Genomic DNA, 60,948 nt, shown 5'->3' with positions numbered 1-60,948 from the left:
TCTGAGCCATCAGCCCAGAGCCCGACGCGGGGTTCGAACTCACGGACCGCGAGATCGTGACCTGGCTGAAGTTGGACGCTTAACCGACTGCGTCACCCAGGCGCCCCAAAACATAATAAAAATTTAAAGAGTCAAGATGTTTAACCAACTGAGTCAGCCAGGCGCCCCAACTTTTTTTAAGTAGGCTCCACGTTCAGTGTGGGGTTCAAACTCATCGCCTTGAGATCAAGAGTCACATGTTCTACAACCCAGCCAGACAGATGCTCCCAGCATCACACTACCTGATGTATTAAAGTTACAAATAGAAAACCCAATCTATTCTTTAGGCTGTGAAATTCAAGTTACTAATCTTATCTATAAATCTATAACTATCATTTTGATTAGCTGTGTATGGTTGGTTCCACTCCTGTAACATTTTAAATTACATTTTAACGTGCAGAATCTAAACTTCTTTTTTTAGCATTTCCGTTGTCTGCCTTATCAAGTATTTAAAAATTCTGAGGGCGCCTAGGTGGCGCAGTCGGTTAAGCGTCCGACTTCAGCCAGGTCACGATCTCGCGGTCCATGAGTTCGAGCCCCGCGTCGGGCTCTGGGCTGACGGCTCAGCCTGGAGCCTGTTTCCGATTCTGTGTCTCCCTCTCTCTCTGCCCCTCCCCCGTTCATGCTCTGTCTCTCTCTGTCCCAAAAATAAATAAACGTTGGGAAAAAAAAATTTTTTTTTTTTTAAATAAAAATTCTGGGGCACCTGGGTGGCTCAGTTGGTTAAGCGTCCAACTTCAGCTCAGGTCATGATCTCACGGTTCGTTGTTGGAGCACCACATCAGCCTCCATGCAGACAGTACAGGGACTGCGTTGGATCCTCTGCCCCCCTCTCTCACTGCCCCTCCCCCAGTCGTGTGGGTGCTCTCAAAAATAAATAGTAAAAACATTAAAGAAGTATAAAAATTCCTAAAGATACATTAAGGTCTCATTTATCTTAAATTTGTAAATTTCCTTTAGTATTCCAATTATGATCACAAACTAAAGTCTTGTACCTTCCAACTTAGAGTCACTATCAAAATCAGTATGTTTCAAACTCAACATGTTTCACACAGAATCAGACTTATTGGATACCCTACCACACCAAATTCCTTTACAATTACATGAGTATCAAACAACAGAGATTGTTTGTAAACTCAACACAAAACCATTAATGCTCTGGCTTTGATCTGCCTAATTTCCATACATGACTCAATCTTCCGGGGAGAAGACCCCCTCCTACTAAACTGTCCATCCCAGGCATTTGGAGTGACATCCTCATTGCCTGAGGGTGTCCAGGGACCACCCGTGATGGCCATGACCTGATCTGGGCACTCTCAGAACAGGAGGGACAAGCTAGGCTTTCTATTGCCAAATCCATGTCCAAGTGCAGTTCTGGAAGCTGAAGTCGAGGAATCCACCACCGGCTTTTCACTCCGGGTTCTGATCTGCAGCCCCTCTCAGGGCCTGGCATGCACCTGTGCTGGTCTGTGTGGAGCCCTTCAACCGTCCACCTTCTTCCTGTGAGGCAGATACTGTACAGTGACTATTCCCGTATAACAGGTGAGGGGTCTGAAACGTGCTTGAAACAACGGAGCACTCAAACTCAGACTCGGGCAGTAAGGGTCTAGAGCCCGTATTCTTAACCCCCCCGAGTTGCACCAGACGCCCCGGGGGGGAGCTCCAGGCCTCTGCCTGGGCCCTGGCCCCTTTGGGGGCCAGAGTGCTCCTCTGGGGGTGCAGTCCTTCCTTTCCTCGCACCCATTGCCCTCGGGATAATCCAGACTCAACCTGGCATCTGGGTCCTCCACAGTCTGACTCTTGCCTCCCCCCCCCCACCCCCGACTCCCCACCTCTGCTCCTCGCACAAAGGGTAGCCTGCAGTCTCCTGGACATGTCAGCCTCTCTCTCCCCACCCAGGCTACCTCTTCTGAGAACTCTCTCCTTCCTTCTAGTCCTTTCAGTTCCCAGCTCCGAGGTCGCTTCCTCCAGGGGGCCCTCCCAGACGTCCTGGTTCAGCGCCTCCTCCCGGTTCCCGCAAAGGGGCCAGGCTGTGCTTCCTTCCAGTTTTCACTGCCAGCCTAGTAAACAGTCCGGGAACACTGGGACCAGACGCTGGCCCACGACCTGGCACGTCGGGTCGCGAGGGCCCTGGAGTTCCTGCAGATTCAGGCCCGGGTTTGGGCCAATAGTAGAGAGCTCGGGAGCGTTCACAGGAGAGAGAACTGAGGCCCGAAGCGGGGTGGGAGTGGGCCCGGTACGCGGGCCGCGGGCCGGCTGGCCTGGAATAACGCCCAGCTCCGCTCCGTCCGCCGGCCGCATCCGCCCCGTATCAGAGGGCCCGGAACCGGCCGCCGCTCTGCAAACCACAACTCCCGAGAGGCCTTGCGCACCGAGGGGGCGCAGATCGCCTCTCTCGCGGGAAGGCGGGAGCTTGAGCTCGCGAGCGCGGGCGGAGCCGGAAAGAAGCGCTTTTCAAAGCGGTAATAGATGGTTTTCTTATCCAATAGAATTGAAAACGTACCTCCTGCACCGGTAGACCACGGGAGTACGAGGAGCGGCGGCCAATGGGGACGCCCCGGGGGTGGAGCCGAGGCCTCCGGAGCGGAAGTGGATCGCTGCTGAGGCGGCGGCGTCTTGCTGGAGGGTTTCTCCTCCGTGGTTTCCGGAGGTGCTTCTTCGCTGGACTGCGTCGGCGTTGGCTGCTGCCGGGCCAGACCCGCTCCAGGTAAGCCTGGCTTCACGGAGAGGGGGCGGCCAGCCAGAGCCGGGCGGGTGTGGGGTTCGGACGGCTTCGCGGCCTGCAGAGGCCTCGGCGCGGCGGCCCTCCGGAGCGCAGCCAACCCCCCTCGGGCCGGACGCCCGGCCGGGCCTCCCCCGAGCCCGCGAGCCCGCCCAGCTGTCCGCGTGGCTGCGTGAGCCCGGCGCGGCGCAGGCGACGGACGTACGAACGCCTCGCTGAGGGCCTCCGCCGCCCCGGCGGGCTGCGGTCCCAGCGTTTAGTTGTAGCGCAGCTGGAGAAACCGAGGCTGGGGTGGGGGGCGGACGCGCCCAAGGTCACTCGGGGAGGCGGACCGGGCGGCAAGGGCCGTTCAGGGGAGGCCCCGGCCAGCTTTTTGTTCCCCGCTGACGCCGCCTCCTTTGTGTGCTCGCGCCGCCGCCCCGCCATCGTGGGCCTGCCAGTCCTCCCGGGCCGCGTGGCGGAGCCTGCTCGGCCTCGTGGGGCTGGGGGCGGCGGGGGCTGGGCTCGGGAGCGCCCACCTGGGGCTGAGCTCCGTGGGTCCTCAGCTTCCGGTCGCTGGGGACCGCTCGTGCGCTGAAGCCCGCGGCCGGCCCCGCCCCTCGGGCGCCTGCACCCCCACGCGCATCCCCGGCGCGCTGGTGGCCGGGGGGCCTGGAGAGTAATCCGGGTCGCGGTGAGGCTTGAGACCCGAAACGCGGTACTCCCTGTACTCCGCTTTCCACCCTTTGACCCGTCCGGGGAGAAGCCTGGACTTTACCGCAGTAGTCGTTTGGGGGAGGTTTTGGCTTTTGTCTTACTCTAGTCCGTCCCCATCCACATTCACAGGCGTGCCTTCGTTCTGCTTCAAGTTCTCGCAGCCCGATGTAGGTAGGGTCTCGGCTCTGCAGCCCTGCACTCTGCTTCGGCTGCCGACGTGTTGGGGAGGCTGAGGCGGTCTGCCCAAGGTCGTACAGTCGGCGAACTAGTTGACGGCAGAGCTGGTCTGGCTGGAACCTCGTTTTCCTGGCTGCAGGACTGGCCTTTGAGTTCAGTGACTAGGAGTTTGGGGACCACGGTAATGACGGACAGAGACGCCGAAGGGAATCGTTTTGGTTTTTGGGGGGTGTGTTTTTTTAATGGGTAGGGAGGCATAGTGGGTTCAGTGTTATCTACGAGCTTGAGGTGAAATGGGAACATTCAAGTAGAAAGATGTGTTGCTGGTTTTTGCATTGCCTGAACTTGAGTTTCCGAATCAGATTTAAAAATCTTACTTGAATGCGGTGTTTATCAATCTTTTTTTACAGTGAACTCCCCCCTTTTATATATTGTCTTCCGAATTGATCTCCACGAAATGTTAATGCTTTTTAAATAGCGTACGTCTTTTTATGTACTGTATGTGTATCTTATGCTTTACATAAAAAGAGTGAGTTTTTTCACCCCGTTTGAGAATGTGTACTTTAAAATTCTAAGCACACCTTTGAGGTCTCCCGTGTGCCAGGCTTTCTGCTCGGGGGTACAGCCCCTTGAGGGAATGAGAGGAATTCTCTGAGGTGGAAATACAGATTGTACGAGAGACGGGACTGGAGGTAGAAGCAGGAACCGGCTGGCAAAAGGTTTTTGGTGTGCCCCAAGTTAAGGAATTCAGAATTTATGTTAAGACCAAGTGGGAAGAATTACCAGATTAAGTCCTAAGCAGGGAAGTAATATGGCTGTATTTGCATTTTAGAAAAATCACTGTGCTGTGAGAGGATGGCTTAGAAAGGGCGGTGAGACTGCTGGCCTCTGGACCAGCCAGGACGAGAGAAGGGTAGCTTGCTTGGACCAGGGTAGGGACTGGGAACCAAGCTTGGTGCCCAGGATTGCCAGTTGTGGCAATTCTTCGCTGGCTCTTTACCTAAAAAGCTGTTGCAAAGCTCATGTCCAGTAGTTTATACTCCCACCAACTTCTGGAAAAGATTTGAGGTGCTACTCAGCGCAAATACATACACAAGGTGATTGGTTTTTGTGCTGTATAAAAATGACTTTGTGAGTTCTTTGTGCATATGTTGTCAGTGTGTAATTTTGAAATGATTTACCCCCATCTTTTACTGTCCTCAGATTAGGACTCTTTGAAGGGTAAGGTTGCTTCCGTAGATATAATGGGGCTGACTCCTGTTTATTATTAAGATATAATTCACATGTACGTTCTTCTAACTCATCTTTCCTAAACAGCTTGTTTCTCAGCAGGGCTTTGGGAATTGTAGAGCAAAGCATTTTAAGGTTTCCTCTCTGAGAAGGAAGGCCCGGAGCACAGATACTGCTGCATCCCAAGGTCAGAGTTCAAGTGTGATGAGAAAACACGTGAGGTTAGGTGGGAGAAAGCTACTACAGAATTTCCTTTGGAAAGGTTTTGGGCATAAATAAGAACTGTTAAGTTTATTATTCATACTGTACCACGCAGGATAGGTAAAGCCTAAAAGTGTTTCAAAATAAGTATTATCAGTAGCTTGCTTGCATAAAAGAGAAATTGTGAGCCTGAGGTTTCCCTGGAGTATTTTTTTAAATTATGTTTATTTTATTTTTTTAGTGATTTGTACACCCAACATGAGGCTCGAACCCATGAACCTGAGATCCTTTTCTAGCCATTATGTTTGTAGAGATGTTCTTTCCTTTTTTCCCATGATGGTGGTGTGTTTTTGAGTCTTTGTTTCCCGATGGTGACTATATTTAAAAAAAAATTTTTTTTAGTGTTTATTTATGGTTGAGAGAGAGTGTGAGCAGGGGCAGGGGGAGGCAGAGAGAGGGAGACACAGAATCTAAAGCAGGCTCCAGGCTCTGAGCTGTCAGCACAGAGCTAACCTGGGGCTGGAACCCATAAACCGTGAAACCATAACCTGAGCCGAAGTCAGACACTTAGTCTACTGAGCCACTTAGACACCCCTGCTGATATATTTTTACTTGCAGTGTAAGACTCCATTTCCGCCATCTCAGAAATGCAGCCTCTTTTCACCTCAAAGGCATTCTCTCTCAGGCATGTAGTGAGCTTGATAGTTTATTTCAGTGGAAGAAAGTCACAGTTTATTTCATCAGCATGTTTATGGTAAGAGAAGGGGACAGTAAGTATTGGACTTGGAATCAGATTGAGCATGTCGAGTGCAGGAGAAGAAGCGGTTAGATTAGGACCACGAGCATGGATCATATTATGGTCCTGCTGAACGGAAGAGCCTGCAGCAGGTGACTGACAGCCTGGGTACCAGAGCCAAGTACAGCCACTTGTGCTTTGAACACTTGTTTGGAAGCGTGATTAGTTCCATCCAACAGGATTTAAATCTCAGGGACCAGTCTGAACGTTACGGGATTCGAGTTGATGTGCGTAATTTCACCTGTGAGAGATACTAGATGAACACAGAAAATTGAACTGAGCTGAACCAAGTCACGCAGCCTGAAGATAGTACACTCTCCTCAAACATCTACTCAAACATCTTTCTCAGTGACTGTGTTATGAGCCACACCCTTGCACATCTCACGTTTAAAAAATTTCGCCCTACTTCCCAGTAACTCACTGCAAACCTTGTAAAGTACCATAGCTGTATATGTGCATTTCCCATTTAACGCGTACAGCTGTGCTACCGTTTTTGTTAGGTTCTTAACTTTTGTGTGCATGTGACACTGACAAAGTTTTTTTAGTTGTACCCTTAATTTCATTTTCCCCCCATAAGCTGTGCAGTTTTTTGTATTGTGTGGTATATTTTAGAAATACACACGTCTGTAACTTCAGATGAGGCCACAAAGGTTAGTGGTGAGTTGGGGAAGGGAGGTTGGCTCTGTGAAGGTGATGGATGTGATTGGGAATATTTGCAGTCTTCTTGGATCTTTTGGAGCCTGGTAGTTTTTTGGGTGTTTTGTTTTGTTTTTTAAGCTACCATGTGAAGCCTTTTAACTTTCCCTGACCCCTTTTCCATCTATATTAGAGCATTGGATCTATTAGTTGGGTGCTTTGCTGTTCTAATGAAGCATCCCAGGTGCCACATTTGTCCTGGAGGCCAAGGACTGTTGACTTCCTATTTTACTTCCTAGGGAGAGTGTTGAAGGAGAGTTGAGGAGGGTCTGGATTAGGGCTTCCTCTGCTCATAAACCCAGGTTTATGGGATCCCACTACCAAGATTAGTGTCTCTCGAGGATTGAGTTTGGCTAGCTCTTTGGTGACAGCATGCATCCATTCATTAGCCAACCCACAGCTGCATCTGCCTTGAGTGGAAGGGAAGGACTTGTGCTGAGGAGCTCGCGGAGGAGAGGGGCAGTGCTATTTGAGACCGGCCCGGGTATGCAGTAAAGGAGTTCCCTCAGTGGGCACTGCTCCTCTGCTCCCTGCTATAGGTATAAGCCAAAGAATCAAATTTGTAAGCTTCTGACGATACCCCCGCCCCCCTTCAGGACCTGTACCTTAGCCCTTTTTTTAGTACTAGATTCGTTCCTCACACACCCTCTTCTCGACTGGATATTAGTTCAGGATTCAGTAGAAGCATCTAAGCCTTCTAGCTGGCTTTTTCTGTTAGGCTCTGTGTTCAGGCACCATCCACACAGGCCTAGCACGCCTGCCTCTGTGAGTTTCATGGCCACAGTGACCCTGATCCTGGGGAAAAATGGGAAGTTGTTGATGGCCTCAGCACCTGAGGTTGATACGCTCTATGGGCCTCTGGTATCTTTTCGACCTCGGGAAGGATAGATCCATAGATCCTTAGGTTTCTTTTTGTTGTTGTTTTTTTAAAGCTTATTTATTTATTTAGAGAGAGCATGTGTGTGAGCAGGGGAGGGGCAGAGAGAGAGAGAGAGAGAGAGAGAGAGAGAGAGAATCCCAACCAGGCTCCATCCACTGTACTATCCATGCAGGGCCCGACATAGGGCTTGATCTCATGAACCGTGAGCTCATGACCTGAGCTGAAATGAAGAAATGAGCCACCCAGGGGCCCCTTGGGTTTCCTTTGTTATGAACCCTTGCTCGTGGCCTCCGGGAATTGCCTTTATCTGCATCACCAGGCCACCATGGCCTGAAAGAAAATTGGGTTAGGGGTCATCAGTGGAGAAGCCACTTAGCTTCTCTTCTTTGCCGTCCCAGAGTAGTAACCCTTCTACAAAGGAGTTGGTTGGATGTGGTATTTTTTAATATCTTCCCAGCTGTGAATATCTTCCTGACCAATCACTGGTAACAACCTCATCAGCCATGGCTATCGGGGAATGAAGGTGTCCCCATGCCCAGGGGTTTCATCAACAGAAAGGTCAACCTAGTGTTTGTGGGGGAATTGTTCAAAATCCTGCAGGTAAAGCTATAGAAAAATTTGTAGGAACAGCTTGTTGGAGAAGAGGAGGAGCCACGGTCTACACTGGCTGTGTTTGGGTCCTAGGTGTGTCCTGGAGGTCCCAGGCCTGGATGGGAGAGGCGCAGGGTCCTGCTAGAGGCAAATTCCTTACAGATGTTTCTGGGGCTGTGTCCACCGCAGAGTGCCTCTGAGTGACTGACTAAACCCTGTCAAAGGGTCTAGAAAAAGAGTATTATGTAAAGTTTATCTTTAATTTTTTTTGTTGTTGTGGTAAAATATATCTTTTATAATGTGAATTATTTGAACCACTTTCAGGTGTTCATTGGCATTAAGTACATCACACTGTTGTGCAACCATCAACTGCCATCTGTCTGCAGAAGTTTCTCCTCTTTCCAGAGAGAAACTCATGTATTCATTAAATAGTAACTTCCTGTTCCCCCTCCCTCCCTTCCCTGGCAATCACCTTTCTACTTATTCTCTGTTGCTGAATTTGATGGCTCTCAGGGCCTCATAGAAGGGGAATTATACATTATTTGCCCTTTTGTGTCTTCTTTTACTGAGCATGCCTTCATTGTTCATTGGAGCCTGTGTCTGGATTTTATTTTGAAAGCTCAATAATCTCTTTATTGATGTTTCTTCATAGATTTTCAAAAAACTGAAGTTCACTCTTAATTTTGGATTTTTGCATCTGGAGGCTTGAATCACAAAAGTAGACCATCTCTATATCCAGACAGCTGTTCTTTTTTTCTTTCTGTCTAGTAGAAGCAAAAGGCTGTCCTTGAGGGGTCCTGTTAGGAGAAAAGGAAAGAAGTTCCCTTGGTGACATCACCAGGCAGGTGTGATGGTCCTTGGTGCTAATGCTCCTTTCAGGCCTCTGAGACTTTGATGATTGCTGGTGATGACTTCATCAGGGTAATAAAATACATTTGGAAAGAGCAGCTACTGTCTCTCCAAGCCTAGTGTGATGCTTTCTCTTTCTGTCACATCCTTTCATCTAACTCCTGCAAAACCCCCAGGGGAGACCAGTGGTCAAGGCCCCTAAGCCTCCTTTAGGAATAAATAACTGGGAGAGGTCTGCCCCATTACCTCTGTGCTGGCTTTTCAGCCTGCTCTAAGCCTAAGGAGGAGTGACTAGCTACATCCTGCCAGGCAAGTCTTTTCTGGAAATGAAATGACCCTCGAGATCATGACCTGACCAAAATTAAGAGGCAGACACTTAACCAGCCGAGGCGAATATTTTTCTTAAGTACTGAGGCCCAATTGCTGATGTGACAGTGTCATCAAGGTTCCATTTAAAAAAATTGGGGGGGGGTGGTGCTCCTGGCTGACTCAGTGGGTAAAGCATGTGACTCTTGATCTCAGGGCCATGAGATCAAGCCCCACATTGGGGGTAGAGCTCGCTTACAAGCTTTGAGGGGCGCATGGGTGGCTTAGTCGGTTGAGTGTCCAACTTCAGCTCAGGTCATCTAACGGTTCATGGGTTTGAGCCCTGCATCGGCCTCTGTGCTGACAGCTCAGAGCCTGGAGCCTGCTTCAGATTCTGTGTCTCCCTCTCTTTGCCCCTTCCCTGCTCATGCTTTGTCTGTCTGTCTGTCTCTCTCTCAAAAATAAACATTAAACAAAATTAAAAAAAAAAAAAAGCTTTGAAATGAAAGTTATTGGCAGGGTTTTTTTTTTTTTTTTTTTACTTTTTTTGAGAGAGAGGGAGTCGGGGAAGGGCAGAGAGACAGGGAGACAATCCCAAGCAGGCTCCGGGCTGTCAGTGCTGGAACTCACAAACCATGAGATCATGACCTGAGCTGAAACCAAGAATCGGAGGCTTGACCTACTGAGCCACCCAGGCGCCCCAGTTATTGGCAACTTTTAGTGCTCAGGCTCAGTCCCCCAAGAGGGCAGGCTGTGCTGGGCACTGGTACGTTGCCAATGGCCTTGGGTATTTTTTACATTCTTTACAAAATTACAAAAGCTGTTGGTTAGTACACAATGCTCTTTAAAACATTCTTGATTTTTAACACATGTTCCATACGTAGTTCTGCTTTTGGAATTCCATTTATGGAAATACTTAAAATAACACGGCAATGATATGTTTATGGTTTTAAAAGGGGAGATATGAAGTAGACAGTTGGTACTAGCCAGTACCCGATTAGTCACTGATAAATGGGTGTTTCCCTGATGAAATCCTGTAGGATTTGTGCTGCTTTCTCTCTGCTTGTACCACGCCAGCATAAAGAGGTTGCCCTGGCTGGCTCATTCATACCCACAGGAGACTGCGTGTGTGTCTCATAGCCATTTAGGAGTTTACAGTGAGAGCGGCTTGTAGTTGGCGCACAGAATGAGTGGCCCGATGCGCCTGCACATCGTCTCCCCGTAGAAAAATGCACAAGGAGCCACCGAAGAACCAAGATGGCCTGGCACTTGTGGCACCCGCCCGGAGAGTTAGGTCTCCGATGTCTGTGGGTAATTGTGCCAGCCTCTGCTGCCTGGTGGTATGAAGGAGGGCTCCCACACCCTGGGCTGCACAGAGCTGCTCATCCCTAGATCTCCCTTGGGCACCCTGTGGGCCTACACTTGGGTCTCTGGTGCACCCCTGGCCCGCCCCTCCTCTGTGGACTCTCCCTTTCTTGGCATGGGAGGACCAGGTCTGGTCTCACACTGACTGCTTCCTGCCTGCCTGGCTGTTTGTAGCCATTTTGTCTGTAGACGTATATCGGGTACGCGGTCACGTGTGTCACTCCCACTAGAATGGGGGGGGGGGTGTCATTCTCTGAAGTGTCAGTGATGACTTCATGGGAAAAAAATGCATCTCTAATAAGGACAGAATGAGTAGAGCCTTCAGTCTGTACTGGCCTCGATAGCTCCCTCCCGTCAGGCTGTCCTGTCTCCCACCCACCACCTCCAAGCCACACAGCTTTCTTCTTGCCTGGGGATCTTAAGTCTCCTTACCTCCTCTCTGTCTGCTTCTGACTGGTTCAGCCTCCCGCTGGCCCTCAGAGCACATGGGTGACAGGATCTTTAAATGCAGCTCTCTATGGAAAAGCCTCGGTTGTCCTGCCCTTGAGCTGTGGGTTAAGAGGCGAGTCATGATGGGTCCGTTCACCCTTGCTGTCTTCTGCCCTCTACAGCCACCCACACAGTCCCTGCCTGAGGCATTCTTCTCCCCTTCTGCACATCCGCCCCCGCCTGGTTGGTTTCTAGAGTAACTCCTGTCACTTTGGGCCTCCACTTGCTTGGTCACCGGTGAGCACCTTCCTGTCGCCTGGCCTGTTGACTGCTGCTTCCTCCCTGGAACACAGGCTTTGTCTGATGCCTCCGGCTTCTCTCCAAGCTTTGTTTCTGACTTTTTATTCTGCTTATAGGCTCTTGCTCTACCTGACTCCCTGTGTTTACAGGTTTAAACACAGTCTGAAACCTCTACCTCCACTCCAGTTATCTCTCCTGAGTTTTTTCAGCTGCCTTGGACCTTTCTACCTGGATATCCCACATCCAGCATTTCTGAAACTAAAACTGTGTACCGTCAACTCCTGTTTCTTTTCTCCCTTCCCTGGTTCAGTTTTATGGCCTCACTCCTGCCAAGTAACCAGCTAGATCCCTTTGTATGTGTGGTCCTTACCCTCCTATCAGAGCTTTAGGAACTCCTGGCATCTGGCCTTCCTGGCCATGCCCAGTGTCATGCGCTACCCCCGTCTTGTCTTAGTGGCAGGGACACCATTAACCACTCCACTTTGCACAAGGGATCAGGCTGGGTACAGAGTAGACAGACAGTGTCCTGCCCTCACAGCACTTAGTCGAGTGAGGGCATGTGAATGACTTCACGGTCTGCCTTGGGAACCGAAGGACCGTGGGCCGTCTGCTGACTTGGGGTGCTGGTATTGTTGGAAGGACTTTGTTTCTGGATATAATGAATTCGAAAACCTGGAAAACATCATCCATTTTCCAGATTATTTCTAGAATCAAAGACACCTGGTTCTGGCATGGTATTTATTTAACAGTGTAGGTTCTGGTGTCACACTGTCCTGGTTTAAATCCAGGCTGCTGTTTGGTGGTTGTGGATTTGGGGCAGGTTGCTTAATCCCTGACCATCCTTAGCTCTCTCATGTGTAAAACAATAACCTCAGGAGCACCTTCCCCCTTGTTGGGTGATGGGACCGTTACAGAAACTGTGTTTGGAAAGCACAGTGGTTTGCACACGTTAGAAGTAACGTCTGGGCTTCAGCTGTTGTTAGTCTCACTTTTATTCTGATGGCGTCTATCACCTGCAGGATCCAGAACACTTTGTAGGCTGTGGAGGCTACCTTCCTGTGAGCCCTGCCTTCCCCGTCCAGACAGTACACTTCCACACCCGCACTCTGGTCTGTTGGGTGCCCTCCGTTCTCTGGTGGATTTCCCGAAGGCCAGCCTTCCAACTCCCTATGCTCTCTGAACACTGTTCTTCCAAAAGAAGCGGAGAGATTGGAAATGAACTGCTGGGCTGGGGCTGTGGGAGGTGGTTTCAGAGAGTAGAGGGGGCGTGCAGGCCAAGGGGGTGGGGGTGCCTCTGGGGCAGCCCGTAGGACAGGTCTTGACCATCCTTGCAAGTCTAAAAAGTAACCAAGTGGGAGGCAAGAGGCTTAGGGAATAGCCCAGGCGCGGGCTTTACTTTATTTGCCGTCGCTCAGCAGGCAGATCTCCCTCCTTGCCTGTCAGTGACGTTTTTATCAAAGATTCTTCTCAATTCTGAGACCCACCATGACGTAGGTGACTTCCCCCCCAAACAGCTGCATCATGGTGTACCCCCGGACGTAAGCTCCTCCTCAGGATCTGAAACATACGCAGATGTGTTCGAATCCAGAAAGTGCGGCGGTCTTGTGAGTCCCTGGAGGCCATTGGGGCGCCTCCCCCTCTGCTCAGACCAGGAGGGCACTCTTCCTCCCAGCCAGAGCCTCTGCCCTGAACGCAATGTCAGCCGAGGTTTACCTTTACTGGGCCAGGTGTTGCTTTGGGAAGCGTGGGGGCCATCTGAGGGGGGGTGCCGTCAGGAGCGGTCATGCTGCGTGCCAGCTGCACGTCTCCCCGCAGAGTGACGGTGAGGACGCTACCCCTCTAGGCCAGCCGGGATCAGAGTGGATAATGAGGTGCCAGGGAGTTGGACGTGGGCAGATGCAGATCACCAGGTAGTAGAGAAAGGCTCAGCCGGCTGGGCAGTTCCTCCAACGGGGCTTCTGTTGAAAACACCCGGGGTGGGGTGGCTGCTGAGAAACCTCTGATCTGTCCTTGTCCTGTGTTTCTTTACACCTGGCTCGTATACCTCAGTTACACCTGAGCCGTCGCCAGTGCCAGCGTGCCCCCACCCCCCAGCGGGGAGCTGATGCCTGGGTCTGTTCGCTGCTGTGTTCCCAGGGCAGGGGCCATACTGACCATTGAGCGAGGTGGGGAGACGAGGTGTAGAGAGGGGCCGGGGGCGGCACATGAGTCCCATTAGCCCCTGGGATCCTCGAACACCCGTTGCAGGAGGCGCTGCTCTGTTTCATAGTTAAACAGGGCACAAAGTTTGGTGCTTTGCCCAAGGTACGAGGAGGGCTTTGGAAGCACCTGACCAATCCAGGCTGCCTGGGTCTGCAGATGTGCTCCCCACTGCTGCAGCCAGCTGTGTGTCTTAGGAGGTGCTGGTGGGAGACCTGTTAGGAGGTAGGACAGATTAGAGAGCGGTCGTGTGGTTCCCGCTGCCTCGGTGTTTCCACCTGCAAGGCCTTTTCCTCGTCCAGTCGTTCCTGTGGTGCGGCCTCTGAAGCAGCACCATTAGCACTGCCTCAGAACTTGGCAGGAATGCAAAATTTTGGGCCCCATCCCAGACCTGTTGAATCAGAGACTCTGGTTTCAGAAGCCTTCCGGGTGAGGCAGGGGCAGGCTCAAGTTTGAGGACCCCTGTCCTTGTCTGGACCACTCTGGCCCAGGGTGGGCCACCACAGAGCCTCCTCTTTGGTTGGATTCTCCCCGCGTCCCTCAGCCTTGCCCTGAGCTCAGGGCTTCCCCCACTAGAAGCTGGCTTTTTGCCCCCTTAAACCTTGATGACTCTTGGCCTCAGACTCCATGTTTTTGCTTCTCTTTGCTCCCTTGCCTCCCAGTGGAAGGGCCCTGAATGAAATCCTAGCAGCCTCTAGCAGCCCCTTCACTTGCTGTTTCTCTGCTTTTCCTGGAACCTCCCGCTTAGCTTCCCAGCCCACAGTTTCTTGGTTCTTCCCCATTCAGCTGCTGCCAACGACAGAAGTCTCAGCTAGGCATGCAGGATGAATCCCAGCAGGTGGCTCTCGTGTCCTAAACTATCAGCACCTCCAGAGGGCGACAGTGAAGTTGTGGAAAGGCTTCACTCTGGCCTCAGAAGCTCCGTGCCTTCCTGGGTGCAAGGCGTCCGTGAGGTCATGTGTGGTGGTTCTGATTCTCTTTCCTTTTCACAGCAGCCAGCACAGGACTCAGGAAGGGTTTCAGCAGCCAGAAAGGAGAGCAGGCAGTAGCACATGGGTCTGATCTCAGACTTTGGCATGATGGAGCCCCCAGTACTCTATGAGGATGCTTGCTTCCTGGGCGCCTGGGGGCTCAATCCGTTAAGCATCAGGCTCTTGATTTCAGCTCAGGTCATGATCTCACGTGTTATGGGATCAGAACCCCGGGTCAGGCTCTGAGCTGACAGCACAGAGCCTGCTTGGTATTCTCCCTCCCTCCTTCTCTCTCTCTCCTTCCCCTCCCTCCTTCTCTCTCTCTCTCTCTCTCTCTCCCCCCCCCCCGCCCCCGCCCCACTGGTGCACACTGGTGTGCATTCTCTTCCTCTCAAAATAAACATTAAAAAAAAAGGAATGCTTGCTTCCTAAGAATATGCAAGTAAGGAAATGAGTTGCGTAGAGTATCCGGCAAAGTTCAGGGAAAGGGTCGAACTGAGTTCGTTGATGACAAAGGCGGCAGCACGTACCACCACCTTGATATCTTTGATTTTCAGGACTTGGAGATACCGGGAATATATCTGGCTGCAAATGGCCATACTAGCAAGAGGATGAGTAACCAGTGGGTGTGAGAAGTTGTCGCCTTCCCTGCCAGCTCTGCACAGGTCCCATCCTTCTCTGGAGGGTGGAGCCAAAGGGCACCATGAGTACGGTGAGTTTTCACAGCACGTGAATTTTATTTTATTTATTTATTTTTTTTTCTTTAATTTTATTTTCAAGGCTGAGCAACTGCCTCATTCCTTATGACACATCAACGGAAGTAGCGTAAAGGCGCCTATGAGTAACCCTTGTTCTCAAAAGAATGTGTGCTGGACTTCTGGCAGCTGTGCAGCCTACTCGTCTTGGGGAGTCCGTTGTCTTGGGTGGGGTCCTGAAGACAAGACTGAGAAGTAATAGTGGGGGTGGGGGGTGGGAATTGTACCAGGGCTCTGGTTTATTTAATCGTTTACAACCCAGTTTTCCATTTCCCTTCAGTTTCCTTCCCTTGTGTAGTTCTTGGTCCAGTGTGGGCATAATGGTAATGATCTCTTGTCAGAGTTTTCTTACACTCAGTGACCTAAGTTGGTAAGTCAGCATTATGACTGTTCAGAGCTTTGATCAGACTCAGAAGCAGTGCTGGTTTAGTGGAAGCAAGGGTCACCCGGAGCCCCTGGAGCTTCAGAGAAGATTCCCTGAAAGTCCCCCTCTGCAGTTTATTCCCCGCTGACAAAGCTGCTCATCTGATCTAAACTCAACCCAGTTGTTTTCTGAGATACTAAATTCATATCAGGTGGACCAGATGTGAAAAGACAGCCTCGTATTCTCTTTGCAGGTTCCAGAGGTGCTATGAATGTGGGGGCGGGATGAGACAACCACAGCTCCCAGGGTGAACAGTAGTAGAAATCCTGTAGATTCCTTTTGCTGCCCCTCCCCCAATGTCCATCTCCTCCTGGCCACTCCCAGTCCCTAGTATGCTCCAAGCCCTTTTGGTATTTACACACAAAAGGGCCTTTGTTTCCCTGGCCTACCCTCCTAAAAGGCAGACGTGACTTCCCACCTGGGTCCCTTACCTGCAGATTGTCACTGCCCCTCCCTTGTTGAGAAACCAATGTCCTAAGCCTGGCTGCCTCCTCTATGAAGCCCACACCTTGCCCAGGCAGGATCTGGACAGACAGAGCAATATAGATAGTCTCTTCTGTGATTGTGTGAAGAAGTTGGTTAAACTTCCCTTGGAACGGTGTAAATAACTTAGGTGATCAGTTTAAACTGGAGGCTGAGCCTCTCTGCTCGCCAGGAGGGGGAGAGCCACGATGAGAGTAATAGGACAGAGTGGAGGATCTCTGCAAATGTCGTGGGGTTCTTGAGACTGGCCCTGAGCTGATGTCCACCTGCTGCCTGCCTGCTGGTGAGGGCGATTGGAGGAGGAGGTGGGAGCCCTACAAGGGGTCGGTCCTGATGTGGTCGTGCTGGCGGGATGAGAGGTCTCCTCGTCATGGAGGTGCCATCTGCGTAGGTTCTGAAAGCTGTGTGAGAACTGGCCGAGTGAAGAGGGGAGGAATGGGTAGCCCAGGCACAGAGGGGCTTGAAGAGCTGCCAGGGAAGAGGACCGCTGTGGGGTGTAGGGTGGGGCGGGGGAGCGTTGAGCGTGCACATTGCGGCAGTAGCCACGATAGGTTCTTTCCATCACCTCGACCTTGGCCAGGGCCCATGGCTGCTGCCCGCCTCCGTCGGTGGAGACCAGAAACCATACAGGTAGCTGCAGAGGGGCACGGGGGTTCTGTTTACCAGCATCTGCTGAGAAATACTAGGCTCTTTCCAGAGGAAGGAAAATGCAAGGGCAACTTCAGAGAGAAAGAGGCACGAAGCAGCCCTGGGTGTTCTGGTGGCCGCTGGGGAAGCCTGTAGACTCCACTGAGGCCAGGGTGTCAGCTCCCTTGAGGGGCAGAACAACTCCTCGCTGGAGAATTTTGAACTATTGCAGTGGCTTGTCTCCGGGCCCTCCTGGGGATGGCTCCTCAGATCCACTGAAAATTGCTAAACCCAAATCTGATTTCTGACTCTCCTCAAGCTGCCATTTGCTACTGAGGAGCCGTTGGAACCCAGCAAGAATCAGACATCTCTCTGTTGCCTAGCCAGTGAGCGTTGGGCCCAGTGATGGGTTCCCTTAGGTCTTGTGCAGATCTCACCAACAGTGTCAGGTCCATCCAGAGTTCCCAGAGACAGAATGCTTAGTAAGGTACGTAAGCAGTTAGGGTATTGTTGGCGTCTGGTGTCTGTGCTCAGTACTTTGCGCACTCTGTCACCTAATCTGTGTGCCAGCTCAGCAAGGCTGGTACTGGGGAGGAGGAAGTTTAGACTGCCCCAGCTCACCCATTTTGAAGCATAGTGGGCCCAGTGCCGGTTAGAACGCAAAACACAGGGAGCCAGGATTGGTTAGGGCCATGCAGGGTGGGAACACAAGGTGACAGGGTCAGGTGAAAAGTTCTATCTCTTTTGAGGAAGGCAGGCTGTATAGGGCATGTTCTCATCCTGTCTTTCAGGGCCACCCAGGTCAGAAAAGCTGGAGCTTACTGGTAAGCCAGCGCTCAAGGATGTGTCTGAGAAGAAGGCTGGTTCAGAGAGTATGGACTGCAGCTAGGCCAGCCAAGAGCCTGAGCTTTCCGGAAGGCAGGGCTCTTGGGCAGCCACTGGGAACTTTGATTCTTTGAGCTCTGGGGGTGATTGTTGGGGTGTAAACCACACTGAATAGTACTCTAAAGGTTAAAGGTTTTTGAAAGAAAAGACCCAGTTTCCACAGTAGATAGAAATGTGGGAAACTGAGGGCCTTTGGGTTGAAAAAACAAAGAGGGCTCAATGGGACCAAACACAAATCCGAGGAAGATAGTTTTATGACTTTTTTTGGTTAAAAGGAGGGATTTCTGGCTAAGCCTTGACCTAGATCAGAGGCTTCTATAGAGTGGTGTGGCATGTACTTTGGATAGACCAAGAGTTTGATATAACAGAAGTTTTACTTTGTAGAATTCATATTCACTATGTGTTTGGTATTATCTCTCTCTAAATATTCAGTGATAGGAATGTCAGGTTTTGAAAGGACCCCCACCTCAGGCTGGCTCACTGGCCTCCTACTCTTCCTGATGAGTTGAGCCATTCCCATGTTGGCCTTTTATTCTTGTTATGGAAATTGTGTCAGCAGCCAGAGCTCATGCGACTGTTTCTTTCCCTGGGTTACCCTCAGAGAAAGCGTCGTGGTGGGACAGTAAATTCTAGACAAGCCCAGAAGCGAACTCGGGAGGCAGCGTCCACCCCTGAGATGGCCTTGGAAGCGGAGCCCATAGAACTTGTGGAAAGCGGTAAGATGGCCAGGGACGCCGTGACCGGGGGCGGGGTGGGGGGTGCTGGTGGGGGACGGTGTGCGTGGGTGAGCACAGCACTGCCGCCTCCCAGCTGTGGGGCCTGGTGGGAGCCACACCGCCTGTGCGTGCCTCCGCTGCCCCCTCCGAAATGGGGTGCTCCTGGTACCGCTCGTACAGTTGTCCGCGAGGTCACGGAGATCAGTGCTTGTGAGAGAACGCTTGCTGTACGAGGGTTAGCTTCTGTCCGTGTGTCTGTAAGACCCACGCGACCCTGGACTCCGCCACTTGAGCCGCGGCTCAAAACCGGAAGCGCACTGGATCAGGAACTGCTTTGTGCGGTATCCGAAGGCCTCCACAGGTTCTGACAGCCTCTCGGCAGGGCTGACCTTCTGGGAACGTGCAGGGGGGTGAGACGGCCCTGGGCCCAGCTTTTCGACTCGAAACTGCATCTCCAATTTGCTCTGCCTCGTGAGGTTCTCCGATTTCCTTTTCTCTTTCTCTTTGAGATACAGAATTTCCCAAGAAGGCAGATCTGTTGACAGCTGCCTGTGTTGGAGTGGGCTGGTATAGGCAGAGGCCAGATTGATCTTTTCCCCCCTTCTGCCTACTGAGGGGGACGGCCAGTGGCCTGAGTTGAGTCCCTGTGCTCTGCATGTGTTAAGGTTGATTTAGTGACTGCGAAGCTTGAAAACTGACATGTAAAGAGAAGCAGCTTGTCTTGAGATACATTTCATGGGCCCTTCAGAGAAGTGAAATTCTCAGTATCGTCTCTGTGGCTCCTGAGTTTCACTTCTGTGAATTCCTAAAAGCCTGGAGGCTGAGACCCTGGCCCCCCTGCCATCCCCTCCCCTCTGTCCCAAAGTTGATGCCCCTGCATCTGAACTCTGCCATCATTCAGGAGAGGCTAGCGCTGAAGGCTCCTCGATCGGGACACTGAGCACATGAGTGGTCTCTAGGGGCTCGGGGGTCTCAGGCTTGACTGCTATTTGGCCCAGCCCTCCCCTCACCGCAGGCCACCTCAGCATGTGCACAGGGCCGTGTGCACAAGCTGCCCGTTGGAGTCCGGCTTCTATTTATGGAGCCATAGATTGTGTCCATCAACACAGAAACGGTTCTGTGACTGAGAGCGTATCAGTATGTGGGCTGTTCTTTAAAAAGGAGGAGGTCAGGGGCATCTGGGGGGCTCAGTCGGTTAAGCGTCCAACTTCAGCTCAGGTCATGATCTCACAGTTCATGAGCTCGAGCCCTGAGTTGGGCTCAGTGCTGACAGCTCAGAGCCTGGAGCCTGCTTCAGATTCTGTGTCTCCCTCTCTCTGCTCCTTCCCCACTCCTTTTCTCTCTCTCTCTCTCTCTCTCTCTCTCTCTCTCTCTCTCTCTCAAAATAAATAAACATTAAAAAACTTATAGAAAGATCATTTTGTAAAAATTACATTGGGCACAACCATATATTGTGGTCTTTATTCCTGTGAAACTTCTTAATATAAGAAAATAAAGCAAGTTGGAGTATACTAAATGCATCACAAGTTACTGTCCCCAAACAAATACTTCTAAAAATCCTACTCCCATGCTTCTTAGTGCTGTAACAATAGAAGCAAAAATGATCCTAAATCTTCTTTTTTTAGTTTATATAAATGGAAGTTGTCCTCTGCCATTTGCTCCTTCCTGCCGCACAGAAATGCTGCTGTTTGGCACATGTCTTTTCCCACTTTGTCCTGTGCTCACCTGGACACTGCCATGTATCCTAGGGCTCAAGGGCAAGCTGCGGAACGGGCCCAGCCCATTTTGGTGTATTGGGGTGCTAGCAGATCAGTAAATACCTCCTTTGTCCCACTTGAGAGCTAAATGGAGATGAAAACGTAACTGATGGGGGTGTGTGGCTGAGCCCGACAAGGTCTGTGGGTGGGTCCATCCCAAAGAGAAAGGTCCTGCGGTGAGCATGCCTGGTCCTGTCCCCACATGTCCCCAGCACTGCTGGGTAGGTCACTGCCCCTCCCCTGTGCAGGGGCCGGTGGGGACACAGAGGCCTGGTTGTGTGGCAGGGGAGGCCTCAGGGATAAAGGTGTGCGTGCGCACAGACCTCACCCCTCGGTGCAGTCGTAAAAACTACACAGTGCCACTCAGCAACATTCTGGAAGGGCATTCATTGGCTGTCACCTCTGCTGCATTCTGTCCTTTGGTAGGGTTTAGCACAGGTTTATACCTGTAATCATTTCATGCTTAGAGCGGTGTGCCTTTACTTTTCTCCTAATGCTTGTTAAAATGCTTTGTTTTGAAGCTGGAGACGAAATAGTGGACCTGACCTGTGAATCTTTAGAGCCTGTGGTTGTTGACCTGACTCACAATGACTCTGTCGTGGTAAGTGTTGGAACGGAGAGTCGCCTCTTCCTGGCTGCGGGCCCTGGGCCAGCGTCAACTTCAGAAGGCCTCGGTCACAAGTAGTGGCCTGTGCCGAAGAAGCTCGTGCACCCAGTGACTAGAGCCCAAGATAGAAGGTGTTTCTAGAAAATCATTTGTTGTGGCTTTGCTGCCTGTGGACAGTAAATGTTTGTGACCGTGGCCTTTCTGCAGCTGGCACACAAGCCATGTGGGGAGAGCCCCGAGACCCCACCTCTGTAGCCCCCCGTTCCACCCTTGATACCAGCTGTGCGGCCTTAAGTTCCTCAGCCTCCTTCGCGTTGTGAGTGGGGATGTGTCACGGGGTTGTGTGCGTGTTCGGGTGGCTGGCACGTGGGGGTACCGGGCACACGTGAGTTTACACTTCACAGCTGGCTGGAGCGAGATCTCTTCAGTTCCAGGAGGGCCCCCTCACGGGGTGCAGGTGCCCTGCACCGCTGCCTGCCGCCTCAGCTGTGTCAGGGCTCCAGGGAGGGCGGCAGCCTGCCTGAGCCCCCTTCCTGGGGCGCCGGCTACGGACCCTGGCAAAGAGCGCGCTCGCCTCTGTGGCCCTCGAGGAGGGAGACCTGGTCCGGGCGGCGGGCGTGCTGCGGACTGGTCTGGCACGCCGCCTCCACCACGTGGGGGGTGCACCGCTGTGTGTGGGTCCCGGCCGCTGCTCCGCCCCTGGCCCCGCATCCTGAGGCTGCGTTTGCCTCTCGGGGATGCCTCCAGCACCTTCTGTCCTGATAGGTACTTTGTGGAGTGGAGCGAGTGGGAGGCAGGCGCTACCGAGGACTGGGCTCAGTAGCGGCTGAGTGTTCACCTGGCCTTGGGGCCCACTGATCCTGGGCTTATTCTGGTTGTGCTTGGAACTTCAGAAGAAGGTTGCACTGAGAAGCTTCAGGACTTCTTTAAAAGGAAAAAAGGGCGACGAGGAGGAGCTGTCTTGACAGATTTAGAGGTTTAGACTCTGGCCTTGATTTAAAACCTATCCTGTGTTCCACACGCATACGCGTGCGCACACACACACACACACACACACACACACACCACCCATCCCAGAGGAGAGGCAGCTGTTCTCGCCGAGCTATTAAACGGCCTCCCACGGGTCCTGGATGCATGCGCAGGTGGGACGTCGGCTCCCAGAAAGGAGCCAGTAGTTCTCTGGAGATCAGTTGGAACTTTCTGAGACAGGTGGGGAGTAGGCGTAGCTGTCAGTAGTCTCTGCCTCGGCCCGATGGGTGTGTTTTTTGAGGTACGTACATGTACACAATTTTGCTGCTGGTCCCGCAGGCTCCCTGGGGTTCTGGAAGGATAGCTTCTTTTGGTGCCTTGGCTAAAGCATGCGGCCCAGTTGCTGATAGACACTTAGAAGCAGTGCCAAGTCCTTCTTTTCTGTGATACTCCTCCCCACCTGCAGCACGACAAGCCCTGGGGGGATAGCCGGGATCCTGCTCGACCTTCGTGCCCTCAAGGAGACGGTGATCAGCTTCTGTTGGGTGACACGCCAACAGCATGAAGTCCCCTTTCATGCCTTGGGTATTTTTTTTTGCATGACCAGACTGCCCTCCCTACATGGGCTCCTTCGTGAGCTTTCCTGCTTTCTCTGTGTTTCCCTGGGCATGGAAAGTCCTCAGGAGACATGGAACAGCACTGTTAGGGTTGGGGGAGCTGTCCTAGGAGTGGATGGCAGGCCAGAGGCCAGCGATGGGGAGAGGGGGGAGCGGGCCTGGGAGGTGGGAGTCCTGGTTTTCTGGTCCCAGATGTACTGGTCATTTTGGTCTTGGGACTTGACTTAACCGTGGTTGCAGTGTTCCCAGCCATAAAATAATGGTTTGGGACTTTATAGCACTCTTGATTCTAATTATTCTCTACTTTTTGTTGTATATTTTAATAAATTCAAATGCCAGTTTTTAACATGTAAGGCTGAAGTTCTTGCTCTAAGCAGATCTATATGGCAAACCTAATTGTATTAACTCAGGACAAGATGAATTGTAAGTTCAGGGTGACCTCAGGCCTCCCCTGCAGGAGAATGTGAATGGATAAATGTATCTGTTCCCAAATTAGGGTGATCTTCCCAGTTCTACCGGAATCTGGGAACAGGCCAGGTGTACCTCTTCTGCCTTGCTGGGAGTAGCTAGTTCCATATCTTGAGGACGAGAGTCTCTGCTTACCTGGGTCCAGGCACGGCTTCGGAATGTCGGGGAGCCCTCTGATGAGAGATTGCACAGAGACTGGATTTTTCCAACTCTGAAACCCCAAAGCCTCCAAAACCCCCAGTGAATTAAGAGAACTAAAAAATGCTGTAAGGTACAATAAGAGTTAATCCATCTCTGCGTAGATATTTTTTTCTCCAAACCAACTTTTATTTTGGGCAATGCGTACCCAAAAAAGGCCGTCACTGCTGGATCCCAGGGCATGTGTATCTTTGATGTTTACCAGATTAATGCCTCTTTTCCAGAGGGGCTGTGCTAGTTGACGTTCTTGCCAGGGTTCGAGGGGCCTCTGTCTCCACGTGCTTGCCGCCGCTTTGCTTCCAGTCATGGTAACCTGGGAGTTTCCTGTGTGGCTTTAACTTGTATTTCCTTGATTCTTCTTAGGGTTGAATACTTTTTCATGTTCATTAGTGGTTCATTTTCCTCTTTTGTGAAGTGTCTATAAAAATCTTTCTTTTTTTTTTAATTTTTTGTTAATGTTTTTATTTATTATTGAGACAGAGACACAGCATGAGTGGGGGAGGTGCAGAGAGAGAGGGAGACACAGAATCAGAAGCAGGCTCCAGGCTCTGAGCTGTCTGCACAGAGCCCGACGCGGGGCTCGAACTCATGGATTGAGATCATGACCTGAGCCAAAGTCAGACGCTCAACCGACTGAGCCACCCGGCCGCCCCTGTAAAAATCTTCTTTTTACCCACACGCTGTACACACAACTTTTACAATAGCTGGAGAAATTGATCTAGAACAGAGCAACTCCTTGTCTTCTCCCCATTCCTTCCCCCCATTTGGTTGTCTGCCTCGTGGGGTTTTTTAGACCTCGTGTTTTTTTTGTTTGGTTTTTTTGGTTTTTTTTTTTTTAAGTGGGCTCAACTCCCAACGTGGGGTTTGAACTCAAAAGCTGGAGCTCAAGAGGCGCATACTCTACCATTTGAGCCAGCCAAGCACCCCTTCCTGCTTTATTTTGTTTTACAAGTGACAAATATGAGCTTGCTGTTAGGTTTTCTGTCTTCTCAAATGTTTGCCTTTTTGATTTATGTAAAGAGGTTCTTAATTTTAATAGTTGGATTTATCAATTTGCTGAAGAAAATTTCATATAAAAATGTTGCTGTATTCTGACAGTTACTGTTTTGCCTTCTGCAAGTAGGTCTGTAACCCACGTGAATTGCCTTTCATGTGTGGTTCTAGGGGGGCGTCTTTAGCCCCTCTCAGTGAAGTCTTACAGTGTTCCTTTTAGTTTTGCGAGTCTTTTGTTAGAAGAGTTACTCCTAGATACATGCAATATTAGGAAACTACTAAAAATGGTATAAAGTTTCCTTCTCTTTTTTGTTATTTGCTAATTGATTTTATCTATTGACTTTTCTCAGTCTAGCAATTCTTAATCTGTAAGTCTTTTGGATTTCTCTATGCACAGAACAAATTTTGGTTCTTTTCTACTTTTTTTTCTTACCTTAACACCCTGGCGAAAGAAATTTCAGCACTGGCTGAATAAAAATGGTGACAGTCCCGGACATTCTTGTCTCATCCCAAATCCGAAGGAATCTTTTCAGACTTCAACCATTAAATAAGCCCTCTGCGGTAGGTTTTGTTGCTGCTGTTCACGTCCTTTACAGATTGGAGAAATTCCCATTTCCTGTTGGTGTGCAAGTTTTGTCGTGAATCATGTACTGAATTTTAACACTTCATAGAAGGATAATTTTTCCCCTTTCATATGTTGAAGTGGAGAAGTCAAGAATTTCATTGGTTTTCTCCATTGGTTTTCTCTGTGCACCATCAGCACAGAGCCCAATGTAGGGCTTGAACTCACGAACCATGAGACCACGACCTGAGCCAAAACCAAGAGTCAGATGCTTGACTGACTGAGCCACTCAGGTGGCTCACATTGATATTAATGTTAAACCAACTAAATATTGTGGATGTGATATTTTCTTTTTATATATTGCCAGATTCTGTTTGCCAATATTTTATATATACGATTTTTGCACCTTTTTAAAATTGTTTTATTTTTTAGTGTTTATTTTTTAGAGCGAGAGAGAGAGAGAGAGAGAGAGAGAGGGGGTGGGGACAGAGGGAGACACAGGCTTCAGGCTCTATGAGCTGTCAGCACAGAGCCAAGGTGGGGCTCGAACTTAACGAACTGCGAGATCATAACCTGAGCCAAAGGTCGATCTGTCTAAAATTTTCACTTTTATTGGTATAAATTTGTTTGTAATGTCTTAATGTTCTGTGGAATCTGTAGTGATGTCTCTTTTTCCATTTCTGATTTCAGTTATTTGTGTTTTCTGTCTTTTTAGATTAGTATCACCAGAGGTTTATTAGATCTTTCAGAGAACCAACTTTTAGCTTTGTGGATCCTTTCTCTTGTAAGTTTTTTTCATTCATGGTTGCTTCTTTCTTTGAGTTTATTTTGCTGTCTTTCTAACTTACTAATTTTCATCATTTCTTTTCCAGTAAATGCATTTAAGATTATACTTTTTAAGCTATATCCTACAAATTTTGTTATTAGTATTTTACATTCAATTCAACATATTTATCAAACTTGTTTTTTAACTTTGAAACATTGGGGATTTTCTTTATTTCCTTTGTTGTTGTTACTGATTCTTTGAATTACTGCATTATTGGTCAGAAAATACATTCCATGTGTCAGTTCTTTGGTAATTCCTGAGACTTGCTTTGAACCTGGCCTGCACAAAGCAGCTGGCCTTCCCTAGATAACCTGCCTGGGCTTTGTTTTCTCTGTGAGGCTTTCAAATGTAGGCTTCAATTTATTTTATTTTATTTTTTTAATTTAATGTTTATTTTTGAGAGAGAGACAGAGTGTGAGCCAGGGAGGGGCAGAGGGGAAGGAAGACACAGAATCGGAAGCAGGCTCCAGGCTCCGAGCTGTCAGCACAGAGCCCAATGCGGGGCTTGAACTCACAAACCATGAGATCATGACCTCAGCCGAAGTCAGACGCTTAACCGACTGAGCCACCGACTGAGGAGTTCCAGGCCTCAGTTTTTCAAGAACCTTCTGTATTTTTTTTTCCTCTGGATTATAGTATTGCCTTTAGTTTGAACAAATAATTTTTTTTTGATATATCTTTTTTTAAAAGTATGTATGTTTCATCTTGTTTTGGTGGTTTTCAGTGGGAAATTTGGTGGAAATACTAGCCTGCCATTTATTGGAAACCTCTGCTCGTATTTTCCATCCTTCTGCCTTCTTAGCTGGGGTAGTAGGTGAGTTCAGGTTTTCAGGGCACTTTTCTTTTAAAGTCAGGTTGGTTTCCCTGAAATCTCTTTGTGATGTGTTTCCATGGTGTGCCTATGAGTCACACTATTCGTGTTACACTCCATACCTGCCTATTTTCATTCATGAGACTGGAAAGAGTCTGCTTCACTGAAGCTCCCTTGCAGGCAGGGACAGAGTCCTGTCCATCTCTAGGGGAATAGTCAAGGGCCCGAGGGGCACCTGGTGACTTCATAATCGTGTAAGCAAGAAGGGCTGGTCACCATGGCCAGGAACGGGGGAAATGGTTGTCTGTGGTGCTGGAGGGGCTGCTTACTGTGACTGCAGTGTTCGTGGCAGGCCCGGTGTTCCTGGGCCTCCCGGCAGGGCCGCACTAACAGATCCGTCCCTGCACTGCGTGCAGCGGTTGGATCCAAAGAGCAGCTGCTTTCGTGCACAGTGGGTGGAGGTGGCTGTTTTCCCCAGTACAGCAGCATGCCAAGTGGGGAGGCTGCCTGAAGCAAGTGGCTTGCTGAGCTCTTGGCCGCGTAGGCATTCTTAGAAATGCCAGGGCTCCGCTTGCATGCAGAGGACCCCAGGCTGCCTGTCTCAGTCCCGTTACTTCACCCAGCGTATTCTTGCAGCCCCCGGAGGTGCCTAGAATGCCAGGGGTTGCGTCTACTGGTAGAAGGAGGGCTTGACCAGGAGCCTGTGACATGGGTGTCCGCACTTGTGGATGTTCTGAGGCCCACCTGTGCTTCAGAAACTCAAAGGGCCTTCGCGTGACCGGCCCGGGGTCCGTGTGCCCTGGTGTGAAAGCAGGCGGCAGCGGGGGTCTGCTGTGGCTTGTTCGTACTCCGGATGCCTCACTTGTCTCTCAGCGCTCCGCCCTGTGCTTTATTCCACAGTCAAGAATGGGAAGCCAGACCCAAAGGTGAAGCAGGCTGTGGGGGGCCACTTGCCACAGTACTAACTCAGCTGTTCAGACCAGGGGGTTGGGGGGTTGGTGTTTTGTTGCTTTTAAAGGCCTCTTGGCCACATGAGAGGCTCCAGAGCTGCCCTCCTCTCCCCACCAGGCAAGCGCCGTGTGACCTGCAGGGCCACAACTATGAGGAAGGGCCATTCCAGGGTGCTCGCAGGCAGGCACCTTACAGGGGTGCTGGAATTTGATATGGTTCAGCTGCTGGCTGGCCCAAGCACCAGGCGTAGTGTCTCATGTCCCTCAGCCAGGCTGTGGTGCCGTTGTTTTCTGCCCTTTGGGCAAGAAGCTTCATCTCTGAGGTTTTCTGTTGAGGATGGGGACCGAGTCATCACCAGTGAGGGGAGCTCTCTGGCCACTGTGTATTCGTTTACCCAGTGGTTAGGTAAGGAACACCTGTCCTGAGCCTTGGACTAGGCAGCTGTATGTACCTCCCCAGAGGCTGACGTTTGGCCTGAGCTTGGCACTCCCTGAAAGTGAGCTGGGTCTGACTCGCAAGAGCCTGTGGAGACCTGGTTCCCACACACTGGTTTCCTGGGAGCCAGTGACGCCATATTTCTTCCAGGTGTGTCCACACTTAATCGAATGACCCATCTTGGTAAAGGAAGCGAGGCAGTGTTGGGGTGCTGGAAAGCTGGGATCGTCCCTGCCCACAGCAGATTTTCCTTCTGTTCTTGGTTAAGTTCAGAGCTCCCTTTCTGTAGACTTCATGGGGACTGCACCTCCTGTCAGCCCAAGCTTTTTTTCTAGTAAATATCCCAATAATGAGATTGACGGTCCCCCACGTTCATAGTTCTGCAGTCCAGCCTCCTCTAGGGGGAGGTGGGGGTACCTTCAGTAGTAATGTGGGTTATGTTCTCATCCACAAAATGAAGATCTTTATGCTTAGACTCTCCTTTCTGGGATGGCTACTTGAATCTGTCATGGTTCAGGTTGGAAAACTGAATCCGCTCTAGTTCCAAAGCATAAATGGATTTTAATACATGGGAGGAGATGCTTCTTGGTGTTGAAAGGGCTGGAGGAGCAGGACTCTAGGAATAACCCCAGACATCTTGGCCTTGACCCACCATGGGACCATTACCTCCGCCCCAAGCAGAGGGTCAGGAGATGGGAGCCATCACCTGCACTGATCTCCTTGGGTTCAAGGAACCAATACCTTACCCCCTTGCTAGGGAGGAGGGGCCTGGGCCAAGGACACTGCAGCCTGGGCCAGGACTGCCTGTTGATATTGCCAGCCGTGTCCACCTCCAGCGGCTGAAATTGGTGCTGTCTCACTGGTGGAACTTAGTTTGTGTCCAAAATCCCTGCCATGGGGAGTTGGGATGGAGAGAGCTTCTGGTTTCTGCAGGGCAGGACAGCATGCCCTCTGCCATGGGTGTCGGCCAAAGAGAGGTGGGCAGTGGGGCTTTCCTGAAATAGGTGATGGTCTGTGACGAACAAGAGGAAGAGGTGTGCCACTGGTGACACCGTAGACAGACAGGTATAGGAGCTCAGAGAGGGTTGAAGCCATGGGGTATGAAACTATTGTAGCATAGTAATCCTAGTGTAAGTTCTGCTGAGTAGCCGATGGCGGCCTCAGGTTCTCAGTAACTCGTGTGTGTTTCTGGAGAACCTGGAGTCAGGGTGGTCTCAGCCCTTCGTGTGCCACTTGTTAGTCCCTGCACGCCCTGCTCTGTTTAATTACTTGATTATATCCCAGGATAAGTACTGCACACCCTCCTACCAGTAAAGGTTCATGGAACAAGATGCTTGTCACTGGCCCACCGGACAAGGAGAGCGTACGGACTTAGTCCTGGGCTCCATGTCCACGGTGAGCTGGGGGCGCTGGTGCCTCTGTTCTCCAGAAGAGAAAGCCAGCACCTGCCACATGGTGAGTAACTTTCAGGTCACGAGGCTGGCAGCTCCGACTCACTCGGCGTGTGGCAGGCCGAGGCACACAGCGTGCCAGCTGCCAGGAGGCGGAGGCGCCCAGGATGCACCTTACTGGAGGGGAGGTGTCCAGACCTCCCGTCAGTGCTGGGCAGGGGCAGGCCCTCTCCCTGCACCTGTCCCATCCCCTGGGGTGGGGAGGCTTTACTGGTCCTCTGAGGATTTTTGCATTTGAAATAAGAAATGCTTCAATTGTGTCATTTAAGATAAGTTTTTTTGAAATATACAGAGTATTTTATGTCGTACTGATGTTCCTTTTCTCTTTTGTTTTCCTCCGTTTTAATAGATTGTTGATGGTAAGTGGTTTCCTCTCTCTTTCATTGGGTTTGGGTGCAGAACTGATGTGGGTGAGGGGTGTGACGCCAAAGGCCTTGCCAGGCCTGTGGGTGCGAGAATGCCAGGCGGGAAGACCCCTGCGGTCAGTGCCCTGTGCTCGCTGAGAAGACAGTACCCCTAGGGTGGAGCTGTGGTCCCATCAGAGTTTAGAGAAGGCTGACTGCCTTGGACTCCCCACTGCTCAGGCACCTGCTCGTGGCAGAGGTGGGGCTCCTCCTGGGAAGACCGGAGGGTGGCCTCTGTAGAGCTGGGCAGGACCTTCTGGGTGTGGTCCTGTGCCTCTCGGGTTGGCGCTGGCCTTTCCCGGTGGGAAGGGAGTGGTGAGGTGATGGGGCTGGCGACCCTGCCCTGAGCGTGGACTCCTCTCTTAGAAAGGAGGCGGCCGAGGAGGAACGCCAGGCGGCCGCGCCAGGACCATGCCGACAGCTGTGTCGTGAGCAGTGATGACGAGGAGGTGTCCAGGGACAGAGATGTGTACGTGACCACCCACACTCCTAGACACGCCAGAGAGGAGGCAGCCGCAGGACTCAGGTGCCAGCCCCCACCAGCCTGCTTCCTCACCAGAAGCCTCTGGCCCCGTGGGTCCCCTCGTCCCCTGGAGAGGGGAATCTTCTCTCCCCCCACCTCCATTTCTCAGGGGGTAGACCATTGGAAATACTGGACCTTGTCCAAGCTCTGTGAGCCCGTGGCTCGAGAACGTCTTCTTGGAGCAGCTGCCCAGCAGCTGGGGACAGGCGGGGCTGGATTCAGAGCTGGTTCAGCCGTTCCTGGAGGGACGAGGGTGTGCCCGGCATGGGCAGGGTGGGTGTGGACATCCCTGGGCCACCTGCTGTGAAGGCCAGATCCAGTGGCTTCCCATGTCCTGCACTAGGAATGCTCAGAGGGGCTGGGCACAGCCCCTGCCCCAGATGGGGAGGCAGAGAGTACAGCCTGGGTCGGGGAGGACAGGGCGTCTTCTCTTGTTCCCCTCTCACCTCCCTGCTGCGCCCCCCTTGGGGCAGCTGGCCTTCTTGGGGGGGCTTCCGATGCCTGTGCTAAGGGGGGATCTGGGCTGCTTCTGTGAAGCCACTCTGAGGGATTGAATGGTGGGGTTGCTGAGGAACTGACCCGAAGCCCTGTGATTGTAGGCCCTCTGGTACTGTCAGCTGTCCGATCTGCATGGACGGGTACTCTGAGGTAAGCCAGCCCTGCCGTGTCTTCCTGGCTCCTGGTGTCCACACTGCTTCAGTGGAAGAAGCGGGCAGAGAGGATCTTCTCGTTAGGTGGCATTTGACACCTCTGTTCTGCAGTCCGCGTGGCCGCTGTGTGTGGCCTGTCACACATCTGTGTGTGAGGGGAGAACGTGCCAGCTTCTCTTTGGGCCCTGCAGCCTTCAGCCCTGGCCCCCGTTGAGCACACCAGTCCTGTGTGTTTCCTGTCCCAGCCTAAGCAGAAGCTGCCGGTATTTCCCGTGGCCCCTGCGCCCCCCAGCACCGCCCTGTGTGCCCGCACGGCAGCCCTGGGCCTCAGCAGGCCTGTGGGTGCGGGCACCTGGGGTCCCTGCAACCCTTGGGTGGCTGCTGCCGGGAGAGTGGCTCCCGCCTCTGCCCTGGGCCTTAGAGACCCTGTCGTAGTCGCCTGACGCTGCAGGGCGAGTAGGTGTGTTCAGTCCTGCAGAGCTGCCCAGCCCTTCTTCCCCTTGTCACAGCAGAAGTGGGGCTCTCTGCCGCCATGGGACCAGGGCACACGTGAAGGCTGTTCCTTCTTGTGTTTTCTAGATTGTACAGAACGGACGTCTCATCGTTTCTACAGAATGCGGCCACGTCTTTTGTAGCCAGTGCCTCCGTGACTCCCTTAAGAATGCTAACACTTGCCCAACTTGCAGGAAAAAGATCAACCACAAACGATACCACCCCATTTATATATGAAGTGTGGAGAGTGTCAGGAGAGGCAGACGGACAGACAGCCGGGCTAGGTCCTCCACTAAGCCTTTCATGGCTTCTCTGCCTCAATTTCCTGAGCTCAGAAAGACTATTTCAGAGCCAACGTCTGATATGTAAACTGCTCTTTTGTTTCAAACCCGCTCTTAGACCCTTTCGTTACCTCCGGTTTACTGCGGTGGAGCTGGAGCCAGGGCCCAGGCGGGGGTCCCCACCTCTGCCCCCCTGGGCCTCCTGGTTCCAGGGTAGGAAAGAGGGAGTTAGGCACATCGGAATTGAGAATCGTGGTTCCAGCCTCTTTCTGGAGCCTGCATGTCTGCCAAGAAATTTCCCCCTTTTGGAAAGTCTGCCCCAGCTCCCTCCTGGCAGTGTCATCAAGGGGCTGGCCCGGCTCTCCCAGGCGGGCTCTGTCGTCCCTGGCGTCAGTCCGCCTCAGCGACCGAGCTAGACCAGGTCCATCTGGCCCGAGGACCACAGGTGTGAGCACAGCCCTAGAAAGACCCACCACCGGGCGTTTTTCTTCCCTGGCGAGTCTGGGGTGCCCCATGACTCCACCCACACCTCAGCAGTGATGTGCGGGATGCTGCAGACCAGGAGACTCTCTACAGGGCAACTCCCGGTTTCCTAAGAACGAAATGTGCAATAAAGCCTGTTCTTTGCCTACTTTCCAGCAGCACAGGAGATGTAGCACTGTCAGTGTCCCCTCAGAGGCCTCATATTGCCCGTGGAGCGGTGCCTGTCACATCCCGTCCTATTCACCACCTGTTCTCAGGAACTTAGCCTGTGCCCCATAGTTTTTCACCTGGTGCAGGCCGTGCAAGGTATATAGGGCAGACGTGTGGTTGGATATCCTCTCTCTTTTCCGATCAGATCTGTCCTGTGTTTGCCACATGCCCTCTGGTCCTCAGTTCCCACTGCCTAATGTCCACTCGAGTGTAAAGACAGAGCTGGTGGCAGTACGTGAGGCCTTACCAGCCACCCACATCCCTGCTGTTGTCCAAGTCAGCTCCCCTGAGTTTCAAAGAGTTCGGCCCACCTGATACTAGCTGGGCTCCGCCTTGGCTTTCACCCACACCCCCCACACCGGCTGACATTCATTTCAGAAGCTGCTCCTCTGACCTTTTGGGCTTTTGACTGCTCCATAGGTTTGGTTGGCAAAGTATGGCGGCCTCTTCTCCCCAAGCGACCCAGATAACACGCTCTGCTCAGCTCCCTCGGTGTGAACATCTTGGTCCTCAAGGAGGCAACAGGGTGACCTGACTGCCCCTCACGGCGCAGGGCCTGGGGGCAGCCGGCAGGGGAGAGGCCTTGCTGCGGCCGCCCGCCTTGGCCTCTGCACCCTCCTCAGAGGGCTTCTAGCCAAACCACCAGCCTCTTCGTGTGAAACAGCTGCAAGGTGGGAAGGGGCCTTCTCTGGCTTTGCTAGCAATAACTGACCTTCAGTTTACCCTTCTGAAGGAGCAGGGACTCGGCACGGAATTCACTTTAAACGGGGCTGAAGGAGTGTCCCTCCTCTGTGTGAAAAAAAAATTTGTTTTATTCTTCATTCTGACTTTTAACTATTTGGCTCACTTCTGGTTAATTTGGATGAAAGTAATAATTTTCTACTTGGAGTCAAGGGGGGCAGGACGTCAGTTCCCATCGGCCTGATGCTGGGTGTGTCTGCCCTCTGATTGGACATCATTGCCTTTAAGTTCCTCTGGGCTTCATGGAACCTCTTTTGTTCTGTGCCAACAGTGCCCAGACTTCAGAACCCAGGATGACCGTGCAGCCCAAATCTCCTTTAAGTTTTGTGCTTAAGGACAAATGGTTGATTATTAGGTTGTATTCCTTCATACTAAATTGGGAAAAAATGTTTAGTTTCTGCTATTCAGAAACTGCAAAATAGGTTGGTAAGAAAAAGAACATTTTCCTTTCTTCATTGTACATAGTTCAGATCTTTCTTTGTTACATTTAAACTATATCCATGTACATCAGTCTGTTTTTGACTCCTCTACTAGTGTTACAGATGGAAATAAAACCATTAATTTGAACCAGATCTCTTTAGTGCATTCATTTGCTCTTTGGGATGGATTTTCTCCCCCTTTGTGCAAGATGTGTGATTCCTGTCTGCCTCAGGTTTAGCCTGTTCTGTCCACGTGTGCAGGGAAGTTGTTTGTGTGGCTACCGATCCAGAAACCAGCAGGCCAGACCAGAGGTCATTCCTGGGAGTGGAACCACAAGCCCAAGCCCTGGAATCCTTGATCAGGCAGGATTAATCTGCACCTCTGCCCTAGGAAACGTGGCTGGCTGCAGGGGAAGAGCTGTGAGCCGCGTGGACTCAGATGGACCCGGGAGTCTGACTGCCCGGTGCCCCTCCCTGCCCCAAGCACCCGGACACAGACTTTGCCTTCCACGCCTGGGTGGGGGCCCAGGAGAGCATGGCGTGCCCCAGGTGATCGGTGCCGGAAAAGGTGGGACGAGGGAGTGAGTGGGCTGGTGGTGGTGGTAGAAGAGCTTGCCTCCACCTATCCCCACGCCTGTCCCGGGGCCCCAGAGAGAGAGATTAGAGGCACACGATCGTGCTGAATTTCAGAGGCCCACCTTCAGCCGGAGACCAGTTCGATCAGAGGAAAATGCAGTTGCTCAGACACTCCCTGCACATTTTGTCACGCCCCAGTATTGCAATTGGCTCTGGTGGGTATCGAGTAAACCCATGGATATTGCTGCCTTTCTGGGGTATGCATTCCTTGAGGGAGACTGTCCCATCAAGCCAGTGAAAAGTCAAAACTTGGAGGTCAGGTACAGGAGTCCCCGGGATAGCAAGAAGGGACGCTGAGCTGCAGTCTTCGAGGCCCAAAAGCGTTCTAGGGAAAGGGGAGGTGATGTACGTTCCTTCCCTAATGTACACCAAGGTATGCCAGCCTTGCATTTCTTGGATAAATCCATCTTGTTCATGATATTTTGTCTTTTTGTTTTACCAATATTTGGCTTATGGTTTCTTAATTTTTTTTTTTTTTTTGACGTTTTATTTATTTTTGAGACAGGGAGAGACAGAGCATGAACAGGGGAGGGTCAGAGAGAGGGAGACACAGAATCCGAAACAGGCTCCAGGCTCTGAGCTGTCAGCACAGAGCCCGACGCGGGGCTCGAACTCACGGACCACGAGATCATGACCTGAGCCAAAGTCGGCCGCTTAACCGACTGAGCCACCCAGGTGCCCCTGGCTTATGGTTTCTTAAGATCCATGTTACACGTTACAATGACCTACCATTGTCCTACTCTGTCTTTGCCAGGTTTTGGTTTCAAAGTAAGGTTAGTTCCTACAGAGAGACTACAGAGTATTCTCTATCCTGATTTTGAGTTACTCCTTGACTGAAGTGGAGCTCATAAATACTATCTCTGAACTGTTGTTTTCATTGAGGAACGATTCTAAAATACTGATGTGTTTTTTCCCATGTTTGAGAATTCACTCTTTTTGTCTGTGAAGTCACAGGTTTCTGGGAATTCATACATTTCATCTCTACAAGATTTTGGCATAAGGTTGTTCATAGTCTCCTCTTAGAAGCTAATTAATGGCTGCAGCAATTTTTTTTTATCATTAATCAGTTTTGTCAGTTTTATGTTGTGTATATGTTAACTCCAGTATCCAAAGTCTTTGTGGCTCTCACTAATGATTTCTTCGTGTGTCTCGTGAACTTTTTCTCCCTTATTTTGAGCCCACGTAAATTGGTACACAGTCCGAAAATTATTTGAGAACTGGATTGAAAGTGGGTTGCTCCAGAAAGTATTTGCCTTTGCTTTTATGAGGTATTTAAGGTTGTTAACCAACACAAGGGCGTTCTATTTATCTTTTATGCTGTGGAATATAGCACACAAAAGAGCACACTTCACTGAATTACCTCAAAAGTATAGCTCAGTGAATTACCGTGAGTCAGATGCCCATGAAACAACCAACCGCAACAACAAACAGAATGTTGTTGCCACTTTAGAAGCTCCTACTTGTCCTTCCTCCCAGTCAGTACACGCTGCCTTCTCTCCTGGGGGAATCGCTATACTGACTTTGATGGCAAGGACTGCTTTGACTCTAATTCTGGTTTAATTACCAAAACATGCAACCTTAACCACGTAATTTTGTTTGACCTGTTCTTTGAGCTTCAGACAGCTGAAACTATTTGATATGCACTGGGGTTGGGGCTCCTGTTCCTCGGTGTTACATTTGTGAAATGCATTCGTGTCATGTACAGTATTCATTTCGTTTGGCGCATGGTATTTCTGCAGACGAGTATGCTTCAGCTTATCCATTCTTTCAGTCATTTCGGTGTTGGGGCTATTAATAGCCCAGAGTGAACATCCTGTGTGTCTTTTGGTGCAGTTTTGTTACCATACCTGTTGGGCATATACTTACGTGTAGAATTACTGGCTTATGGGGTATGAACATTTCAGGAAAACCTACAAATAAGTGGAAATTAAACCACACTTTTAAACAACCAGTGCGGTCAAAGAAGAAATCAACGGACATTAGAACATACCTCGAGAAGAAAGAAAATGTGACCTTAACAAAACTTAAGGGGTGTGGTGAAAGCAGTGCCTACGGGTTGCTTACAGCTATAAATGTATACATTAAAAGAGGAAGTCAAATCAATAACTTAATTGTATGTCTTAAAGAACTAAGAACAGCAAACTAAACCAAAGCTAGAAGAAAGGCAATAACAAAGATTAAAGCAGAGATAAAGGAATTTGACAATGGAAGACAGAAAACCAAGGACACCAGAAGTTGTTTCTTTGAGAAGATCAAGGACATTGGCAAGTGTTCAGCTAGACAAAGAACAAAATTGCTAAAATCAGCAATGAGAGGACATTACTGAACTTTACAGAAGTATGGAGGCTTATAAAATACTACTAAGAACATCTGTAAAATTGGGTAATGTAGATGAAATGGATAAGTTCCTAGAGCTACAAACTACCGACACGGACTCCAGATGGAAAATGAGAGTGGGCCTGTGCAAAGTGAGACTGAAGCGCTGAAAGTGCAAGACCAAATGGCTTCACTAGTAAATTCTATCAAACACATAGAAGACGACTCTCTTGGATTCTAACAAAAAATTCAAGAGAGCACCTCCTAACTCATTCTGAGGTCGGTATTATCCGGATACCAAAGCCACACAAAGACACTACAGGACAAGAAAACTGCAGAGTAATATCTCTTATGAATATGGATGCAGAAATTTTTTTGAGAGAGAAAGCACAAGTGGGGGAGGGGCAGAGAGAATCCCACGCAGACTCTGCACCGTCCATGCAGGTCGCGATGTGGGGGCTCAAACTCACGAAACTATGAGATCATGACCTGAGCAGAAACAAAGTCGGATGCTCAACCGACTGAGCCACCCCGGCGCCCCTGGATGCAGAAATCTTAAACAGATGGCTAGCACAGTGAATTTAGGAGCGTTCTAAAAGCATTACACACCATAACCAGGTGGGTCTTTCTCCAGGAATGCAAGAGGGACTCAACCTATGGAAATCAATACAATTACTACGTTAATAGATGAGGAAAGGAAAGATAACATATGAGCCCCTCAACTGATGCAGGAAAGTGTTTCCCAACACCCTTTCATGACAAAAACACTCAAACCAGGAACAGGAGGAAATTACCTCAACATGATAAGGGCCATATATGAAAAGCCCACAGCAAAGATACTCAATGGTAAGTCCAAGCTTTTTCCCTAAGATCAGGAATAAGACAAGGATGCTTAATTTCAGCACTTCTATCCAACATCATGCTGGAAGTTCTAGCTAAAACAATGAGGCAAGAAAGAAAAGGCATCCACATTGGAAATGAAGGAAAAGTATCTGCACACGGCACGACAGTAGAAAACTAAAGAATCCACAATGCACATAAACAACTATTAGTGCTTACATGAACTCAGCAAAGTTGTAGGATATGAATTCACAAATTAGTGAATACACTGATCAATCTGAAAAGGAAATTAAAACAACTCCATTTCATAGCATCAAAAAGAGTAAAATCCTTACAGTGTACACTGAAACATTGAAAGAAACCACTACAAAATCTTGCTGAAAGAAAGAAAGCTAAGTACAAAGATACCATATGCTCCTGGATTGGGAGACTTTTCGATTGTCACGAAGGCAATACTATCCAAAACAATACACAGAATCAGTGCAATCCCTCTCAGACACCAATGGCATTTTTTTTTTTATAGAAATGGAAAAATCCATCCTAAAATATGTATGGAATTTCATGGGACCCAAGATAGTTAAAACAATCTTGAAAAAGAGCAAAGTTGGAAGACTTCCCAATTTGAAAACGTATAAAGGTGCAGGAATTAAACACTATGGTGCTGGAATAAGGATAGATAAATAAATAGATAAGTGGAATAAAATTGAGAGCCCAGAAATGATCCCTCACCTCTATGATCAAATGATCAAATGTGAACAAGGGTTTCAAAAGACCATTCAGTGGAGAAGTCTCTAACGGTGCTTGGAAAATTGGATATTCACGTGCACAAACATGAAGTTGATGGAGTCTTTAAGCCATATACAAAAATTAATACAAAATTGATCAAATACCTAAATTTAAGAGCTAAGATCATAAAATTCTTAGAAAAGGGGTGCCTGGCTGGCTCAGTAGAACATCTGACTCTTGATCTCAGGGTCATGAGTTCGAGCCCAATGTTGAGTGTGGAGCTTACTTTTAAAAATTCTTGGGGGGGCGCCTGGGTGGCTCGGTTGAGCAACCAACTTTGGCTCGGGTCATGATCTCACAGTTTGTGAGTTTGAGCCCCGCATCGGGCTCTGTGCTGACAACTCTGAGCCTGGAGCCTGCTTCGGATTCTGTGTCTCCCTCTCTCTCTCTGCCCCTCCCCCACTCATGCTCTGTCTCTCTGTGTCTCAGAAATAAGTAAACATTAAAAAAACTTTTAAAAAAACACATTAAAAAAATTCTTGGGGCACCTGGGTGGTTCAGTCAGTTAAGCATCTGACTCTTGATTTCGGCTCAGGTCATGATCTCACGGTTCGTGAGTTCGAGCCCCAAGTCCAGCTCTGCACTGACAGCACAAAGCCTGCTTGGGATTCTGTCTCCCTCTCTCTCTGCCTTCTCCCCAATCACGTCTCTCTCTCTCTCTCTCTCTCTCTCTCTCTCTCTCAAAAATAATCATTTAAAAAAAATTCTTTGGAGAAAACATAGAGGAAAGTTGAAAACAACTTGTACAATGTGTGCAGTTGAAAAGGATTCAAGTGGAAAAAAAAGGATTCAAGTGGTAAATTTTGTATTATATTTTTCTTGGATTTGCCAATGGTTTCTTAAATATCACACCGAAAGCACAGGCGACAAAAAAGGAAAAATAGAAACATTTGACAAAGTTAAAATTTTTTGTGCCTCAAAGGAACAGTGAAAAGACAACCCACAGAATGGGAGAAAACTGCAAGCCATCTATCCTATAAGACAATAACCAGAATATTTACAGTGCTCCTACAACTCAACAAGAACAAGAAGTCAGACAACCCCATTTAAAAACTGGCAAAGTACTGCAATGGATATTTCTCCAAATAAGACAGACAAATGGAAAATAAGTACCCAAAAGGAACTCAACATCATTAGTCACCAGTGAAAAGTAAATCAAAAACCACTAAGAGATCACACTTCACACCCATGAGAATGGCTGTTATCAAAAAACAGTATCAGCAAAGATGTGCAGAAATTAGACCCCTTGTGTATTGCTGGTAGATCTATAAAATGGGGAAGCTTCTCTTAAAAAGTTTGGTGGTTCCTCAAAAAGTTAAATATAGAATTAGTAAATGATCCAGCAACTCCTAGGTGGATACCCAAGAGAATTGAAAGCAGGGACTTAAACATCCCTGTACATCAGTGTTCATAGCAACATTATTCACTACAGCCAAAAGGCGGAAACAACCCAAATGTCCGTCAACAGATGAATGGGTAAAGAAAGTATAGTATATCCACACAACAGAATATTATTCAGCCTTAGAAAGAAATGAAATTCTGATACAACATGGATGAGCCTTGATACCATTATGCTAAGTGAAATAAGCTAGACATAAAAGTACAAATATTGGGGGCGCCTGGGTGGCGCAGTCAGTTGAGCGTCCGACTTCAGCCAGGTCACGATCTCGCGGTCCGTGAGTTCGAGCCCCGCGTCGGGCTCTGGGCTGACGGCTCGGAGCCCGGAGCCTGCTTCCTCCGATTCTGTGTCTCCCTCTCTCTCTGCCCCTCCCCCGTTCATGCTCTGTCTCTCTCTGTCCCCAAAAAATAAATAAACGTTGAAAAAAAAAAGTACAAATATTGTATGATTCCACTTACATACGGTACCTAGAATAGGCAAATTCATAGAGACAAATTAGAATAGAGGTTACCAGGGGCTGGAGGTAGAAGGGAAGGGAAGGTATCTAATAGGTACAGAGTTTCCATCTGGGATGATGAAACTTTCTGTAAATGGGTAGTGGTGATGATTGTACAACATTGCAAATATAGCTAATGCCATTGGAATGTATGCTTGAAAAGATAAAAATGGTAGGTTTTTAAAAAAAAATTTTGGGGGGGGGCACTTGGGTGGCTCAGTTGGTGGAGCATCTGACTTCGGCTCAGGTCATCATCTCATGGTTCAGGAGTTCAAGCCCTCCATTGGGCTCTCTGCTCTCAGCACAGAGCCTCTTCAGATCCTCTGTCTCCCTCTCTCTCTGCCCCTCTCCTGCTCACACTCTTTCTCTCAAAAATAAAACATTAAAAAAAAAAAAAAGATTTTCCTTTTTCAGTAATCTCTACACCCAACGTGGGGCTTGAACTTACAACCCTGAGACCAAGAGTCACATGCTCTACTGACTGAGCCAATCAGGCACTCCTAAAATGGTAATTTGTATATATATTTTACCACAATTTTTTAAATGTTTTCACATTTATTTATTTTTGAGAGACAGAGACAGAGCGAGACAGAGCGTGAGTGGGGGAGGGGCAGAGAGCGAGGGAGACACAGAATCTGAAGCAGGCTCCAGGCTCTGAGCTGTCAGCACGTAGCCTGACACAGGGCTCTAACCCACGAACCGTGAGATCATGACCTGAGCCAAAGTTGGATGCTTAACCGACTGAGCCACCCAGACAATTTTTAAATAAAAAAGCTGGTATAAAACAATCTATCATATCTCTGTATTACATAGATATAAAATTCCATGTATATGTCATTTCATATATACCATTTATTATGGTCTTTATTCTTTTTCCATTTCCATCTGGAATAATTTTCCTTATGCCCAATGAACTTCTTTTAGTGTTTCTTTTAGTGAATTCCTGCTGGCAATAAATTCTATCTTTGTTAATCTGAAAATGCCGTTATTTTACTTTCATTCTTGCATGATATATTTTTTCTGAGTAAAAAATTATAAGTCTTTGCCTAATATGGTTGCCATGAGCCGCATGTGGCTGTTGAGCGCTTAGAACATGGTGAATCCAAATGGAGAGTGACGGGAAGTGTAATACACGTGTGGTTCTGAAGACTTAGCATGAAAAAAAAAGTATAAGATATCTTGTTAATTGTTTTATATTGGTTACATGTTTAGCTCATGATATTTTGAATATATTGCATTAAATAAAGATTTTAAAAAATTCTAAGCTGGTGGGGTTTTTTGGTGTGTGTGTGTTTAATAACTAGGTCATTCAGGGGCGCCTGGGTGGCTCAGTTGGTTGGTTTGGGCATCTGACTCTTGATCTCAACCTTGGTCATGATCTCTCGGTGTGTGAGATTGAGCCCTGAGTTGGGGCTGTCAGCGCAGAGCCTCTTTGGGATTTCCTCTCTCTCCTTCTCTCTGCCCTTCCCCCGTTCACATTTTTCTCTCTTGAGATAAATTCAACAACAACAACAACAACAACAACTAGGTCATTCCAGTCTCCCATCTTCATTTCTGTTGCATCTAGCTGACACCTGCCTTTGAAGAGAGGTGATGATTTTCTCTGGCTAAAAGTTGTCTTTGTCTTTGTTTTCAGCAGTTTGACAATGGTGTGCCTGGGTGTCAGGTTCGGTTGTACTCGTCCTGCCTGGGTTCACAGGGACTCTTGAAACTGGGTGGATGTCTATCGTCAGCTTTGGAGAACTCTGCTTCTGTGGCATTCTCTCTTGCCTTTTGGGACTCCAATTACACACTGTTAGACCTTCAACTGGGTCTTATCTATTTCTTGGTCTTTTTTCTGTTTTATCAATTGTTTTTTTCTCTGTGTGCTAGTTAGGATGTTTAATACTGAATTATCTTCCAATTCATTAATCTTCTTTTGCTTTTGCTATGTCTCATCTGTTCATCTGTTCTTAGTTTTAGTTATTTTTTAGTTTTAGCTAATATATTTTTTAATGTTTATTTATTTTGAGAGAGACAGGGAGAGAGAGGGGGGAGGGCGGGGAACAGAGAGCAAGAGAGATCATCCCAAGCAGACTCTGTGCTGTCAGTGCAGAGCCCGACGTGGGGCTCAATCCCACAAACTGGCAGATTGTGACTTGAGCCAAAATCAAGAGTCGGGTTCTCAACTGACTAAACCACCCAGGCACCCCTAGTTTTAGCTAATATTCTTACAGATTTCAACCCCCAGGTGACATTCTCCATTATTTCATCTGTTTTTACACCTTTTTGTCTAATTTCTTGAGCACATTAATTGTAATTACTATACAGTCTTTGCATAACAGCTCCAGTATGTGACTCACCTATGGGTTTGTTTTTAGTCTTTTGTGTTTTTATTTTCAGTCAATTTTTTACTTTTTTGTTTTGACAGGCCATGACATTTTAAAAATTGTTTTTAGAGAGAGTGTGTGTGAGCAGGGGAGAGGGACAGAAGGAGGGAGGGGGAGAGAGAGAGAGAAAGAGAGAGAGAGAGAGAGAGAGAGAGAGTCCTAAGTAGGCTCCATGTGGAACCTGATGTAGGGCTCTATCCCACGACCCCAGGATCATGACCTGAGCCAAAATCAAGAGTTGGATGCTCAACTTACTGAGCCACCCAGGTGCCCCCAGGCCACAACATTTTTAGCTGAAAGCTGACCTTGTGCATAAGACGTTGTAGGGGATGCGATATCTTCCTCTGCTAGGCACATAGAGCAGGTGCCAGTCACCTCAGCCTGGTTGCACATTAAGTTATATTAAGGCTGTGTCGTCGTTCGCTAAGCTCTGTCTACTGGGTCACTTCCCACTGTCAGGATGCCACGAGAGCTTCCCAGTGAGCACTGGGGCGCCTCTGTCTGCTTAGGCCTGATCTATAATCCTTGTCTTTTCAGCTTGGTAAAATTGCCAGACCTCTACTCTGCTTCTCAGGGTCTTTCTTCATCCCAGAAGCTTTGTCTTTTAGCTTCCTGCCTACAGGGTATGAGAATTTGGCAGTGTCTTGAGAGAAAAACTGTCAGGTTCAGTGACTTACTCATCCTGTCTCACTGGGATTATAGCCCCAAGTCAGTTTTGTCTTTTCACCGCAGAAGACTCCCCGATAGTATCCTCTTTTCAGACAAAGCCTTGCTTCTCAGCCCTGTGTCCTAAGTACTGGAAAACACTCAGGGAAAAATGAAGCCCCGTGCCTATGTCTTCAGGCCCTCTCCCATTTCTTAAACATCTGTGTTTTTCTTATATTTTGTGTATGTATATACATATTTACACATATATGTATATGTATATGTATATGTATATACATATATTTACACATATATGTTCTAGTTAAATCAATAATCAGGAGTGTATCGTGCTGACTCTGTTGTTCCTGTATCAGATAGTGGCTGGTGTGTTCTTTCATACCAGCCATGTATCCAATCTTTTACCTCAATTTCAGACATCAAATAACTTCAAATGTCAGGTGCTATTTTTCCTTACAGGCTTCCATTGTCCTGTTCTAATTTGGGCTGGATATTTTTTTTCAATTTTTGACTTTTTTTTTTAACCCCTACTAGGGAGTCGTCCCACCTCCTCAAATGAACTTGTAATTATCTTTTCTCTCCTATTTTTTCTTTGTTTCTTTATTTCTTCTTCTTCTTCTTCTTTTTTTTTTTTTTTAGAATGTGCAATCGGAGGGGAGGGGCAGAGAGAGAGAGAGAGAGAGAGAGAGGGAGAGAATCTTAAGCAGACTCTACGCTCAGCACAGAGACCGATCCAGAACTCAATCCCACAATCCTGGGATCAGGACCTGAGCTGAAATCAAGAGTCAGACGCTCAACTGACTGAGCCACCCAGGCCCCCTCGCTCCTATTTCCATCTGCCTTTTTCTGCTTTCTGTAGAATCTTAACTTTATCTTCCAACCCAACTGCTGGTTTTCGTTTACAGTTTTGGTTATACATTTAATTTCCAAGCCGTTCTCCATCACTCTCAAGATTGGGTGACCCTTGAGGTCACATGTCTGTTATAAGACAGAGGAGAGATACTTAACAGTCTCAGGCGTATGTGAGAACTAGACCTATGGGCATACCTTATTTTATTGTGCCTCGCTTCAGCGAGCTTCAGCTATGCTGAGTCTTTTACAAATTGAAGGTGTGCAGCAACCCTGTGTCAAGCAAGTCTGTTGGCCCCATTTTTCCAGAACTGTTTGTTCAGTCACGTTTTGGAAATTCTCACAACATTTCAAACTGTTTCATTATTATTGTATTTGTTGCGGTAACCTGTGATTACAACTCACTAAAAGTTCAGGTGATGGTTAACATTTTTGGGCAGCAAAGCATTTTTTTTTTTTTATTTAAAAAAATTTTTTTTTCAACGTTTATTTATTTTTGGGACAGAGAGAGACAGAGCATGAACGGGCGAGGGGCAGAGAGAGAGGGAGACACAGAATCGGAAACAGGCTCCAGGCTCTGAGCCATCAGCCCAGAGCCTGACACGGGGCTCGAACTCCCGGACCGCCAGATCGTGACCTGGCTGAAGTCGGACGCTTAACCGACTGTGCCACCCAGGCACCCCGGGCAGCAAAGCATTTTTAAATTAAGGTATGGCATTTTTTTTTTTTTTTTGTATACAAAATGCTATTGCACACTTAACAGACTATAGTGTACTGCAAACATAACTCTTATACTGGGAAACCAGAAGTTTATTTGACTCACAGTTTTAGGACATCGTGCAGCGGTCTGGAACCAAACACCCACTATCTCCCAGGTATGCCTGTCCTGGTACTTTAGGGTTTGTTGTCATGTTACAGTCTGTTTACCTGAAAAATGCAGTTTGAATCTCCAGAATTGTCCATATGATTCTACACTGTATGTGATTTTCTTTCAGAATTTTGAAATCCACGCTCCACTATCTAGCACCAAATGTTGTTACTCCTAAGACGTTTAGTGAGAAATTTTCCGTGTCTTCTTTTTTTTTTAACGTTTATTTAGCTTTGAGAGACAAGAGAGAAACAGAGCGTGGGGGGGGGTGGTGGCAGAGAGAGAGGCGCACAGAAACTGAAGCAGGCTTTTCGGGCTCTAAGCTGCCAGCACAGAACCCGATGCGGGGCTTGAACCCACTGACGGTGAGATCATGACCTGAGCTGAAGTCGGACACTCAACCCACTGAAGCACCCAGGCGCCCCCCTCCCTTTTTTTTTTAAATATGACTTCCTCTTTTTCTTTCTGCATGTTTTAGGCCGTTTTATTTATCTCTGACTTTCTACAGTCACCATCCTTGGTCGACTCTTTCAACCTGGACACTCAAGTCTTTATTTCTGGTAAACTGTATTTCTTTCAAAAGTTATTTCCCTCCACTTTCCCCCCTAGAACCCTTAGAAAGTTGTTGGATCTCCTGGTTTGAACTTTTATAAGTCTCATTTCTCTCCAAGAAATGTTTTCTGTATCTTTTTGTTCTACTTTCTGGATAACTTCCTGGACATTATCTTGCAACCTTCTGCTGAATTTCTTTTACAATTTTGCCTATATTTTTAGTTTCCAAGACTATTTTCTTAAATATCTTTCAGGATATTAGCAGCTTTTTGAAAATTTTCTGATTCCTTCCGTTAACACTTTCTTTGCCTGTCCCTCTTTCATACACGTTGTTTTTTAATCTGTGCTTGAGCCTTTTTTTTAAAATGTTTATTTTTGAGAGAGACAGAGTCAGAGCGGGAGCAGGGAGAGGCAGAGAGGGAGACACGGAACCCGAAGCAGGCTCCAGGCTCTGAGCTGTCAGCACAGGGCTCGATGTGGGACTCAAACTCATGAACTGCGAGATCGTGACCTGAGCCAAAGTCGGCCGGTTAACCGCCTGAGCCACCCAGGTGCCCCTGTGCTTGAGCTGTTTCTTAAATGACTGGTGATCCTTGACTGTTTCTCATGTTTACAAGCTGATTAGAAGCTCCACGTGGGTAGAAATTTATTGACCTACAGACTTCAATTTTGGGTGAGGGTCAAGAACGGCCTGATTATTTGCTATCCCCAAACAATATAGTATGTATGTTCGTATCTGTCCTCACGTTGTTAGGTTTCTGCAGAGAATTCCCTGTGCCCTGCTTGGGGACAGAAGCTTGCTGCTATGGTTCTGCTTGGGGCAAGGAAATGGCCTGAGCAGAGGTGTCCAACCATTCTTTCTACAGACTTAATAAAGCCAGAAATTAGAAAAGGCTTTCATTGTTATGTAATGCTTACGGGTTATGAATTGTGAAATAATGAACTTATCTAATTTTTTGTTAAAAGTTGTCCTGTGTTATTAGTGCGTATTCATATCTTGGTCAACAATATTTATTTTTAAAAAAATTTTTTTAAAGTTTATTTATTTTTGAGACAGAGAGAGACAGAGCATGAACGGGGGAGGGTCAGAGAGAGGGAGACACAGAACCTGAAACAGGCTCCAGGCCCTGAGCCGTCAGCACAGGGGGCTCGAACTCACGCGAGATCACGCGAGATCTCGTGAGATCGTGACCTGAGCCGAAGCCGGACGCTTAACCGACTGAGTCACCCAGGCGCCCCAACAGTATTTATTGCATTATGAAAGTAATAAAACTTCACTTTTACAAAAACATATCCAACATATGCTGCCTTTCCCTGCAAGTTAGTTCCAAGAGGCTCTCAGTGTGCTGAATGGCCATCACCAAGCTTAAGTCCTCTCTAAGGTCACTGCCCACACCTCCCTGTGACCACTCACACTCCTGCTGAACTGAGCTTCTCTTGCTTCTAAGCGTATATAAGACCTTTGCTGGCCTTTATGTTGTACATTCTCCCTTGTGATGGTTAATTTCATGTGTCCACCTGACTGGGCTACAGGTGCCCAGACATTTGGTCAAGTGTGACTCTGGATGTATTTGTGAAGATGAGATTAGCATTTGGATCAGTAAACTGAGCAAAGCAGATTGCCCTCCCCCGTGTCAGTGGGACTCATCCAATCAGTTAAGAGCCTGAAGACAAAGAAAAGACGGAGCTCCCACTGCCTGAGTATCTCTGAGCTGCATGGTTGTTTCCTACCCTAGGACTCAGACCAAATCAGCAGTTCTTCCTGGGTCTCCAGCCTACAGGCTTTTGGACTAGAATTATACCATTGACCCTCTTGGTTGTCAGGCCTTTGGATTTGAACCGGGTTTCCAGCTTGCTGCCTGCAGATTTCAGGACTTGCCAGCCTCCATCATTTTGTAAGCCAATTCCTTACAATAAATCAGCCTCAGTCCCTCTGTTGCACACACACACACACACACACACACACACACACACACACAGAGGTTGGTACTGTTTCTGTGGTGAATGCTAATACATTCCTCAAGGGGGGTGAAGATGAATTCTTAGGGGGAGAAACAAATTTTAGATATTACAATACTTTGTGGCCCTCCAGAGCTTAGCCTTGCCAGACAAAATCTTATTCCTTAGTATTTAACTCCCCCCCCCCCCCAATTTCTTATGCATTTTTCCTTAGGGGAAGCTAATGAAATACAAAGGTTGAGAACAACTGCTCATGCCTTTGCTTCATCACTTGTTTGCCAAGAAGCACCCTCTGCACCCTACAAGGTTGTCAGGAGTGTCCTGCACCCCGATCTTGCTCCCCTGACATCCATTCTCTATACAGCATCTGGAGTTCTGTCAAAAATACACATCCTACCCTGACACACTCTGTTCAGAACGCTCCATGGCTCCCAGTTGCATTTAGAACAAAATCCGGCTTCCTTACGGATGCCCGCAGTTTCGGCCATCTTCACTTGCTCTAGCCACGGTGGCTTTTGTAGTTTCCTGGGACCTAGGGAGCTTGTCTCTGCTCCAGAGTCTTGCATTGCTGAAATACCTTTTCTGTGAGTGACTGGCTCTTGCTCAGTTCACCTTAGAGAAGTTTCCCTGGTCTGTGGCCCTCAGAGGAACTCCCAACTGTATCACCCTGTGCTCAGCCAGAACCTAAAAGTCACACCAGAGCCACAGCTGAATTAGAATTCCCGCCCTGCCTCTATCAGGATGACTTTGGACAAATCCCTTAACATCTATGAACTTCAGTCTCTCACCCATAACATAGAGCTAATGGTGCCTACCTCAAGAGTGGTTATGTGGGTTAGAGGAGGTGACACAGCAGCAGGCAGAGTGGCTGGTACATAACTATTTGGCAAATGGTCATTATTATGTCATTCATTCATCCAGCAAATACTGGATTGGTGTGTGCCCAGCCCTTGCTTGGCAGGAGCTGGGATTCACAGGTGCATGAGTCAGGCACTCCCATGTCCTCCCAGTCCCCTAAGACCTCTCCGGGGATACTGGTGAATACCAAAAATCTCAATCTAGTGTCTATGTGCTATGATAAAAGAAAGCAAAGGGGCTGTGGGAGAAGGGAGTGTCTGACCCAGCCCCCCGTGGGGTGGGGAGCAGCCCAAGACTTTGTTTACCGGGAGGAGTGTCAAAGGAGGTTGAGCAGGCGTCCCCCACCCACTCTCTCAAACACCACCATCAGGGCAGGGTCATCCAAAACCCTCTGGGAGGTGGGAGGGGCCTTTATTTTGCTGACAAGTAGAGTCCCTGAAGGGCTTTAAGCAGAGGGTTGATTTAGCTCATTCTGGTTGTGTCATGAAGAATGGGTCAGAGGATTTGAAGACGGTGACTGCAGCTGGGGCAAGGGTGAGGTTAGGCAAAGAGATGTGGGCAGGCCCAGAGCTAACGGTATCTCGGCCCTGTAACCACCCACAGAACCCGAGGGGGAAAGGATGTTTTTGGTGTCTCGGTGACTGTGATAAGTGGGGCGCTCAGGAATGCAGGGCCTAGGCAAAGGACCGCTCCTGTCCTAAGGGCAGAACTGTACCTGGGGCTTGCTGATGATGGGCAAGCGGCCCGGGGAGGAAGAGGGTCCAGGCGGAGAGCTTAGATTTCTGACCTGGGAGTCTGAGGCCCCGCGGGGGCAGAGAGCACTGCAAGGCCTGGGACGGTCGGAGGCACGCCCTGCGAGGTGGGTGAACGCGAGGTCGCGAGAAACGTCGGGACCATCCGGGACCTTGCCCGGTCACTAGGCACCAGAGCCCCGGACGCGGGAGCAGGGAGAGGGCGAGCTCGGGAAGGGCGTCTGCAGGCCCTGGGGTCGTACGCTAACCGACAGGTGTGCCGGGCCGGGCCCTGGTACAGCCACGGCTGCTCTGCACAGGCTGCTCCATCTCCCAGGGCGGACCCCGACCCGAGGCGCCCGGGCTCTCGGGGCAGCAGCTCCGCGCACCGCTGGGCCAGGCGCCCTCCGGAACCCCACCCAAGCCCACGAGGCAGGTCGTTCTCATCCCCAGCGAGTCACCTGGGTTCTGGCTAGGGGACCGGCCCAAGGTCACAGAGCCAGAAAGTGGGGGAGGCGGACTCGCACCCAGAGCCGGACCAAGGTCACCGGGCCCCTCCCGGCGGGCCAGAGCCCGGTTCCCGGCCTGGTGCATCCCGGGGGCCGGGCCGGCCTGCGGCACCCGGGGGGCGGGGCGCAGGACGCCGGGGCGTATGCGTGCCTGTCAAAGAGGCGGAACTCCTCGTCTCCAACCCTGTAGTCCGTCCACCGCGGGCGGCGGTGCCTCGCGCCGGCACGGCCCTTCCGTCCAACTACAACTCCCAGAAGGCCAAGCGCCGCGGGCGTGACCGGGCTGTGCGTACAGCGACGGTGACGTCACCGGCGCAGGCGACTCCCCGCAACCCCCGGCTCAGCCCCTCTCGGCGTCCGGGCGCTGGGCCGCGCGAGGCTTGACGGGAGCCGTGGTCATCCCACCGTGTGTCCCCGGCGGCGACGCGGGCGCGCGAACTCCCACTCCCGGCGTGCCCTGCGCGCCGGCGCTCGTTAACGGCGGGAGGGGGCGGGCGAGGCAGAGGGGGAGCGGCGCTCGGGAGGGCGGAGTAAGGCGTGGGGGGGGGGGAGGGCGCCCACACCCCTCCCCCTCCCCGCCGCTCCTTCCCCCTCCCCCGACGTAAACTGGGATCCCTTTCCCCTTGTGTCCGCCATATTGGACTCTAACTCTGGTCAGCGGCGGCGCCGGGCCCGGTGGACTCGCCGTTCCTCCCGCCCAGCGGCCTCCCCGCAGCTCCCGCCCGCCCGGCCCTCCCCGCCCGGAGGCGACCCCGCGTAGCGCCCCCCCCCCCCCCCGCCCTCGGCCGGCCGGAGCGCCCCGCCGCCGCCTCAGCCTCCCCGCCTTCCCCGCCCTCCGCCGCCGCCGCCCGCGGCCCCGCGCCCGCTCCGCGCCCTCTCCCCGCCCGCCCGCCCGCCATGAGCCCGGCCGACGCCAAGCGCGGGGCCAAGCGCCGGAAGAACAAGCGGGGCGGCGGCGGCGGCGGCGGCGGCGGCGGCGGCGGCTCGGGCGGGGGCAACGGCGGTGCGGGCGGCGGCAAGGCCGGCCCGGCGGCGGCGCTGCGCGGCTCCCAGGCCGCGGGCCTGGCGGCCCCGGGCGGCGCGGCGGCGGCGGCGGCGGCCAACGGGCCCCTCGGCGCGGGCGCGGGCGCGGGCGGCGCCGCCCCCGGAGGCTACTTCGAGGTAAGCGGCGGCGGGGCGGGGGCGGGGTGGGCGGGCGGACGCGGGCGGCCCTCCCGCCGGGGGCCGGACTCCGCGCGCGGGCTAACGGGCCGGGGCCGGGGCCGGGGCCGCCGGCGGCGGCTGGCGCGGTGACAGCCTTCCCGCGGGCTGCGCGCGCCAGGTGCCGGCATCTCCTGGGCGCGGCGCGCGGCGCTGCCTGTGCCTCTGCCCACCTGCGCGCCGCTGTCACGGGCCCGGGGGTGGTGCCACCTCGCCCCGCGCGGAGCTCGTCCTTGAAATTGCTGGTGTGCGATTCCAGGAGAACTAGGAGTCAGGTGACAAGCGGGGCTTCCCTCCGTAGCTGAGAGTGCCTTCCGATGTGGCTTCACGGCGGCTGCCTTCTCCATCCCTTGCGAGCGATGACTGAGTGGTGCCCGCCTCGAAGTTTTCTTTTTCGGCTCCGAAACGATACGGTCGTTTGAGAGCCGCCTGACAGTCTTCCGGAGCCCTGGCTCTCCGTTTCCAGCTTTTAAAAAAAAAAAAAAAAAAAAAAAAAAAAGTTTTAGGGGTAATCGGTGGTCCGGTTACTCAGACATATGTTTAGTAGTGTCTGAACTTAAGGCATTTGAAAAATGATTTTTTTCTCCCGTGTTGTTGATGAAAGCGGCAAGCCCACAGTGCATCTGGCCGTTGTGGATTGCTGCACCTTTGTTCCTTGGACATCGGTCACAACACTTCAGAAGACGCGATGGCAGTAGGAGGGTGTGCACCTGACACGGTCATTTCCAGTCGTTCACTTGGCTACCGAAAGATAATGGACTTTGCGAAAGTCGCGTTTTTCGAACTGTTGCGTTCAGTTCTTTTAAAGACATTTGCAATTTAAAAAAAAAAAAGCCTCATCAGGAGTATTTGTGTGCGAAATTATGAGGCGAACTGTTTTGTGCAAGATTCCAAATATTGTGTAGGAATGGTCTGTAGTGAGAGCAGATAAATGATTGCATGTGGTGTGGCTTTCCGATGCTTTTGCTATTAAGCGAGCTTACGGTAACGCGTGTGTGCTTTCGTTTCAGTTTAAAGTATTTTCAGTGTTGTCTGTAGCGTAAAAAGTGCAGTTGTTGGAGCTTTCTTGAGAGGATGTTGTCACGTTCGTTTGGGATCCTGGGTCATAGGCCTGGACTTGATTCTACAGAGGTTACCCTTTTCGAATACCCTGGAGAGCAGCACAGGTGTAGTTGTCGGGGTCGAGGATGAAGTTTGGGCACTTGGATCTTTGAGCTGTAGATTGAGGGCCCTGTCTGCTGCTGCTGGGGAGGTAAGAGTAGGCCGTCTGCCTATGCAAATCCTTTACAGAAATGTTGATGATATTTGCTGCCGCTTGGTGTAAAACAGACCACTTCTGCCCATTCAGTAAAAACAAGTTGGTGATACTGTTGTTTCAGGTTTTAATAAATCCCATTTATTTTGCAATATTTAGCTAAAACAGTCTTCTTTTAGTTTATTATTCCGATCACATTACTCAAACTCCTATGTAACCATCTATCTAGTATGATTTTTGACAAGACTGCCTTACTGTTAAACTTACCAGTCAAGGTTTTTGACCACGATCCCCTGTGAGAAGTAAGATATATTAAGACCTGTAGTGCCTGCTTCCTCTTACACAACAGAAGTTTTACAAAGTGGTGTGTATATATATATTTAATGTTTTTTGAGAGAGAGAGAGAGAGACAGAGACAGAGACAGAGCATGGGCATGAGCAGGGGAGGGGCAGAGACAGAGGGAGACACAGAATCCGAACCAGGCTCCAGGCTCTGAGCTGTCAGCACAGAGCCTGATGTGGGGCTCGAATTCACAGACCGTGAGATCGTGACCTGAGCCAGGTCAGGTGCTCAACCGACTGAGCCACCCAGATGCCCCTACAGAATGATATTCTGATATTTTTTTGTCTTTTCTATTTCATTCCGTTTCATTAATAAAACGGTTGTAGTACACAGAATTACTTTACTGTGTTCTATTGATTTGTGACTTGCGCTCTGAGAAACATTCTCTGTAAAGTTGTATCTTAAGTTCTTTCACTCATATGTGGAATTTGAGAAACTTAGCATGAGACCATAGGGAAACGGAAGGAAAAATAAGTTACAAACAGAGAGGGAGGCAAACATAAGAGACTCTTAAATGCAGAGAACAAACTGAGGATGGATGGGGGGGCAGGAAGGGAAGATGGGTGATGGGCACTGAGGGTGGATGGGGAAGGTGGGGGAGAGGGGAAAATGGGAGATGGGCACTGAGGAGGGCACTTGTTGGTACGAGCACTGGGTGTTGTATGTAAGCCATGAATCATGGGACTCTACTCCCAAAGCCGAGACTACAGTGTATACACTATATGTTAGCTAACTTGACAATGTTATTAAATAAAGTATCTTAAGTTTTAAAATTTCTTCACTAGTATTTTTGATAACAGTGCATGAAAGATACCCATGGTGGCAAAGCTGAAAGTGTTCTTGATAACTGATCACAGAAATTTTTACTGTAATTCTGAAGCCTCTGGATTGTTTCCCCATAGATGGTGAACTCTTTGGGGGGAACCTTGTCTGGTGCAGAAGAGGCATTCAAAGAAGTGTTTGTCAACAAACAACAGAGAGTGGGTACTGGCCTTGCATTTCCAGAAGAAGCTTCTGATTGATTCCGGGGTTGCATCCTTTCCATTCTATGTGGGGTCACCAGGGCAGAAGGGATCTGAGAGAGGATAAGAGTGGAAGGACGGTCTGGATTCCCAGGAGGCGTCCTGTGTTCTGGGCACAGCACTGAGTGTTAGCGGAGGACCACCTTCATCAGGGTAGCTGCTCAGGCACAGAGGGCCTTTGTGCATGTGGGTGGCTTCTACACAGAAGTAAGGGCTGAGGGGTAAGCAGGAAGATACAATGTAGCTTATAGAGTCTTTGGCTGCAAAACTTGAGTATACAGACTTGATAGGCTCTGTGCCCTCAAGCAAGCTGTCAAACCTCAGGCTGCTTCAGTGTTCTAAGTGATGTGGCACCTAGCTTCTAGGGTTATTGTATGAATTAAGTAAATAAACAGTGCCTAGTGGCACGCACTGTTACGTATGTACACAGTCATTATTTTCCAGGAGGCTGGGCTGGACTTTATTAAGGACTTTGCCACAGGATGCCATCGATCAGGCTTTTTCCGCTTGTGGAATGGGAACACAGTATGCGGTCAAGAACAGTGGGCATGGCTGGGTCTTGGATAAGCCCCGTTCTAATAGCCTCATTTGGTGGTCTGCTCTGATGCAACAATAAAGGGTTGGCCCTGAAATGAAAAGTTGGTGGTGAAGGGTATCATGAATATATCTTATTGTTTTGCATTTCTATTTTAAAATATAATTTTCATAATGTTCATGGTGTATTGAGTGAATAAGGAAGCTTATAAAACAGAAAACGTTTGTAGCTCATTAACAATTTAAAAACATATTTATTTATTTTTGAGAGAGAGAGAGAGAGCGTGCGTGAGCAGGGGAGGGGCAGAGAGAGAGAGAGAGAGAGAGAGAGAGAGAGAGAGAGATGGAGAGAGAGAGACAGAATCCGAAGCAGGCTCCAGGCTCTGAGCTGTCAGCACAGAGCCCAACAAGGGGCTCAAACTCACAGACCGTGATATTGATCATGACCTGAGCTGAAGTCAGAGGCTTAACCGACTGAGCCTCCCAGGTGCCCCTCATCAATAATTTTTAAAGATTCTATTTTTCTTGAATGTTTGTTTATTTTTGAGAGAGAGAGCTCAAGTGGGGCAGGGGCAGAGAGAAGAGGGCAGAAGATCCAAAGTGGGCTCTAATGCTGACAGCAGCCCGATGCTGGGCTCCAACTAATGAACTGCGAGCCACCCAGGTACGCCAGAGATTCCATTTTTAAGTAATCTCTACACACAGTGTGGGGCTTGAACTCAAAACCCCGCGATCAAGAGTCTCATGCTCTACCAACTGAGCCAGCCAGGCTCCCCACAATAGAAAACATTTGTAGCATGAACTCGTATTTGTAAAATATCTGTGTGTATATATTTGCATAGGAGAGTCTGATACGATATGCGTCAAAATATTTTGTGGTTGGGGCGCCTGGGTGGCTCAGTTGGTTAAGCTTCTGACTCTTGAACTCAGCTCAGGTCTTGATCTCACGTTTTGTGAGTTCAAGCCCCGTTTTGGGTTCCACATGTAGCCTACTTGAAAAAAAAAATTGGGGGTGGAAATTCTGATGGCTTTCTTTTTTCCTTTTTGCACATTCCTCAAACTTTAAGACTTTTCTACAGTGAGTATTACTTACGGAGCAAAAAGATGAATAGTACTTTACAACCTGATATTACCAGCATTTTTTCTTTTTCGAATAAAACTGATCTTGGCTTTTTCACCTTTTAACAATGAAACATTTAGGTATTATATACAAAATAAAAATATTTACACAATCACAGTTCTGTCTTCTGAATGGGTGTGCAAAATTCAGCCACGCCCATGTTATTTGCAAAAACCAGAATTCCTCTATTATGGAAATTGACCCAGTCACTGGCTGTTGGAATATCAACTTACACATAGTTTACACTCATGGCGGACTCAAAAGGGAATTTAGAGCTGTTTTTGTCATGCTGTTAGAGATTTGTAAAAGGAAGCCATTTGGCGGTAGGGATCAAAGTACATTTCCAAACTGCGATATTAAAGTTTTAAAGTCAGGGGGCATCTGGGTGGCTCAGTCGGTTAAGCGTTCTACTCTTGATTTCGGCTCAGCTCATGATCTCACAGCTCTGGGATTAAGCCCCGCATAGGACTCTGCTCTGAGTGTGGAGCCTGCTTGGGATTCTCTCTTTCCCTCTCTCTTTGCTCCTCTCATGTTCTCTCTCTTTCTCTCCCTCTCTCTCTTTAAATGAATGAATGAATGAATGAATGAATGAATGAATGAATGAAGTTTTAAAGTCAGAGAAACCTGTTGTAGTATAGGGAGCATTTGTAATAACATAAATCCTTTTCAGCAAGGAAAAGTGGCAAGAAGGAGATGCTATTAATAATGTTTCAAGGCCATCCTACAGCACATTCATACCTAGTTAGATGGTATGATTGTGAATCTCGAGGCACATTGGGGTGTGTTGCAGGCATTGCTGCCGTGATGAAATGAAGTTCAGTCATAACTTTCTCCCTAGTTCACATTTGCCTTAGTGACCTGAGGGAGTATGTCAAATAAAGATCTAGAACCTTATGTGCTCTAACTACGATTAACAATTTGGTGCAGCTGCAGGGAGCACCTGTGTGATTGAGTATTTTATGCATGTGCACACCCATGTAACCAGTATACCAAGACATAGAATATTCCCTGTACCCTAAAGTGCTTCCTTGTTCCCCTTTGCAGTCATCCCACCACTGTTCTGCATTTGGGTTGTATTTGAATTTCTTGTGAAAGTGCTCTGCCAGTGCTCTTTGGCTCAACGTTGAGGTGCACCTGTGTTGTTGACATAGCAACTCAATCATTTTTTTTATTTTTTAAAATATATTTTTATTTTTTTTAAATTAAAATTTTTTTAACGTTTTATTTATTTATTTATTTATTTAAAAAAAATTTTTTTAACGTTTATTTATTTTTGAGACAGAGAGAGACAGAGCATGAATGGGGGAGGGTCAGAGAGAGGGAGACACAGAATCTGAAACAGGCTCCAGGCTCTGAGCTGTCAGCACAGAGCCCGACGCAGGGCTCGAACTCACGGACCGCGAGATCATGACCTGAGCCGAAGTCGGACGCTTAACCGACCGAGCCACCCAGGCGCCCCGATTTATTTTTGAGACAGTGAGAGACAGAGCATGAACAGGGGAGGGTCAGAGAGAGGGAGACACAGAATCCGAAACAGGCTCCAGGCTCTGAGCTGTCAGCACAGAGCCCGATGAGGGGCTCGAACTCACAGACTGCGAGATCATGACCTGAGCCGAAGTCGGCCGCTTAACCGACTGAGCCACCCAGGCGCCCCTTAAATATATTTTTAAATGTTTATTTATTTATTTATTTATTTTTTTCAACGTTTATTTATTTTTGGGACAGAGCCCGACGCGGGGCTCGAACTCCCGGACCGCGAGATCGTGACCTGGCTGAAATCCGACGCTTAACCGACTGCGCCACCCAGGCGCCCCTATGTTTATTTATTTTTGTAGAGGGAGAGCACAAGCAGGGGGTGGTGCAGAGAGAGAGAGAGAGAGAGAGAGAGAGAGAGAGAATCCCAAGCAGGCTCTGCACTGTCAACTCAGAGCCCTAATGTGGGGCTTGAACTCAAAGACTGTGAGATCATGACCTGAGCCTAAATCAAGAGTTGGATCCTTAATCAGTTGAGCCACCCAGGTGTCCCATCATCATTCTTTTTCATGGCATACATCTTTTTCCATTGTGTAACTATACCACAGATTATCCATTCTGATATTGATGGACATTCAGGTTATTTTATTTTATTTACTTTTTTTTTTTTTAAGTAGGCTCCATACATAACGCGGGGTTTGAACTAACGACCCTGAGATTAAGAGTCGTGGGCTCTACCAACTGACCCAGCCAGGCATCCCAAAGTTATTTTGTTTTATAGCTGATAAGCACATTCCTGTACACGTCTTTTGGTGGACATGAGTACTCATTTCAGTCAAATATATGTCCATATATATCGGAGTGGAGTTGCTACGTTTATGTGTGGTTTGACTTTAGTAGATATTACCAGGCAGTTTTTCTAAGTGGTTTTATTGTATGCTAATTGAAAAATTAACATGTAGTAAAATTGATATTTTAAAATGTATAGGATTTTGGATTATATAGACACATCTGTGTAGATTAGTATAACCACTACCACTGTTAGGATACAGAACACTTTCTTTGCCCACAAAAGCTCCCTTGTGCAATCCCTGTGAGATCATACTCTCTTCCACCCCCTAAACTCTTGGCAGCTAGTACTTTGTTACTATGATTTTATCTGTTGGAGGAGTCATATAAATGGAATCATATAGCATGTAACTTTTTGAGGCTAGTTTATTTCACTCAGCATAATCACTTTGAGATTCATCCCAGTTGCATATACCAATAATAGATCGTTCCTTTTTACTGCTGAGTAGTATTCCATTGTATGGATATACCACAGTTTATTCATTTTCCCGATGGTGGACATCAAGGTTCTTCCCAGGTTTTGGTGAAAATGAATATAGCTTCTATAAAAACATTTGTGTACAGGTTTTTGTGTGGAATTAAATTTTCATTTTTCTACAGTAGATACTAAGAAGTGGGAGCTGGGTCATATGGTAACATTATAAGAAACTGCCAGACTAGTTTTCAGAGTGGCCATACCTTTTTGACTTTTCACCAGCAATGTTGAGAGTTCCAGTGACTCTGCATCCTTGCTAGCACTACTTGTCTGTAGTTTTTATCTTAACCATTTTAATAGGTGTGGTATGGTGTGGTTTCAGTTTGCATTTCCCTAATGACTACTGATATTGAACACTTTTCATGTATTTGCCATTCTTGTATCCTCTTGGGTGAAGTGTTTATTCAAGACTTTGACTATTTTTAATTGGGTTGTTTATTTTCTTGCTTTTGAGTTTTGAGAGTTGTTTATAATTCTGGATAGGAGTCTTGTTGAATATGCAATTTGCAAACATTTTCTTACAGTCTTTTCTTTTTTTGCAAAGAAAAAAATTTAATTTTGATGAAGTTCAGCTTGCCAGATTTTTCTTTTATGAATCCTACTTTTTGCTGTCATATCTGTAAACTCTTTGTTTTATAAAACTTCAGGTTATAAAGATTTTTTTTCCCCTATGCTTTCTCCTAGAAGTTTCATAGTTTTACATTTAGATCTGTGATTCATTTTGAGTTAGTTTATATATATCTATATCTATATATATGTATATGTACATATGAACTATTCATATCTATCTATATATATTCATATTTTTTTTTCATATGGATATCCGGTTGTTCCAAACCCATTTGTTGAAAGGATATCCTTTCTCCACTGAATTGGCTTTTCACCTTTGTGAGAAATCAGTTGACCTTATTTGAGTGTGGGTTATTTCTGTACTCTCCGTTCTGTTCCATTGATTTGTGGGTCTGTTTCATTGCCTATACCATGTCTTAATTACTGCAGGTCTTAAAATTGAGCAAGGTGATTTCTCCAGCTTCAAAAAAAAAATCTTTTAATGTTTATTTCTGAGACAGAGAGAGACAGAGCATAAGCTGGGGAGGGGCAGAGAGAGAGGGAGACACAGAATCAGAAGCAGGCTCCAGGCTCTGAGCTGTCAGCACTGAGCCCAGTGCGGGCCTCAAACTCACAAACTGGGAGATCATGACCTGAGCCACCCAGGCGCCTCTGATTTCTCCAACTTTAAAGAAAAAAATATTTTGGCTATTTAGTTGTTTTGCTTTTCCATATATTTTAGAATAAGCTTGCCTATCTTTACAAATAATTCTTCTGGGATTTGAATAGAATAGTCTTAAATCTATAGATCAATTTGGTGGAAAATTGACACACTTACTATGTTGTTTTCCAATCCATGAACATAGTATGCATCTCTATTTGGTCATTTTTTATTTCCTTTTTTTTTTTTTTTTAATGGAGATATAATTGACCTATAATTCATGTTTGGTTTCTTTCATTGGTGTTTTGTAGTTTTCAGCAGATGGATTCTGTACATGTTTTCCTAGATTTATACATAAATATTTAATTTTTTTCAACCTCTGTAAATGGTGTTTTTTAAAAAAAACTTCAGTTTCATTTATTTATTGCTAGCATATAGAAATATAATTAAATTTTGTGTGTTTATCTTCTATCCTTTGATCTTGCTAAAATCATATTCTGGGAGTTTTTGGTGGATTCATTAGTATTTTCTGTAGAAAGTCATCGTGTCTGAGTAGTGTTTTTTTTTTTTTTTTCCTTTGTTTTCTATTATGTATGCCTTTTCTTTCTTTTTCGTTCTTCATTTCACTGGCTAGTACAATTTCCTTGTTCCTGATTTTAGGGTGAAAGCATTCAGTATTTCACCATAAAGTATGATGTCTGCTGTAGATTTTTGTAGATGCCCCTTATTAGGCTGAGGAGTTTTATTAATAGATGTTGAATTTTGCCAAATGCTTTTTTGAATCAAATTGATATGATCATGTACTTCTCTTCTTTAGACTGCTAATGTGGTAGGTCACATTATTGACTTTTTTTTTTTTTTTTTTTTTTTTTTTTTTTTTTACATTATTGACTTTTAAATATTGACTCAGCTTTGCATTCCTGGAATAAACCCTTCTTGGTCATGGTAAATTACTCTTTTTTGGTTGTGGGATTCAGTTTAATATTTTGTTGAGTGTTGTTGCATTTGTTGTTATGAAATCTATGTCAATAGTTTTCTTATATATTGTTCTTGCCTGGTTTTGGTGTTAGTATAATGTTGACCTGATAAAATAACTTAGGACTTGTTCTTTTCTCTCTATTGTAGTGTGTGCTTTTCAAAGAAAGGGCTCATTTCATCTAAGTTGTTGAATTTATGTGTGTAGAGTTGTCAGTAGTATTCCCTTATTTTTGTTTTTTAAGGTTTTATTTAAGTTTATTTATTTATCTTGAGAGACAGCTTGTGCTGCATGCATGGATGTGGGGAGGAGCAGAAGAGAGTAGAGAGCTGAAATCAAGAGTTGGACACTTACTGAGCCATCCAGGCGCTCCTTGATTTGAGTTTTTAAGTGATCTCTACTCTCCTTGATTTTAGTTTTTAAGTGATGTTTACACCAGTGTGGAGTTGAGCTCATGATCCCAAGATCAACAGTTGTACGCTGCACCGACTGACAGTCGGGTGCTCCTGTAGCATTCCTTTATTGTCCTTTTAATATGTCTGTGAGGGTCTGCAGTGATGTTCCCTTTTTCATTCTTGATACTGAGTATCCTTCCTTTTTTTCCTGCCAGTTTTGCTAGAGATTCTTCAAGTTTTTCATCTTTTTGAAGAACCAGCTCTTTGATTCCCCCCCCCCTGTTTTTCTGTTTTTGATTTTGAATTTTTTTGACTGCTTTATTACTCTGCTTTTGGGCTTACTTCGATTTTACTTTTTCTAATTCCTTAAGCTACAAGCTTAGATTATTGATTTGAGGCCATTCTTCTTTTCTCTAATATATGTATTTAGTGCTGTAAATTTCCCTGTAAGCCATGCTTTTGCTGTAACCTCTTCGACTCACAGGTTATTTAGAAGTATGTTTAATTTCCTGTTATCGTTCTGTTACTGAGTTCTAGTCTCATTCTAGTATGGTCAGAAAACATGCTTTGTATGATTGTAATTTTTTTTTTTTTTAAGTTTATTCCTTTTGAGAGAGAGACAGCGTGATCACATGTGGGGAAGGGGCAGAGAGAGGGAGAGAGAGAGAGGCTCTGTAGCCATGGGTCTCAAACCCATGACCTGTGAGATCACAACCTGAGCCGACACTCAACCGACTGAGCCGACACTCAACCGACTGAGCCACCCAGGCACCCCTGTATGATTTTAATTCTTAAGAAATTTTAAGGTTGTTCGGTCTGTCTTGGTGAATACTACTTATGGGTATAAAACATATATTCTGCTATTATTGAGTGGAGTGTTCTCTGAATGTTATTTAGATCCAGGTGGTGATGGTTTTTTGAATTCTTTTATATTCGTGCTCATTTTTTGTTTGATGCTAACATAGCCACTCTAGCTTTCTTTTCATTGATATTTGCATGGTATATTTTTCTATTTCTTTACTTTCAACCTCCCATATAATTATGTTTGAAGTATGTTTCTTCATAGACAGTTACTTGATT

At 48.3% G+C, this 60,948-nt stretch overlaps 2 protein-coding genes, 1 long non-coding RNA gene and 1 pseudogene across 10 annotated transcripts in view; 2 read left to right on the top strand and 2 right to left on the bottom strand.

The window, feature by feature from the left end:
- Positions 1-1,066: 1,066 nt before the first annotated feature.
- On the bottom strand, positions 1,067-2,495 carry LOC122479120. Its single transcript, XR_006296235.1, has 2 exons — positions 1,944-2,495; positions 1,067-1,539 (listed from the first exon to the last, which is right to left on the bottom strand). It is a non-coding gene; the product is annotated as an uncharacterized LOC122479120 (long non-coding RNA).
- Positions 2,496-2,609: 114 nt separating this feature from the next.
- On the top strand, positions 2,610-33,338 carry RNF4 (ring finger protein 4). 7 transcript variants are annotated; one of them, XR_006296234.1, is made up of 10 exons: positions 2,610-2,746; positions 15,005-15,159; positions 18,223-18,337; positions 20,616-20,695; positions 25,224-25,292; positions 29,332-29,341; positions 29,753-29,912; positions 30,509-30,557; positions 31,139-31,777; positions 32,446-33,338. XR_006296234.1 is itself a non-coding variant. In XM_043573152.1 (9 exons), the coding sequence occupies exons 2-9, from the start codon at positions 15,151-15,153 to the stop codon at positions 31,286-31,288; spliced, it is 642 nt and encodes a 213-aa protein (XP_043429087.1). In that variant the 5' UTR covers positions 2,610-2,746; positions 15,005-15,150; the 3' UTR covers positions 31,289-33,338. The 7 variants fall into 7 exon arrangements, 5 of the variants coding, with proteins under 5 accessions (XP_043429087.1, XP_043429091.1, XP_043429090.1 ...); XR_006296233.1 differs by having other exon boundaries at positions 31,139-32,121; XM_043573152.1 differs by having other exon boundaries at positions 31,139-33,338.
- Positions 33,339-50,117: 16,779 nt separating this feature from the next.
- FAM193A (family with sequence similarity 193 member A) overlaps positions 50,118-60,948 on the top strand; it is a 167,394-nt gene continuing 156,563 nt past the window's right edge. For both annotated transcript variants that reach the window (XM_043573151.1, XM_043573147.1), the window contains exon 1: positions 50,118-50,177. The gene's annotated coding sequence lies outside the window, so the exon portion shown is untranslated. The remainder of the gene's footprint in view (positions 50,178-60,948) is intronic.
- Positions 54,992-60,948, bottom strand: part of LOC122479118 — a 13,225-nt pseudogene continuing 7,268 nt past the window's right edge.

This window comes from Prionailurus bengalensis, chromosome B1, assembly GCF_016509475.1.
Source record: "Prionailurus bengalensis isolate Pbe53 chromosome B1, Fcat_Pben_1.1_paternal_pri, whole genome shotgun sequence".
Taxonomy (NCBI): domain Eukaryota; kingdom Metazoa; phylum Chordata; class Mammalia; order Carnivora; family Felidae; genus Prionailurus; species Prionailurus bengalensis.
The sequence above is the reverse complement of the archived record's forward strand: the minus strand, read 5'-3'. Positions and strand labels throughout refer to the sequence as shown.

Bases quoted from the DNA above. Each gene is read 5' to 3' on its own strand.
- RNF4 (XM_043573152.1), top strand. The intron at 18,338-20,615 runs GTAAGATGGCCA...TTTGTTTTGAAG, and splicing joins CATAGAACTTGTGGAAAGCG to CTGGAGACGAAATAGTGGAC. The intron at 29,913-30,508 runs GTGCCAGCCCCC...CTGTGATTGTAG, and splicing joins GAGGCAGCCGCAGGACTCAG to GCCCTCTGGTACTGTCAGCT.